A 72,089-nucleotide genomic window follows, 5' to 3' on the forward strand; every position below is an offset into this window, starting at 1 on the left:
TAAACCAATATTGAAATTTGTTTGGTAATCATTTGGTTTTTAAAAATTAAAACTATAATCACACCTTTCCAGCACATATTTTTTGCTTTTTGTTATCTACTTTTTACCAATATTTTCAAACATTAAACCAAGTTTTAGAAAATAATATATATATAGTTTTTAAAAACTTGTTTTTGTTTTTGAAATTTTGCTAAGAATTCAACACCCTTACTTAATAAAGATTCTTAGTTTTGGGTTTAATTTCCATTTGGTCACTAGATTTCAAAATGGTACACATTTAGTCCTTAAGTTTTGAATTTGTTTTCAATTTAGTCTCTAAATTTCAGAATGTTATAAGTTTACCTATGAAATTTGAGTTTTGCTTCAAATTAGATTCTTAGATTTCAAGATTTATATTTTATTGAAGAAATTGAGAAGAAATATACTTAATTTTCAAAAACAAAAAATAAAAAACTAAATGGTCACAAAATGGGGCATGGAATATTAAAGACTAGAACTTATCTTGTTGATCTAATGATATGATAAATTAGTGATCAACCTCATGACACTAACAATAATTGATTGAAAATCATTTGAAGTGTCATAAATATATCATTTTTAATTTGATTGAGATAGACCTAATAATAAATGAATATGGAAATGATCACAAATAGAAAACAAAAATTAAATGCCACTAATGTAATATTTCTATTTTAATGATAATGTAGATTAATAATTAAATTTGAAAGATAATGAAAATGCAAAAAATTACTAATAAGTAATAGTATATGAAGTCAAATATCCATGATAAACTCTTTTATATTTTATTAATATAGTATATAAGGACTAAACATAATAGCAAATGAGTCCCTAACCAATTATTTATAAATAGAAATCACAAATATATCTCCATTAGTGATATGTTCATCTTTAATAGACTTAATAAATTGATATGTTGATAACCAATACTTTCTTTTTCACATGATAATCATGTTAGGCTTAAAATTATGGTATATTTGCAAATATTTTTACTTTATTCTAAATTTGATATAATTTTTTGTTAGATTGTCGTATATGCAACTATTGTTGTAATTTTATGTTTTATTTAAGTATAGTAAATCATTTCGTTTTTTGTTTTTAGTTTTTAAAAATTAAGTATATTTTTTTCTATTCTCCTACAATGGTTTGCATTTTTCTCAAGTGCAGGAGTAGAATTCTTAGCTAAATTCTAAAAAAAAAAAAAAAAAGTTTTCAAAAGTTACTTTTTTTTAGTTTTCAAATTTTGACGTGATTTTAAAAAACACTGGTATAAAGTAGATAACAAAACAAGAAATCTAGAGGTGTAAGAGGTGTTTGTAGGTTTAGATTTTAAAAACTAAATACAAAAAACCAAATGACTGCCAAATGGGACCTTAATGTTTTATTGTTTAATAGAAGTTATTTTAATTTTTGGTTTGCAATTAAATTAGAAGTTAAATGCATTTTTTCTTGGTACTTTGAGATTTATTCTTTTTTTTTTTTTTTTTTAATTGTTCAATTTAGCCTTTATAATTTCAATGCCTTAAATTTAGTTCTTGTAGGTAGCTTATTGTTGATTATGTTTTAGTCTCCATGAATATCCTTTAATAAATTATGAAAATATATATACATAGTATCTTTTCTTGCATGAAAATTATTTTTATTGTTTAACTGGTTTCAATAATTTATTTGAATTATATGAATTAAAACTAGGTAACTAAAAGTATATTGACCAAAATGAAACAATAGTTAAATATAAACACCAAAATAGTATTTTAACCTTATTTTATAAATAAATTTAGAGGAAAAATCTTTTTGGTCCCTTGGTTTTGGGTCTAATTTGTATTTTTCACTAGATTTCAAAATGTTACTTATTTAGTCTTTAAGTTTTGAGTTTGGTTATAATTTAGTCTCTAGGTTTCAAATTGTTACGATTTAACTTATGAAATTTGAGTTTTGCTTCAATTTGATCTTTAGATTTCAAGATTTATATTTTTAATCTTGATTTTTTCACTATACTCATTTTTCATCTTCAATGTTAATGTATATTAATAAATTTAAAATAATTATTAATGTATATTAATAAATCTAAAATAATTAAACGAATTATAATTAATTAAGTTTTACTATTTTCATCACTTTTTAAATTAAAGTTAAAATTTCAATTCATAATTATTTTACATTAATTAATAGACATTGACGTTAATGATTGAAAGTGAGTATTTAATAAAAACTAAGGCTAGAATTGTAAAATCTTGAAATCTAGAAACCAACTTGAAACAAAACTTAAATCTCAAAGATGAATTTGTAACATTTTGAAATTTAAGGACTAAATTGAAACTAAAACCAAAACCAAAATTTGACTAAATATATAACTTTTTGAAACTTAAAGACCAAATAAAAACTAGACAAAAAATTGAGGAACCAAAATGTATTTTTCTATAAATTTATTAAACAAGCTAATGTCACATCACCTTATAATTAATATACAATACCATGTCAACTAAAAAAAATTGATCAAATCAACAAAATTTAGTAATAATGGGCACCGTTGAGCTTGATAGGTATCTTCGAAAAGTGATGACAAAGACTTAAAAATATTATTTATTTGGATAAAATATGGAATTTAAGACATATTTGGATTGATTAGAGAAAAAATATTTTTCAATGAGGTCACTTTTATTTTTAAAAAAATTAATAAAAGAGGCTTAAAATACCCTTTGACAGCATTTCAAAATTTTTTTGATTGGTTGTCAAACATTTCAATTTTTTCCCAAATGACTTATTTTCTAAATTAAACAATTGAAAAGCCAAACTAAACATACTTTAAATTGCAAAGACCAACCAAATGTAACTTAAATCAAATTTTATGTACTACAGCCACATTTACATGGGGAATAAAAAATGGTATTGTTTAGGTTGATTTCAATTGGACCATCAATCGAAATGGGCCTCAATTATAAACCAGCGTGATTGTGATTGTTGGTATTTACTCATCTAATTTTAAGCAATATGATTGTGATGAGGCTGTTTATTTCAAATTATTAATTCAAAGGTGGAACAAAAATGACAAAACAACCCTCATCGCGTCATTTCTGATTGATAACATCGAACACCATCATTCATCCTCATTTCAAACAATCTGTCAATCGTTTTAACTCACGCTTCTTTACTTCCTCACTATTTCACTTTCGATTTTCATTTTTCAATGTTCATCGATCATTTGTTCGCTCGTCCTCTTATAAGTGTAACATATTCTGCCTTTTACTTTGATTTTTTACTTCATTTTAACTGGAAATTGTCTTCGATTAACGGTTTATAACACATACAATTAGGGCTTCGAGGAATGTATACATTCTAATGTTGTTGGGAACTAGAACTTGCATGTTTGTTGTCATTATTTTTCAAATAATACAAAGTCATCATTAATCTTGTCACACTAGTTTATTTAGTATTCCAATCATTCATTAGTACTCGTATTGACTCTGTTTGATTTTTTATATGTTCTATTTAAACTTATCGATGTAGAAATCGATTTCCTTATCATCTATCGGTATAATTGTGTGTTTTGCTGACGGCCATGTTGATTAGGTCATATAATAGTAAGTCGGTAGGAAGAAGGATATATCGATAAATCGATATCGATTGATGATAACGGTAGAACTGTAATATAGTTGGTATCGATAAATGCAGTAAAGTTTCTAAAATGTGTTACTTGCTAACTGAATTTCCATGGAAATCAAAATTTCAGATAAGAAATGACACAACCTCGTTATAAGATTCCCTGGGAAGAATGGTTTTCAACGCAGTATACGAGCCTATTCCATATCAAGAATGCAAATGTTATTATTAAGTGGAAGCTGACTCACGCGCAGCTTGAAGCTTTCGGGAAAATAATATCCAGTCCATACATTGACTTGAACATCATTTTTAGTAGTGGTGTAGTTCATATGGGGTTAGAAAATTGTTAAAGCAACTAAAATTGCTACAGATATTTCAAATAACCGGTAGATCGGTAAGACCAAGAAAAGCGAGTTATAAAAATTTTAAAGCGACGAAAATCACTATCGATACTTCCATCTGTAAAGCGGTATCGCCTCATTTCAAAGGAAAAATGACGAAAATTGACACAAAAATATTCTTACCAAATATGTGGATTGCACTGTATAATCAAATGTAATTGGATTGAAGACCTTTCCAAGCTTAATCAGATTACAAAATTCATTACGGATGGTATGGTGGACTCCATTTTTAATTACTATACATGAACATGTCAACAAAATTTAAAGCAATCCGATGGGGCCCATAAAACGAATTGTGATTGATGTATACACATTCCCCTTACAAAAGTGGCCTAAAAATATATTTTTTTAGCTTTTGATTTGTATGTAATAAGTTGCTGCTAGACTCGATCATTTTAAAAATTAAGTAATCTATTTAATATGAGACTATTTTTTTTTCTTTTTTTTTTTTTTTTGTCTAATAAGAACTAAAACTTTCAATTATTTATCTAACAAGTCAAAATAAATTTTAAAATTAAAAGATCTAGAGGATAAAAAACAAAAGTGTAATAATTCATTAGATAGGCTTAAAATTTTAGAGATGTATTGAACAAAGAAAAAATTAGATTCTTAGTTCCTAAAATTGGGGTGTTCAAAGAACTCGACAACCAAATAACTCATACTATCCAATCCAAATTATAAGGGTTTGGTTCGGTTAGTTTTGTTCCTGGATTGAATTAAGTTAAACTTTTTCATTTTTTTGTTGGATTGGGCTGGGTCTCTGGTTGGCTAAATAAAAATTTGAGTTAACATAACCCAACCCGAATTATATATATATTAATGAAACAAAAATATAATATTTCTCTTTGTTTAAAGTTTGGCTACTTAGAGTTAATGAATTTATGAATTTTTTAATATTTTTGTTTTAAAAGTGTTGGTGATATTTGTATTTGTTTAAAGTGTAATAAATATCATAGATATTTGGTTTTTAACATTTGAATTTTATGATATTTTAGTTATTAGTCATGTGTTGTAGATAAACTTACGTATTTAAAATTAATAAGAAAAATAAGTTATAACCCGACAACCTCACCCAACTTAAATTTTAAGGTTGGGTTGAAGACTTTATTTGGGTCATTTGGGTTGCCAATTCAACCAACCCGAATTTTTGGGTTGATCTAAAATAACACCATTAATCCAATCCAACTCATCCATATACACTCATACCTAAAACTTTTGAATCGCGGTTAAATTTAGGATAAACATATTGTAGGATTGGCAACCCTAGAGGGGTAAATAGGGTTTAATCAAACTAATTAAAACTTTTTTCTAATGTTGGTCCAATTAAACAAATTAACAAACTTTTTACTAATAAATCATTTAAACAATAAATTCATGCAAATAAATTCAATTCAAAATAGTCAAGTAATTAAAACTAATACTTTTATGTACCCAATTTGATTTTAATAAAAAAATTGGTATGAGATATAAAGATTAATTCAATCAACCTAAAAAAGTGGTAAGCAATTAATTTAAGGAACAAATATTGCAATTAATTTTATGCAATAAAATAAAACAACAAATTAATTGCAAAATTAAAGTAGGAGAGTGTGAAACCCACATCTCAATTTCCCTACTTAAGCAGGTAATTAAGGCAATTAACTAAGTATCAATATTTCCTATGTTGAAGAGAAGAAACTTTCTAAGTATTGAATAGATTTTCTTTGAGCCTTAACTAGTGAAAATTTGGCTAGTGTGAAGTCAAAAAGAAACCATGCGTTGGGTATTAGAAAACATTAACGCATAAGATGAGGCTAAGTCAGTATAAAAGAGTTTAAGTCAAAGGAAACCATGCGTTTGTAAGGTTGGATGCATGATTGGCCGAGGCATTGGCAAGAGGCACTGACCAAGTTGCTCATGCATTGAGCAAGAGTGGAGAGAGCGAGATAAGCTTGAGCATAAGGCGTTGGATAGACGATCGGGGCGACACTGAGTGATGTGTTGGACGACCGTGTAGCTGTGTGCAGTGCTAAATAATGTGAAGCGATGCGCTACACGATAGAAATATACGATAGACAAAGACACTACATGATCAATGTAAGTGCTAGACAATAAGTGTGGAAGCTGGGTGATAGCGCTAAACGATAGCACTATACGATAGCGTTAAGCGTTGAGTGGGAGCTAGAAGATGAGTTTAAACGCTAGACAATGCGTGGGCGCTAAGCGATAGACTACACGATAGGCATTACGCAATAGACGCAGGTGTTGGGCAATGACACTATGCGATGAGCGGATGCGTTAGACGATAAGGCGTCAACGTTACACGATGGAGCTAAATGATGGGCGCAGCAACTATGCGATGGGCTATGTGCGAGATCGTTGAGAGCAAGATGTTTACTAAACGATTGAGCTACACGATCGGGCGTTGGTACTATGCGATGGACGCAGACACTAAACAATTACAGAGAGAGATTCATTAAACGATTGAGCTAAGCAATGATGTGTGAAAGCTGCACGATGGACTAAACGATAGAGTGGTGCTGAGGCTTGCGTTACGCAAGGTTGATGAGCTCATCCGGACAAATGTCTATACCGAGAGGTGGTTAGACTTGAGTTAGTAGAAGCTGAGTGAATTAAGTTTCATGCAAGGGAAGTCTTATGCATGAGGAAGACAACACAAGTAGGTGTGTGGTATGAGAGTAGGTGAATAGCATGGAAGTAGGTGGTGGCAAAACATGGTGCAAACACTTCAAGAGGAGAAGGTGTCATGCATTGGAAGACTTAAAAGATGAGAATGATCCTATAAATACCACCACAAGAGGTCTCTTTAGTACACAACTCGAAATCCTCTTGAATTATAATAAAAATAGTGTTTAAGAGCAGTCTCGGAGATAACCATGTGTTGATCATGAAGTTCCAAGAGAAGGAGATGTTGTCGAACAGTGAAGTCTGGAAGTAGCATCAACTTGGGCGAGGATTTCTCCCTTAATACTCGTGTGTTTGGAGTGATTCCAAAAACAACTGAAAGCTTTAAGAGTCTAGTTTTCAGGGTAGGACTTCTGAAGAAAAAGCTCCAAGGAATCGGGCTGGAGAGTGAAGAAAAAATAGAAGGGTCAAATTGTCGGGTAAGCTTGGGCCAGTTTTGATTTTTTGAGGATTCCGACCAAATCATGAGGCGTTTTGAGCTAGGATTTTAAGGTAAGATTCTTAAGATATTTAGAACATTTTTGTAGAAGAAAGTATCCCGAAATAAGGCCTAGAACTATAAGTAATCTAAGCTTTAAGTTGAATCTAGATCTTAGGGTTCAAAAGGGAGCCCAAGGTGATCAAGGAACTTCTAGAAAGAAAGGTTCCTACCTTACCAAGGTGAGTGGTATTTCATTTAAGTCTTAAAGCATATCTTTTAGAGTAAATTGTATATGGTTATGTTATGAATGAGTAAATAGCATGAAAATGAGAATATGTGATCGAGATGGTCAGGGGTCAATAGACCTAGTTCCTGAGCCCAAATGGAACCTCACGAGATGGTTAGAGGACCGAGAGGTCTAGTTTCTGAGCCTATGGGAGGAACCTCGTATGGGATGGTCAGAGGGCCGACGAATCTAGCTTCTGAGCCCATGAGCAGGGAGCTATGTTCACATAGGGAACAAAGAGAAACGCAAGAGAATAAGCATTTATAATTAATAACAGTTAACTATCTACCGTGCGTGTAGATAGGAGTTAAGACCAGACTCATTCAAAAGCGAAGGTTTGAGTATTAACCTCGTATTTATGATATGCTTATTAATTATGAGTTGAAATAGACTCTAGAAGTTGCTTACTACTCACTGAGCTTTGTGAAGCTTATTCTTTTCTTTTATGTTTTCTCCCCAGGTAGCAAAAGGTGAGGAGTTCCAAGGTACTGCTAAGGTCAAGGTCTGCCACAACCACAATCACACTTCCGAGGTTTTAGAGTTGTTGTTGTAAACTTTGTAGCTAAGTCTTGGAGTTGTATAAACATTACATTGTTGTAATAAAGTGGACCTAATCAATCAATTATTGTTATCTCATTGACTTAAAGTTTACTGAGAATAAAGAGGTTCAGATAGGCAGTAGGTATCACAAAAGGGTGGTATCTCCGGTCCCTCACGCCTCTCCTTGGGCTTAGGAGATGGGCTCGGGGTGGGATATGACAGAAAGGGATAGAGAAATGAATACTAAAACTTTTATAGTGGTTCGGCACAACCGGCCTACTCCACTTTCTAAGCTCCTCTTGGGTACTTCACTAGAAGTTTTTGACTCTTTCCACGACTTAGAGTTGAACCGCTACAACGTTTTTTTTCCAAGCGTAAAAATAAACCCGATCCTTTCCATAGTTGAAGATCCAACCATTATGACAACTTTTTTCGGTATTAAGAGCAACATTTACAAAATGTTTGTAAAAAAAAAAAGAGCACACTCGACAAACTCTCTACATGAGTGAATTTACACATTTTAGCTCGAACACATGTTAATCCTCAAAATACATAAAATGTCTCTTTCAAGAATTAGATGAAAAGAAGAAAATTGAACCTTAGAGAGAGAAGAACAATTATGGCTTTGAGTTATGGAGGAAGTGTAAAATTGTTGTTGTGATTTGGATAAGAAGATGAGTTTAAATAAAGAGGAAAAATTATTGAAAACCACATTTAATTTGACCACTGGATCTTGGAAAAGAAAAATTAATGGTGGGGATTTAAACTAAACTAGTCGTTAGACACAAACAAAATATAATATTAAATTCTTTTTCTTTTTAAATACATTTTCTTTTTTTAAAAACTCAACAAAAAGCAAAAACTCGTCGTGTGTCCATGTAACATCCTGATTTTTTAAGGAAAAATTAAGTTAATTATCTTAAATTGCTGAGTTTTAGTTTCCTAATCTTTTGAATTTGGAAACAAATTGTTACATTTGAAGAAGTTTTATTGGTTAATGTGGATTCTTTGAGTATGAGTTTTAAACTAATTGGAAGGGATAATTGAATTATTTGTATAAGAGATTTTGAGTTTTTGTGAAATTTGAAAGGGAAAGGAGGAAATTGTGGTTTTAAGATTTTACTCTCTTTAATTTTGGAACTTGGATCCAAAATTTAAGTAAAGAATTAGGAAAAGATAATTGGTTTACTTGGAAGTAATTAAATCAAGTACTTAAAAAGATTTGTAAATTTAGATTCAAGCTAATTTAGAAAGTTAGAATTTAATTTTGGGATTTAGAATTTTTGGAAAGAAGTGATTTAAAGTTGGTTAATTTATTTTTAGGTTTATTTAATTAATTGGAGAAGAGGTGAAATATTTGAGTTTGATATGACATATTTATTAAGGAAAGGAAATATACATATATATATATATAAGGGTTTTGGAATTTAAGAAAAGAAAAGCAAAGAATATATATGGGTTTTGGAATTTAAGAAAAAGAAAGGAAATATAAATATATATATATATATATATATTAATTATGTATTTGTGTGGTGGAGAATTAAAAAGAAAAGAAATATGGAATTTTCAAATCCCCACTTTCTCACTTTCTCTCTGGTTTAGACGAACTTCAGCTGTCGCACCGCCGACGTCCACATCCTTTCCTCCGTCAAGTTGCAACCGTGCCGCTCTGACCTTCATGTCGCTAGATCTGCTCGCCGTTGGTCCTCCTCTCTTCCAGTCGTTGTCCTCTATCGAACGCCGTCGTGAGGTTCGTATTTTTGGGATAAGATCTAAATGATTTTCATGGTTTTGTTGAGGATCTTGAATACCCAATAAATAACGTGTTTAATTATTATTTCAATCGTGATTTTGGAGGTTGAATTTGAAAGTTTGAAGGAGTTTAAAAGGTCGTTAGCATGTTGTCAAGCAGAATTAAGGTGATTTTGGCAAAAATTTTGGTAAGATTTTGGGCTTTGTGACTTGTTCAGTTCAAATGTGTATTTATACGAATTAAGTTATTAAGTTTTGTTGTTGATTTTGGCGTGATTAAATACTTAGGTGTGAACCTAAAGGTTAAATTTTATTTTGATTTATGTATTAGGATTTAATTCAAAGATTGTAGAGATTAGAAGGGGTTAGTTGCTCAAATATTTGGCTCGATTAAGGATTCAAGAATTTCACAAAGATTCAATTGCTTTTTGGTTCACCTAATATCAAAGTAAGTAATCTTACTACTGGAACTGCCCACGGGCTAGACACTAGATATATGCCAGCATGATAGATGAATACTATGACAGAATGATAATATGATAGATGGATAGTATAGTATGACCGATATATGTTCTTGTATGAGAACCTGAAAGATTTATTTGTGCACGTAGAGACTTGTATGCTAGTAAGAAGTGATACTTGATTCACTGAGGGTGTATTTGATATGAGGATATAAAGGCATATATGCATGTTGTATAGCCATGATGTTGAGGTGTATATGTATGTTCTAAAACCATATTGTAATAATTGTGATGTTGAGACTGTGATAATGTCTTTACTAATTAGTTAGATGTCCATTAGGTATTGTGTTTCCTTCAGGATTCACTAGATTGTGTTTCCTTCGGGATTCGCCAGATATTGTGTTTCCTTCAGGATTCACCAAAGGTAGTGGACATACTTAACTACAGTAGGATAGAAATCAGTTTTGCATGTATATATGTGTCCCATGAGGATTAGAGCAATTTTTACGTTCCACCAGAAGTAGACATCTAGAGGACATAGATGCCTAGCCCGACCCCAGTAGTGGGGTTACTTACTGAGTATTTTATACTCACCCTTTCTCATGTTTATGTTTCAGGTAAGGGCAAGGACGCACTGGCGAATGACAAGAGGAATCCTTGAACGAGCCACTAGGGACTAGATTTATGCTTCCGCTCATGATATTTAGATTTCTTTTCATGTTTTTCAACTTTTAATTTGATGTTTGAAACTTACTACTAAGATTTGTTTTCAGACCTATTTATTATCATTTATGATTTATGGGTACCCTATCGTCTGTTTTTAATATTTAAATTTAATGAAGGTCTTTTGAGTTCAACTTATTTATTTAACATTTATTTCAAAAAGATGTCGTTTTAAGTTCCATGCATGCATGTATTTAGTACTCGTTTAACTTGAGTCCTAGGGGGTCGGGTCGTTACAGTCTTAAACTAGCCATTAGACACAAACATAAAATAGTATTAAATTCATTTTCTTTTTAAAAACAATCCAAAAATCAAAAGCCCACCATGTGTCACTTCTCCGTTGCTCTAAGTGGCATTTTTCAATTGGTCCACTTTGATGAGAAGACACATGCCATCATTGTTCGGGATTTTTTTTGTTAAGCTTGTTTCGGTCATATCTTTTTCGTTTGAACTCCGATTTAAGTTATTCAAATTGTGTTGAAATCGTTGTTCCAAACTCTATACAATGGACACTTCAAAGCACTAAAATTATTAATAAATAAAAGCATGTTTGTTATCATCAAAACATTAATTAATTACTTAGTTAAAATTAATTAATTTGAGATTAAGGGCCAAGAAGTCAACTCATATTTTTCATCTTTAATACTAACACTTTTGACAATCATATTAACTTTTTATTATATAGGATTGATTGTATATTTTTTCCTTTGGTTACTTTTATTTTTAAGTTGACATGACTAAAATATAATAATTTTGTATTTGCAAATGGCTGAATATGGCAAAAAAACATATTTATTATTTTTTAAAAATAAAAAAGAAATAAAAAATCATGTTTTGTTTTTCTCGCGTATCATTCTCTTTCATCTCTTTTTAACCCGTTTGATTCATGGGAATAAGAGATGAGAATGAGAAATGATATTCTATCACCATATTTGATAAAGTTTGTAACGTTGGGAATGAGAATATGTTATTCCAGGACATTTCATATTTTCATCCATGGAGGTTTTTCATAACCACCTAAATAAATAGGTTTTCTCTATTTTCAATGGTTTTCTCTCTCTCTTTTACTTTTTATTTTTTTCATTTTATTTGTTTTTCTTTTTTATTGATATTGGTTAATTTATTTAATTTTTATAAATATGTTCAAATTAAATTTATAATTGATATATATAATTAATTTTATTAATAATAATACTAATATAATATTTTATTATATTATTATTCATTAATATGAAAAACCAAAATCATTTTAAAAAAAAATATGAATAACCATAATTATATCCGTTTAAATTCCTTTTTATTGGTAATATATATTAACATCCTAAATTAACTATTAAAATTATTAGTTAGTCTTTAAAAAATATTAATTAATTAATTAATAATAAATTAAGTTTATTTTTTTCAATTAAGCAATCTTGTACACTTGTATCTATATGAAGAAGAAATCATGTAACGAAGGGGTTCTTATTTGTACAAATGGTACTTCGAATTTGGAACAAGCATGAAGATTTCTAGTTTTAATTTATAATCATAGTTAATTTTTAAAAATTAATTTTTTTATTATTTAAAATCAATTAGTTTCTATCAACTTCTTTTGTATATATATAAGGTTTATAATTGGTGTTAAACAATTAGTTAATTAACTCTTCAATTAACAAAACTATAGAAAAAAAGAAAATAGATATTTAAATTATTTACCAATATTTTTTTAATAAAAATTGATAATATAAATGTTCAATACAAAAATTTAATTGATAATAAATATATTAAACTGGAGGGTGAGTGGATAAATTTATTTAAATTTTTAATCTAAATTGATTTAATAACTTAATGTAATAAAAATAAATTAAAAATGAAAATTAATTATTGAAATTAATTGTTATTAATTTTATACTTTATAATTGCATAAAAAAGTATAACACATTCTCAAACATCCTATTCTCATTCCCATACATAATCAAACACAGTCATCTTTCATTCCCAAACATCTTTTATTGTCAAGCATCTACAAAATCTTAATCGAAACGGCTCCGAACATGGCTAATGCTAATATTTTTTTTTTCTTCTTCTTTTCCTTATCTTCCTTTTCCTCTTCTTTTTACACCGTTTATCCAATTCTTATACCAATTTTTTAACAACCAAAATAAAATAAAGATTTTAAGTTAAAAAAATAAAATCTCACAAATTTTCGAAATCAAAATCTCTCCTTAAAACATACCAAAACGATAAATAACCAAATAAAAAAAAGTCATATTTAACTATGAACACACACTTAACTACTTGCTTATAACCTTGTTAAAGCATTAAAGTCCTAAGCTTGAACACATACTTAACTATTAGTTTATAACCTTGTTAAAGCATTTAAGTCCTAAGCTCCCATGATGCTTCTATTATTCATTTTTCTTTTGTTACAGTCTATATATCTTAATTGAAAGTGTGTAATTTTATTATTATTGTTTTTTAGATAAAAAAAATGTTAAACATTTAACAAAAAAAGAGTAAGTATTGAATAAAAGAGAACAAAAAAGAGGGAAAATAGAGAAATAAAAATGAAAGGATTGAAATTCTCCACAACAAAAGCAATTGGAAGTCGTTGTCTCTAAATTTTGTTTTATAGAACATGCAGGGTAATTTAGAGCGATGAAAATACAAGGTTAAACATAATTAATCTAAGCATACTTGTACTGTGATAAAAATAGAAAATAGGGATAGGATAACATACTCTTGAAGTCACCATCTTCTCGTTTCCTTTCCACAACATGAACACAGACTACTTCTCTCGATCTCCCGAACTTGGCACCACAAATACAGTGAAACAACAAGAAAGAAGACACCATCACGAGATTTTCCTTGTTATTCTTAAGGTGAGAATCACAGTGGAGTTTCATAGGCTCGCTTGAAATAGTTTCGGCGAAGGGAGATGAATGAGAGCAAGAGAGATTTTTTCTTGGAGAACCATGAGAGTAGAGTGAAAAGGGAGAGAATGAATGGAGGAAGAAGATCAACCTTCTATGAATAAGGTTTTACCTAAAAGGCCATCATCCCATGATTAACTCCCTACCATTCATCTTTAATCAATTTTGAGAGAGTAGCTCCCCAAGAGAGTTGTTATATTAAATTCAAATTCAAAATTTGAATTTAATATATATTAACCATTTTAATATATATATAAACTATATTTTATATCACATATAACATATAACCTATATTTATATTATATCACATATAATATAACTTATAGTTTGTTATTCTCTCAAATAACATATGGTATTAATATGAATCATATTCACATTAATTTTAACCTATAGTATTTATATGAATCACATTCATATAAATAATATTTGAATCATATTCAAATATTCATCTCTCATAAAACTATATATAAATTTAATATAAATCATATTCACATTAATTTTAACCTATAGTTTCTATATGAATCATATTCAAACATTTATTTCTCTCATAAAACTAATATAATGTATTACACTTTATAATGCAACATACATTATAATGTATCAACACACATTATTTAATTGTATCTATAATTAATTTGAACAATTCAAATTAAACCAAAATTAATTTGATTCTCATTAGTCCTTATTGAGCTAACAAAGGGACCTTATGGATCTATATATTGAAGCTCCACTGACACTTTATTAATTAATTAGAGTCTACAATTAAATTAATCAACTTTCATTAATTGCTGGTCACTCCATTAAAGACCGTCAGCTGCACTCTTTGCACTATAGATATATTTTCTGTGTCCATTGGATATAACTAATCAACAGTGCGTTGATCCTTCATAAGTTGCTTGTAAGTACAACTAGGTCAAATTACCGTTTTACCCCTATAGTTACATCTAACTCCTTAAGTATAATTGATCCCTCTAATGAACAATTAGTCATAGTCCAACTATAACTGAACCCCTCTTGGGCCAAGAGAGGGGTAAAGCGCTTTATTGGTTAAGCCCTATAATCAACCTTATCTATTTACCCTAACAATAGATACGTGAATTCCTTCCTGTGTAGTTGTGTTCCTAGCTCCCCAATCAGACGAATCCCTAAAATGGTAGACTTATTGAGTCGACGAATCTGGCCACTCTCACCCATACAAATTAAAGGACCGTCTTTATAGGCAGGAGTTCACAACTCACTCAGGATTTAGGTCAAGTCACCTATGATCATCTTGGTGAAATGTAAGTCTTTACTAACAACGTTGTTATAAGGAGAGACAATGCATTTCATGGTCCGGTCTTATACAAACTCTTTGTATAGGATACCCTCGCTCACATGTTTTTACATGAATGATCATGGTTAGATCATTTGTAGAACTTTACAACAATTGTAACAATTACAAAGCGAGTCGTATCAATAGTATTACCAGGATAAGACATCCAACCTTATCCATATATCAAAAACCATTTAGATTATCACTTAAACATGATCCTCCTGTATGTTTTCACATACATGTTTAAAGTCACATAAGATAATCTTGGATCTTTATATAATGGATTATTGCATATTAAACTAATCAACCATTGATTTAAATAACATATAGTTATAAGGCTTTAGGACATCTATCCCAACAAAAAAAAAAGTATTAAAGATTTCTATTCATTTAGTATTATTGAACTTTTTATTTAAAAGTATTTTTGAAACTTTTGAAAGTTCAGAAATATTTTTGACACAAAATACTAATGGTTTCTATCCAAAACTTATGATAAGAGTATTTTTGAACTCTATATAGAAGTTTAAGGGTATTTTTAAACTTTTGAAAGTTCAAGGATATTTTTGACAAAAAATACAAAAGTATAAGGGTATTTTGTATAATTTAGTCTAAATAATAATAATAATTTTCATACAAGAAAATACATTTTCTTTGTGCATACGTTTTCAAATTTTGTTGTAAAAATGCTATTAAATCACAATTTATATGAGAAATCCATAATAAACTAAAATTTGATACTAAGTTTAAGATTAAATGAAAATATAAAGACTAAAATTAAACAAATTAAAAATACATGAACCAAAATTAAACCACTTTGAAGTATATAAAGATTTAAATAATATTTTAACATTAAAAAAAGCAGAAAATTTCAGGGCTAAGTTTGTAATTTAGCCGATAATGACATGAGGCGGTTTGTTCTGGAAGATACGGCGAGCGGTGGCGGTTGATATCACCGGCGGTCCCCGACGGACACGTATTTATACCAAACCCACAGTTTCCGCCATTACTGCAAGTCTGCAACGCACCCCAAAGCTCTTCGTCTTGTCCAAGCTTCTCAACTTCTCTTTACAGACAGAGGAATAAACCTTCAGCTTCTGCACTAGGCAAAGGCTCAAAGCCTTTCTTTCGCTCCAAGTAAACCTTCTGCTCTTAATTTCATCTTTCGTCTAACTTCTCCCCAGTGATTCCCCATCTACACCTCAAATTTCCAGCTCTGTTTTGGTTCTCTCTCTAATTTCGACATGAGTAGAGACGACTGTTTCAGGACGCAGCTGATTGATAAAAATGGCGAGTTCAACGCTACTGGCCTTGAAGATTTCGTCCGGAAGATTAAGTTGGCTGAATGTGGCCTTTCCTATGCGGTGGTCTCTATCATGGGACCGCAGAGTAGTGGTATGTTTATGGAGGTTACACTTGTTCGAATCATTTTGTTTTTTTGTTTCTGCTGGTTAGCCTGCAATTGCATATAAGAAACCTAGTCCGTCGTTGCATTTTGATCCTTTTATATCTATCTCAATGCATTTTGTTGTTAGAACAAAGGTTGTAATTTATCATTCTCATTTCCTCTACATTGCTTTGCTAGCTAGCTTGCTTGCAAAACTTCCGTCCTAAAATTGCAATTTGGTGTGGTGTTGGTCTTTGTCGGAATGTAGAAATGGAAATGAAAATGTTTAATGAATGGGGATAACGTTGCATCAGATTTCATATTGACGGTCCTCAGTTAAATGCTGAAGGCGAAAATCTTTTGGTCCAATGGGATCTTCGCCCTCCTTTAGAGGCTGTGGTTCGAAAGAAACTCTAGCATCTTTCGTGATAAAAAAACTCATAGCTACTTTTTTTGGAGTTTGGTTACTCTTTTGGTTATGCTAAATACTAGAGCATGGAAAAGGCGGGGAAAAGATTGTCACTAATGTACCTTCAGATGAAGATGGCTTAATGTCATAATGTTGTGCTTACGACCTTACTTGTGCAGGATCTGTTTCATTACTTTTGTATAACTGTGTTCTCAAGTTCTAAAAATCATAATGTCGTGCTTGTGCATGGTATTACATCATTCGTCCCTTTTGTCTTTTGTCCTGGGAGAAAGTCAGTGTTGTTGTCTAGTCAATTGGGAATGCCTAAGAGCTCTATACCCCATTGTCTTTTTGTGGGAGTAATGATCCATAGATCGCATATTCTGTAACCTGAGATTCTCTCCTCATTTTATGGATCTGATGTGTCTAATATATTGTGCTAATACTTTTTTCTCCTCCTTCCTTCTGTATGGTCAGGGAAGAGCACATTACTGAATCATCTTTTCCACACAAATTTCAGGGAGATGGATGCGTACAAGGGAAGGTTCTTTCCTCTACCCTGTGTTTTCTCTTGACACACGCCCGCTGAAACCATATAGTTGGGGTTATGAAGGCGTATAAAATTTATACTGGTTTCTAATTCTTAATTTATAACTATACTCCTTCGTGTATATTACCATGTGAGACTAAGCTAATAAAATATAACTTAGGGTTCAAACTACCAAGGGCATTTGGGTGGCGAAGTGTGTTGGCATTGAGCCCTGCACAATTGCCATGGACTTGGAGGGCACTGATGGAAGAGAAAGAGGAGAGGTAAAAGTGTGGTTTTGGGATTATTATTATTATTATTATTCTTTTATACCTGTTTCTAACTTATGAATTCCTGCCATGGGTTTGTGCATGCATTGTTGTGAATAGGTCAATATGAAATAAAAGAACCAATGGACGTTTGTACAAGTGTTATTATTGTTAACATTTTGTCCAATCATGTTAAAAACTTTTTGTCTACTCTAAATTTTTTCTACTTTCAGGATGATACTACTTTTGAGAAACAGAGTGCACTTTTTGCTTTGGCAATCTCTGATGTCATCTTGATAAATATGTAAGATTTGGCGTTAAGAACTGTTTGCTTCCTTTGAATTTTTATTAATACTGTTATAACAATCGTGGCTATTATTACTATTTTTCTAAAAAATAAATTTTATTTATAAAGAAGAGAATGGGACAGAAAGGAGAAACAACTTCAAGAATGAAACCTTTACTTCATGAAAAGTAACAAGTAAAAAGTGTATACCTTTTCAATCGGACGAGTCATAAGACTCATAACTACCAAGTAGAGCTTGAGGGATGAAAAATTAGCTCCATATTAGAAGATTCTAGTTAGAAGCACAACATGGACACAAACACGGTGACACATCAATTTCTTAAACGTGGGGACATGTTTTTTTAACATAAAATATACGTGTCTATATTAATATATTAATTATTCTTTATTACATAAAACATGTAAATTTAACATAAAAACAAAATATGCTTCACTAAAAAACATACAAAGTTAAGTCGATTAATGGCATTTGAGATCTTAAAAGATATAAAAAGATTTAGTTGACTATGACTAGAGGATGAAGATGTCATCCTAATACTTTAGGATTGATCAATATATAAAGATCAAATTTATATGAGAATCTCAACTTTAATCCCTCATCTTTTAGGTTAGATATTTTTCAGTCGTATCCAAGCTGTCAAGCCGTGTCTGAAATTAACATACACATGTTTTAGCATTTTGGGCACGTGTCCAAAGCGTGTCTGAACATATTCATGTCCGACACAGACACTTTGCCAAAATCAAAGTGTATGTTAATGGTTTGATGAACCTTTGTAGGAGAAAGATAGGATTCTAACATTTTTTTTTTAACAATAGAAAATTACAGGGCTTCCTCAATAGGTGCTTGTGAGTTGTAAGCAGGTTATCATGTTATTGCATATATGCTAACCGTGTATTATTGCAAATATCAAGGTTATGTTTAGGTATCCACTAGTGGTGTCTTTTATATAATTTTACTCTTTATTACAATAGTCTGCCCAGATTTATGAGTCTTAGTGAATGTAAGACATAAAGTTTTTGCATATTTAAAGAGGCTCTTAACCTGCAAGTTTCTGATGAGTAAGACTTGTATTTGAAAAGTTTTACTTGGTAGCTTACTCTTTTCAATTGACCATAAGTTAGCTGGATGATGGACAAGAGTCATTACCATTAGGCTACCCTGTTTTGTGGCAGAGATTACAAACAAACATACCTCAGATATCTTTCTGTTATTTGGTTTGATGTATGAGTACGCAGATTATCCCAGCTACAAAATTTTCTTTTGAGTTCTATTTCCTGATTACATGGAGTACAAATGATTTTGACGCTTGAAGTGGTGATCATATTTCTTGTAAACCATGTACAGATGGTGCCATGATATTGGTCGAGAGCATGCTGCAAACAGGCCTCTACTGAAGACAGTCTTTGAGGTAATATCGCTACGGGTTTATTTTCTGTTTGACGTAAGGCTTCAGTAAATGACATTTTGTTGCATTTACTGCTAATTGTAGGTCATGATACGGTTGTTCAGCCCTCGTAAAACAACTCTACTATTTGTTATACGTGACAAAACTAAGGTTGGTTGTTGACTTAACAAGTCAACTATTATGTGTTCCTTACAAACAGCTCACATTTCAGTCTTGTTAAATGTTTTTCCCGATATTCTTGTACTTGGATAACCATGCAGACCCCATTTCGGCATTTGGAATCAATTCTGAAGGAAGATATTCAGAAGGTACTCATTTCTTTGGTGCTCTACTGTACTGCAAAGACTTTAACCATTCTTTCTGGGTAATTAAAATAAACATGTTTTGGAGATTAGTCCTTACTGTCTGTCTCCACTCTTTCAAAATGTTGGTGGAGAATTCTATGATGCTGAAGAAAGATGAAAATTGTTTAGTAACTGGAAGTTGTTTTGCCGGAAATGTTCTGTAGATGTCTCATAATACAGAATTGTCAAGTCTGTTCATTGGTTGTGTACACCAGCTAGAGCAAGAAAATTGATTTGCTTAGATTCGATATGTCAACCAAATAGTCCTGTTCAGAAAATTAAATATTTCAACTTTTGAGGCTGAGCATCGTGAACTTATTTGAAATATCTATTCTGAAGAGGTGGAGGTGGTTCTACTTGTATCATGGTGTCCCCTTCTAGTAAAGCTATTTAAGGGCCTGCAGTTCAAGTGTCCTCTACTGAGATTTTCTTTCCCCTTCTTGGTGCAGATATGGAAATCTGTTCAGAAACCAGATTCCCTTAAGGATACTCCCCTCAGTGAATTTTTTAATGTAAGTTTGTTCTTATGATTGCCATTGTATATCTTTATTTCAACGTCTATTTGTAGGAATTTTCATTATCATGTATGCCTAATTGAAATATTTTGGCTTAAAGGTGGAAATCTTTGCTTTGTCAAGCTATGAAGAGAAAGAAAGGAAGTTTAAAGAAGAGGTAGCATTTTTACAAGTTACCATGGCTGGCTGCACACTAATTTAATGATTTTTCCAGCATTTAGTATATATTTTTTAATTAGGGATAACAAGTGCGTATTTTGCATTGCGTTGCAGCGATCATTGATTCAAATCTATTCTACTGATATTTGCCTCCAGAGTTTTTCTTCCTTCCGCTGATACCTACTGTTACTGTTAAATTCAATTGCTATGTTTTATGATCTGTCTTATGTAGGTTGCTCAACTGAGGCAACGGTTTTTTCATTCTATTTCTCCTGGAGGAATAGCAGGTGATCGACGAGGTGTTATCCCTGCTTCAGGACTTTCTTTCAGTCTGCAGCAAATATGGAAAGTCATAAAGGAAAATAAGGACCTAAACCTCCCTGCCCACAAGGTTCTATTTTTACTCTCTTCCTCAAGATGAGATAAATTTCATTTGTAGGGTACATGATTGATATATAAACCAAGGGAAGACGGAAAGGATTTGAAGATGTTATAAATTTCATTAAAAAGATATATAACCTTTGTAATCAATATCCCGTAAAGTATCTATGAAGTACAAAGTATCCTACTCCAAGTACAGTCCAAATAGAAATATTCGCGGTAGGGACTCTTTGTACTTCTCTCTTTTTGTCTTTCCCATTGTGTTTGCCATGAGTCCATGGTTGAGTTGATGTCAATACTCAACACTGTGCTGAAGATAGTTCCTCTTAAAAATTTAGACCAAAATGAGAAAAAATATGCAAGTTAAAGTAAGGTGCTGGTGCTTCAAAACATATCCACCCAAGTCAATGAAGATAGGGAACAGCGTATCAAAGATGATGAATATCTTCCGTCATGTATTAAGTTTGTATATGAATGATGTATTTTGATGGGTGGCAACCAAGTGAACATGATTTAACCTTTGTTTAATCATATTATTGTGTGAAGGGGATGGTTCAAGCTTCCCGCTGATAAAAAAATTAGGACTTATAGATCAAGCTCTAGCATCTTTAAGATGATGAGGAAAGATATTCTAACAGTAAAAGGAAATGAAGAAAGTCGATGGGTTTCCATCATGTTAATTTCTTTGATATTATCATCACTCCGTATTGCATTTTATTTTTCCAGGACAATTGATTTCCAGTTTCTGATATGAGATTAATTAATATTATCAGGTAATGGTTGCCAGTGTGCGGTGTGAAGAGATCGCAAATGAGAAGTTTAGTCACTTGACCACCGATGAGGTTTGACATATTTGAATCCCCTTTCTGTGTCCTTTTACTTAAGAATTTTTCTAGATTGGCTTTGATAACTTGATTTGGCTTTTACTCAGAGGTGGTTGGCATTAGATGGAGCAGTGAAAAAGGGTCCTGTATTGGGCTTTGGGAAAAAGCTGAGCTCGATCTTAGAATCCTATTTCAAAGAGTATGTTTTCATCTGATTTAGGATCATTTATCACTTAAATTAAAGCACTTTCATGGAACTTGTTTTAACCTATTCTACTACTCAGGAGTGTAAGTTAATTTTAGATCTACCAACTCCAGAGTCTAATACTTCCTATCCATATACATGGCTGCTGAAAAATGCAGGGAAGAAACGATAGTAGTAATATAGTGTAGTGTTTTTCTTCACGATCGAACAGGCAGGGAAGAGGGAAGAAAAAATAGCCAGCGGCTAATACTTGCTAATGTTATTAATGTTCACTCATGGTCGTAGGAGGAGGATCGGTGTAGAGTTTCTTGAGTGGTGCAAGTTTGTTTGCTTCTTAAAATAATCTCTTGTTCAATAATTTAGCCAAATTATTGCATCATTCATTTGGACAAGGAAAACTGTTCCAAGTTTGATCTTTTGTGATTCTTGTGCAATTTCCTCATCTCGCTCATGGTTTATCACATCTACATTTTATGCATGAACATATGTGGGTTAGTTTCTTAATCTTCTATTACTTTTTACCCATAGATACGATTCAGAGGCAGCATTTTTTGATGAAGAAGTGAAAAATGCTAAACGAAAACAACTGGTGTTAAGGGTATTGGAGGTTAGTCTGGAGCATTTTATTCTATTGCAAAGCTGCCACCCCACCCTCCTTTTCCTGCTGTGGAATGAGAAAGGTTTTATAGCTGATTGCATGTTGGTTGTTCATTGTGTACATATTATTTTTGCTATACTTCAAGAATGATCTAGTAATTCCTTTTAGTTCCATTTGTGAAGTTTTGACTAATGGATTGCATAAACAGTATTACTTGTGTTGGCAGACACACAGCAAAATTTGAAGCATAATCTGTTTCAACCTTTTGAATTTGATTTGTGATGCTAGAGACATTAATTTTACTCTTTAACATCTTCTCAGTCATTGTCTACTTAAAGAGCACAATGCTGATATAATAAGAATAACGTCCTTACATCAAAAGCTTCATTACATTTTGTGGATGCTTTAAATCCAAAAGGGTAGCACTCAGATTGACGTTTGCTCAATAAGTAATCGATTCTAACCACTGGGGATTGACCTAGTGATATGTGCCTTGCAGTTTATGTATCCTTAATTAGTGATTAGTTGAGGTTTGAATGTATTACCTTGAACGTTGTTTGGAACCACGACCACAATAATTTTCTTCGCATAGAAAGGCTCTCTTTTTGACTTTGCTTTCAGTTTGTAGGATTATTATCTGATTCCTGCTGATATGCACTTTGCAGTTTGTGTATCCTTCTTATGTTGTCATGTTGGGACATCTGCGGTCTAAAGCCTTTGAGGATTTTAAAAAAAGACTTGAACAGTCTATGAAAGATGGAGAAGGATTTGCATCAACTGTTCGCAAATGCACTGAAACTTGCATGCTTGAGATTGACCAAGGGTTTGCAGGTGAAATAGCATATTATAGTTTATTCTCTTATTAATTGCCATAAATTTTAAAAGTATATGATGGTTGGTTTGCTCGAGCATTTTCTGAGATTGAAGTCTTCTATTTTACATTCAGAAGCAATTGTATAAAACGAGTAGAAATTATAATCTCGTGTGCTTGCTTCCATTAATTAACCAATCTTTCGCTCTTAGATGCTGCTGTGCAACAAGCAAATTGGGACCCATCAAAATTCCGGGAAAAACTACGCCATGATATAGAGAGGCATGTATTATCTGTTCAAAATGAAAAGCTTTCAGGAATGATAGCCATCTACGAGGTAAGTTTCTGACTTAATGGAATTTGCATGCTCTCTTCCCCCTTCCACTTCCTGCAGATTGATGGATGCTATACTTTTTGTTATGTTATGTTAATAAACATATGCATTTTAATCTACAGAAACGGCTTACTGAAGCACTGAGTCAACCAGTAAGATCTCTACTTGAAGCTAGTGGGAAGGATACCTGGGCTTCAATAAGAAAGATTCTTCAACATGAGACTGAAATTACCATATCAAAGTTTTCAACTGATATTGCTGGTTTTGAGTTGGATCAAGAAAAAGTAGACAACATGGTTCTAAATCTAAGGAACCATGCTAGAAATGTGGTGGAAAACAGAGTAAGAGAAGAAGCAAACAAGGTTCTAATGCACATGAAGGATAGGTAGAAAGTGACATGTTTGATCTGATCCTTATCTCTCTCTTTGTATTAGTTATTCATTTCCCTGGTTTCTTTCCTTCAGGTTTTCAACCGTCTTTTATCATGACAATGATTCATTGCCTAGGACCTGGACTGGGGAGGAAGATATTAGAACTATTACTAAAGAAGCTCGTGCAGCAGTGAGTTTCTAGGATTTCAATGATTAATCTTAATTCCAATTTAGTCTGCATATTAAAGCTTAGAAGACGAACTATTACTTTCTTGTAGTCCTTGAAGATTTTATCCATTTTGGTTGCTATACGTTTAGACGAGAAGCCAGATACTATTGAAAATATTCTCACATCATCTTTGATGAACGAAGCTGTTGCAAGTTCTGGACCTTCCTCTGATCCTCTTGCCTCAAGTACATGGGAGAAGGTAATGGAGGAAGGATCGTTGTTGTCTTGCTTTAGACCTCTAGCGAGGCTTTGAACTCTTTTACCTTCGATTTCAATGCATTAATAGCATTATGAAACAATCTACTCATGAGAAAAAAACAATGCTCATGAATTAGGTGTCGGAAAAGGATACTTTGATTACACCAGTGCAGTGCAAGTCCTTGTGGAGGCAGTTCAAATCAGAGACCGAATATATGGTTACTCAAGCTATAACAGCACAGGTCCAGTTTTTCATGCACATTTTTGGGCTTGCTATACCATATATCTTACTCTTCATTTACCTACAAGTTGATTTTGAAGTTCTATTTTTTCTCCCATGAGTTGGTGTGGGTTTCATACATATCAAATAGCTTATACCTTCTCACTGGTCCAAGTCCTCGATTTTTATGGAAAACATCTCGAAGGCAAGGTCTAAATCTTAACGATTTGGAAAAGTCTGATGATGAATACTTGTGTAAAAGATCTTGTTGCAATAGAGAATTTCATTTTGAAGTTTCATTACGAGAAGTTTGTTAGGATACCTCTAACTAGATTAAGATTGAAATATATTGAAATATTAGGATGAAGAATTACAAGGATAAACTGGGGCTTGAAACCTCCCTTTTGAATAGAATATGCTAACCCAAACCGTAAGTCACTCAACTATTGCCTACCTTCACTCACTCACCCTCCTCCTAGTTATAACAAGATTCACCAACTTCCGATCTAAATACCCTTGTACCACTGACTAATACCATACGAATATATTCTTAAGATTCACCAACTTCCTATCTAATTGCCCTTATACTGCTTACTAATATCATACTAAAATATTCTTATCTAGGTGCCTTGTAAAGTTGTGGCTTAACGATTTCCTATTCATCGATTATCCTTTTTCTTTTTTGTTTTCATGTAGAAACATGGAAAGGTTACGTAGTTTTGATTTAATTCCTTTCTTCTTTGTTTTGTCGTATCCACAAGCTTGAATTAGAGACTGTTTTTGCTTGTTATTAACATTACACGCCTGCTATTTTCAGGAGGCTTATAAGAGGAGAAACAACTGGGTGCCTCCTCCATGGGCAATTCTGGCAATGTTTATCCTCGGCTTCAATGAAATTATGCTTCTATTAAGGTATGAGCAGGATTCTATTATCATCATGCTTAGTAATTGATGTTAATTTAATTTCTCATTTCCCAGTCCATAAACCGTGCTTATTTTTCCTTTTTTTTTTTTTTTTAAAATAATATTAAATGCAATAGGAATCCACTCTATCTCATCGTTATATTTGTGGTATATCTACTCTCGAAGGCCCTATGGATTCAAATGGACATTGGGAGGGCGTTTCAAAGTGGGCCGGTAAGTTACAATCTTGCGATATAGGCACAAGCAAGGATTGAAATATTTGTCGATATGTCAATGGATCCATTAATAATATCTGTAAATTGGAGAGTTTAACATCACAAAACATTAAAAAAATATCATCAATTAATCTCAAAATGAAGACATACACTAATAACATCTATGGACCAAGTAAAAATGACTTAATTATTAATTTTGAATAATTGCGTTCCTCTTTTGCAGCTGATATTTGTTGTGAAATTCTAGTCTAACATTTTACAATAATAAATATATGGTTTTCATTAGTAATAATACATCATCCCTCAGAGCCCGAACATGTTTTCGCACTCGGTAGTGCTTTTATGGGTTCTTGGTAATGATTTTGCTGATTTTGGCTTCTGCTCGTATTTTTTATCAGTTGGTCGGACTACTTTCCATTTCATCCCAGTTACTTCCATCTGTTATGAACCTACTTAAAACACTTGCTGAAGAAGCTCATGTATATACAAATCCCCAACCAACAAGACCTTCAAACTCTCATAGTTTCAGAAGTCAGACAGTTCAATCAAATCCTGATACTAATACAATTCTGGAGCCATTAGCTGCAACCAATGTCGAGTCATCGGTATCATCCAATGTTGACTCATGCTCTGACAGCGAAACGGAATGCTCGAGCCCGAAGGTGGTGTACAGGCAGGTTAAAAGCTTCCGAGAAGCTGATGAGCTCTAATGAATGTTCGTGTTTCACAGTACAATCAACGTGGGTGGAATGTACATTGATGTATATGGGTGAGAATAATTTTGGAATGGAAGTCTTCTAAAGCTGGAATTGGTACACGTTATAAAACAATATGATCTATATCTTAAGATCACATGCAATATAATACGTGTAGTATGTCCGGTAATAGTGTAATGTGCAAATTATACATGTATATTTATATAAATGACTTCCTGTGTCAATGTAATACGTGTAATATGTCCTGTAATTGTATGTGCAAATTATACATGTGTGTATATATATATATATGACTAGTGTTTGGGGAATGGATTAAAACGAGCAAAGTTTATATATCAATGTGATAAAGAAATCTGTGGTTTGAGTATTTGTTGCTGTTATCAACTTTGCATGGTTCATTCATAGCAGGGCAGTGATAGTTTTATATCATACATTTGTGAAAATATCAATTTATAACCAAGTGAATTAACTTGGATTCTGAATTAAAATTTTGATTTAAAATCGTTAATGTATAATCTTTTCACACATCTATTGAAACTCGAGTTTTTAGATAAAATATTTTTCTCATTTTATTAAAGTATATCAGAAGTAATATATACATTAGATACAGTGAATTATAAACTAACTCTAGTTAAAATATAAAATGTAAACTAATTCTAATACTCTCCCTCAAGATGGAGTGAGGAAATTAACGACACCCATCTTGGACAGTAAATGAAGAAAAACAAAAGGAGAAAGTGACTTCAGTTAGCTGGGAAGAAGACCAAATAGGCATTAGCTTCACAGTCCCTTTGGTAACATGATCATGAACAAAATAACAATTTAGTTCAATGTGCTTTGTACGTTCATGGAACATTGGGTTAGTGGCAACGTGAATAGCAGCTTCATTATCAGAAAATATCAGAGTTGGCTGGGTTGAGGATATCTGTAAATCGGACAGCAGCTGATGTAACCAAAGCAACTCACTAGTAGTGGCAGCCAATGTACGATATTCTGCCTCAGCTGAAGATCAAGAGACAGTACTTTGCTTCTCAACTTTCCAAGAAGCAAGAGACTCTCCAAGACAAATGCAAAAACTTGTAGTAGATTTTCGTGAATCAAGACACGAGGCCCAATCAGCATCAGAAAAGGCTTTTAGTTGAAATGACGATGAAGCTTGTAAGAATTTACCTTGTCCAGGAGATGACTTGAGATATCTTAAAAGAGTGTGAATAGCATGTAAATGAGACTGTCTTAGTTTAGCAACGAACTGGCTAAGCTTATGGACAACAAACGTGATATCCAGACGAGAAATGGTCAAACATAGAAGCTTTCCAATCAAGTGATTACAAACTTGGATCTTTCAGCAATGTGCTTCCATTAGTACTCAATTTTGCATTAGGATTAATAGGAACAGAAGAAGGCTTAGTTGCTAGAAAGCCTGAATCTTCTAATAGATGTAGTGCATAGTTCATTTGGGATAAAAATATAACTTTTGCTGATCGAGCAATTTCTAATCCAAGGAAGTAGCGCAATGATCCCAAGTCTTTCAACTTAAACTTGGCATTCGATAGTTGTTTTAAACAAGTGATCTCATTAGTAGAAGAACCAGCAATGATAATATCATCTACATAGGCCAAAAGTGCAATGAAAAAAGTACCACTGCCACGAACAAATAGAGAATAAGTGATTGCTTGAAGCCAAGCTGTAAAATGGCATGAGAAAACTTATCAAACCATTGGCGAGAAGCTTGTTTCAACCCATAGATTGATTTGTGAAGCTTGCATACAAGTTTCTCCCCCTTAGATGTAACATGATCATGTTTATAACCTAAAGGAAGGTCCATATATACCTCTTCAAGAAGATCACCATGTAAGAATGCATTGTTCACGTCGAGTTGGACTAAGGACCAATTGAGTGAAGTTGTTATTGTTAGCAAGACTTTGACAGTCACAAGCTTTACTACTGGTAAAAAGGTTTCGATATAGTCAAGCCCCTCTTGCTGAGTATACCCTTTTGCAACCAAGTGAGCCTTGTACCTTTCGATATTTCCATCTGCTTTAAACTTAACTTTGTAAACCCATTTGCATCCAATTGAATGTTTGTCAGCAGGCAGAGAAACAACAGACCAGGTGTTGTTTGTTTCCATGGCTTGAGTTCTTCAGTCATTGCTTTGCGTCAATTTTATGGGGAACAACCTGAAATCAGGTTAAAAAATAGAGGAAATGAATAAGGCAAAGTGCTTGTAATAAGAGGAAAGCTTGTCATATACTAAGTATTTATGTATGGGAAACTTAGCTGTTGAAGAGGTAATTGGTGAAGGATCTCTTACTGAAGAGTTCCATGAGCACGTTCGGATCGCCCTGAACTCACAGTGACCGAAATACATATTATACATTCAGACGCACAGTTATGCAAACAAATCTTAATTAACAGCATGCTATGAACAATAAAATAACGAGGGAAAGAGTGTCATACCAGTTGAAGACAATCTTCAAACTTCGGAACTTAACACAGCGAAACCCTTCACCCGACAACCAATGCCCAACAGCAGCGTTGACACAACAGCACGAACAACCACACGAACACAAATGCCACGAGGACGACACCACCAGAAAAGAGCCCCGGGTATTCTCGGAGTGAGAACCCAAAGGTGGTCCTTAGTGAATTTGGTAGAGGAAGGAGGAAAACCAGATCGTGTAGGCGATAAGCAAGTGGAAGGGAAAAAGACGCTATCGCATAACAAAATGCTTATCGTTTAGGAGAAGCTACACGATCGTGTAGGTTTTACTGAATGATCGTTTAGCAAATGGTATACGATCGTTTAGCAAAATCAGCACACACTACGATTGTTTAGAGAAGCTATGCCATCATGTAGGAACTAGTGTGCGATCGTTTAGGTGCAAGGTGGACGATCGTTTAGGCATGAGGCGACTATCGTATAGGCTTTCGATTCTTTAAGCGATCGTTTACTTTTCACCAACGTGATCTTCTGATTTCTTTTGGACGACGATTGAACATTCCAAATTGAAACAATTTCATTTTTATTTCATCGGTTACAATAACCGACTCATTCCCACTAACCCACGTCCAAACGTGATTTTTGGATTAATTATCATATAATTAACCAACTAAAATATTAATAAATATAATCATATTATATTTTTAACCTATAGTTTGATATCACATATCTATTATAGTATTTTCTCCTCTACTTGATATAGATCATATTTATATCTAATTTCCTCCAAAATAATGTATCTCGTACATTTAGCCAATTATATCATATATAATTAACCAGTCAAATTATATCATATATAATCGAACTTCCTCTTATCAATTTGAACATTTCAAATTAACCTAAACATTGGTTCTCGACTTTATCCAAGCTACCCAGGGGACCTAATGGACCTATGGCTCGAAGCTCCAACGGTCTGTGAATAGCTGACTAAACTCTTTAGCCACGAGATTCACCATCCATTAACTGTCAGACATTTCACTAAAGACCAACAACTGCACTCTTCTTACCACAGATATATTTCTGTGTCCATCGGATATAACCAATCATGAGTACAATGACTCTTCACAGATGCTTGTAAGTACAGCTGGACCAAATTACCGTTTTTCCCCTGTAGTTACATCCACTTCTTAAGTACCACTGATTCCTCTAATGAACAATACAACATAGTCTAACTATGTGTGAACACCTCTCAGGCTAAGAGAAGGTGTGTGGCGCCACATCGTTCAAGCCTCGGAATCAGCCCTTAAGGGAGCTATCTATCTATTTACCCCTGCTTCGAGGAAGGAATGAATTCCATTTTGTGTAGCTAAGTTCCCAACTCTCAAATCAGACGAATCTCCAAAATGGTAGGTTTGAATCAGCGACCTGGCCACTCCCACCCATACAAATCAAAGAACCGCCCTCAATGGCAGGAGTTCCCAACTCACTCAAGATTGAGGTCATGTTACCTATGGTCATCCTAGTGAAGTGAAGTCTTTGTCATGAATGGTGTTATATAACGAGACATTAACACTTCGTGGTCAGGTCTTATACAAACTCTTTGTATAGGATGCCCCCGCTCGCATGTCCTCAACGTGAATAATCAGAATCATATCATCTGTGACAAGTCACAACACGTGTGACCATTCCACAAAGCGGGCCATATCCGTAGCATTACCAGGATAAGGTTTCCCTCCTATATCCATATACTATAGACCATTTTGGTTATCACTTAAGACATGATCCACTTGTATGTCACTACATACATGCTTGAGTCACATACAGATAACCATGGATTTTATGTTTATTGTTTATGGTAAAGCAAATAAAACAAGTAATCGAGAAAAATACAAAATGTGAAGTAAATATCATATTTTGACAACAAAAGTGTTCGATATACTGTTTACAAACTACAGGACACGAGGCTTTAGGGCATCAACCCCAACAATTGGTTGAGATTGTAAAAGACTGTGGTGATAGTCTTTTAGGTATGAAGGAGAGTTGATAGTTCGAGTAGAACGTCTAAGGGCAGGTAATTGGTTGCTGATGACTTGTGAGGGCATATCTGGAGAGATGTGATTTTGGTCAGGACATGAGGATGGTGCTGAGGTAATAACAGGTTATGTAAGAGAATGATTGTGATTTGAAGGAGAAGTTGTTAGTAACTCAAAATTGCAAATTAGTTTTTGAGTTGGTCTAGTCAATTCCTAGTTTCTAGGAAATAGTTGAAGTTATTTTTAGTTGTAGTCAAGTCTAAGTTCCTATTCTTGTGGAGTTAGTGGGATTAGTTGCTAACATTGTGGAATCTATTTTTAGACTTAAGATATGTATTTATATGGAGTTTTCTAGAATGAAATTCACACATTTCCCATTTTTCTCATTTCCCTCTCATTAGTTAGAACAACAATGGTATTAGAGCCCTCAATTCTTAAAGGATCTGTGAGTGAGAATCAGTGAAATATCTCCGAGAGAAACTGAGTGATACATCTGTGATAGTTGTTAGAGATGGAATTAGGATCAAACGGTCTTTCTTCATTGGATCCACCTGTGTTTGATGGTGAAAACTACTAGGCATGGGCTATTAGAATACAAGCCTACATGGAGGGTTGTGATTTTTGGGAAGCTATTGAGCAAGACTATGAGATTGCTCCACTTCCTGATAACCCAACAATACATCAGATCAGGACTCACAAGAAGAGAGTCACCAGGAAGGCAAAAGCTTGAGCTTGCCTATATGCAGCTGAGTCTCCCGCCATATTCAACAGAATTATGGCTGTGAAGTCGGCAAAGGAGATTTGGGAGTTCCTCAAAAGTGAGTATGAAGGTGATGAAAGGATTAAAGGCATGCAAGTGTTGAACTTGGTGCAAGAATTCGAGAGAATGAAAATGAAGGATTCTGAGTCCATTAAAGAGTACTAAGATAAGTTGATTAGGATTGCTAACAAGGTAAGAGCATTAGAAACCAATTTATCTAACAATAAATTGGTTCAAAAGATTCTAGTTTCAACACCTGAGAGATATGAAACAACCATTGCTTCCTTAGAAAATACTAAAGACCTCTCAAAACTCAAGGTGATAGAAGTAGTTAGTGATTTGCAAGCATAAAAGCAGAGGAGGTTGATGAGACAAGAAGGAAGCATTGAAGAGGCATTGAAAGCTAGAGTGCAGTAGCTCAGAGCTGTAGAGAAGAAGGGGAAAGGGAAGAAGGAAAGTGGCAGCAGTAGCTCAGAGCTGTCTCTTATACACATCTAGATGTGTATAAGAGACAGCACTGTGGGAAGCAGAATCATCCACATTTCAGATGCTAGAGAAGGCCAGATGTGAAGTGTATATGATGTCATTTATTGGGGCACATTGAACGATTCTGTAAGGAAGCAAAAACTCAACAGCAAGGAGGAGCACATGTTGTAGTACATCAAGAAGAAGATCAACTCTTTGTGGCTACTTGTTTTTCATCAGTCACTCAATGTGATGGTTGGTTGTTTGATAGTGGGTGTACCAATCACATGACAAGTGACAAAGAGTTGTTCAAGAACCTAGACAAGTCATTCAAGTCAAGGGTGAAAATAAGAAATAGTGAGTATCTAGAAGTAAAGGGGAAAGGCACAGTGTCAATAGAGAGCTATGCTGGAACCAAGTTGATTACTGAAGTGTTGTTTATCTCTGAAATTGATCAAAACTTGTTAAGCATTGGTCAATTAGTAGAAAAGGGATTCAAAGTGTTGTTTGAAGAAGGAAAGTGCCTCATTTCTGATTCCAATGGGAATGAGTTGTTCAAAATAAAGATGCAGCACAAGAGCTTCTCATTGGATCCACTCAAGAAGGAGTAGATAGCTTTCAAATGTCAAGTGAATGACACTGAGTTATGGCACAAGAGGTTGGGGCATTTTCATCAGAAAGGGTTGTAGTATCTGCAGAAGAATGAGATGGCAGTAGGAGTACCAGACTGAAGGAGCTGAAAACAAACTACAGAGCTTGTTTAACAGGGAAGCAAACAAGGCTGCCTTTCAAGAAGTCACAATGGAAAGTAACTAAGAAGTTGCAGCTTATCCACATTGACTTGGGTGGACCTCAACCAACTCTCTCACTAAATTGTAACAGGTATTTCATTATCTTTATTGATGATTATACCAGAATGTGTTAGATATATTTCATGAAGCATAAGTCTGAAGTAGCTGAAATGTTTCTGAAGTTTAAGAAATGGGTTAAGAATCAAAGTGACTATTAGATTCAGGTGGTGAGAACTGATAATGAGACTGAATATACATCGCAAAGTTTCAATTCCTTCTGTGAATAAGCTAAGATAAAGAATTAGCTCACTGCTTCATATTCTCCACAGCAAAATGGAGTCAGTGAGAGGAAGAATAGGAGAATTATGGAAATGACAAGATGCTTATTGCATGAGAAAAACTTGCCAAAGGAATTTTGAGCTGAAGCAGCAAACATAGCAGTCTTTCTATTGAATAGACTACCTACGAGGGTATTAGAGAAGAAGACACCTTATGAAGCTTGGTTTGATACTAAACCAAAACTGACAAATTTGAAGTGTTTGGCTGCTTGTGTTTTTTTATGTTCCACAGGTAAAGAGAGACAAATTGAGTGAGAAGGTCGAACCAGGAATCTTTGTAGGCTATAGCATGGTGTCCAAAGCCTACAAGATCTATCAACCTCACATAGAGAAGATGATGATTAGCAGAGATGTTCAGTTTTTGGAGGATGAGGAGTGAGACTAGACAAAAGAAGCATAGGTGAAATAATAAGAAGTCTCTTTAGATTCTAATGAATTAGTTGTTGATGCACCAGTTAGAGGGACTAGACTATTGAGGGAGGTGTATGAAAGAAGTAGTGCAACTGCATTAGAGCCTGCAGGATATGGAGAAGCTAAAAGAGATACGAAGTGGATGGAGGCAATAAAGGAAGAGTTGAGTATGATAGAGAAAAACAATACATGGGAGCTGGTGGAGAAGCCTGCAGACAGGAAAGTGATTGGAATCAAATGGGTTTTCAAAACCAAATTGAACCCAGATGGCTCTATGAACAAGCTCAAGGCCAGGTTAGTGGTAAAAGGGTATACACATGTCTGGGGAATTGATTTTTCTGAGACTTCTGCACCAGTTGCAAGAATGGACACAATCAGGTTGCTACTGGCTGTGTCAGCCCGGCATGGATGGAAGGTGTATCAGCTAGATATGAAGTCAACATTCCTAAATGGAGTGTTAGAAGAAGAGATCTATATTGAGCAACCAGACAGATTCATCATACCAGGACAAGAGCAGAAGGTTTATTTGTTGAAGAAGGCTCTTCTATGGGTTGAAGCAAGCTTCTAAAGCATGGTATAACAAGATGGATGATCACTTGCTGAACCTGGATTTTGTGAAGAGTCTAAGTGAATCCACACTTTATGTGAAGAAATAAAGTATTGCTATTGTGATTGTATCTCTCTATGTAGATGACTTGCTAGTGATAGGAAGTGATGATGTTCAAATAGAGATATTCAAGCAAGAAATGATGAAGGTATGATGACTAATCTAGGTCCAATACATTACTTCCTAGGTATGGAGATTCAGCAAAGGCAGAATGAAATGCTCCTCTGTCAAAAGAAGTATGTAAGAGAGATATTGAAGAGGTTCAATATAGAGGAGTGTAAGAGTGTAAACACTCCAATGATTCAGAAGGAGAAGTTGCAAAAGGATGATGGAGAGGAACCTCCAATGTGAATGTGTACAGAAGTCTAGTTAGATGCCTCATGTATCTCACATCCACTAGGCCTGACATTATATATACTGTAAGTGTCTTATCCAGATTTCTTCACTATCCAAGCAAGAATCATATGGTTTCTGGAAAAAGGGTTATGAGATATCTAAAAGGCACACTGTCTTTTGGGATCAAATTTAGTAAAGTTGAAAATTTTGAGTTGCAAGACTACTCAAGTAGTGTTTGGGCTAGGTCATTAGATGATATGAAGAGCATCTCTAGCTATTGTTTCAATTTTGGCTCAGTGTGTTTCTCATGGTGTTCAAAAAAAGCAAGATATAGTGGCTCAGTCAACTGCAGAAACTAAGTTCATTATAGTGACAGCAGCAGTCAACCAAGCTGTTTGGTTGAAAAAATTGATGCATGACTTGCATTTGAAGCCGGAAAAGTGTGTGAAGGTATTTGTGGATAATCAAGCACTCTAGCCATTTCATTGAATCTAGTCTTTCATAGAAGGACCAAACATTTTAAGATCAAGTATTATGTTCTGAGAGAGATGCAGAAAGAAGGAGAAGTGCAGCTGGTACATTACAGCTCAGAAGAGAAAATAGCTAATATCTTCACAAATCTTTTTGTTTGAGTCATTTTCAAGCTCTTAGGAGCAAGTTAGGTGTTTGCAGTATTTGAGTTAGGAGGAGAATGTTAGTAACTCAAAACTACAAATTAGTTTTTGAGTTGATTTAGTCAATCCCTAGTTCCTGGGAAATAGTTGAAGTTATTTTTAGTTGTAGTCAAGTATAAGTTCCTATTCTTGTGGAGTTAGTGGGATTAGTTGCTAACATTGTGGAATCTATTTTTAGACTTAAGATATATATTTATATGGAGTTTTCTAGAATGAAAGTCACACATTTCCCATTTTTCTCATTTCCCTCTCATTAGTTAGAACAACAAAAGTATTATTTTAGACAGGAGATGGATGAGGTTCATCCACATTGGAATCAAAAGGATGACTGGGACATGTTTCAATTGGGTGATCATATTTATTAACTGTTGGTTGTTGGACTAAGGACTGTAGAAGTACTAGAAAAATCAAAAGAGTTAGGTAGAACAAGATCTGGAAACAAGTCAATGACATGGTCTTGATGTGTGATCTTATGAAAGGGATATATAGTTTCATGGAATACAACATCTCTTGAGACAAAAAATTTCTGGTTTTCAATATCATAAAGCTTGTATCTCTTCATGCCAAGAGGATGTCCCATAAAAACCGATGGGATAGCTCGTGGATGAAATTTAGAATTTGAGAAGGCAGAGATGCAGCAAAACAGAGACAATCAAACACTTGAAGCATGGAATAATCAACATGTGACTGATTGAGACGAAAATAAGGAGTATGTCAATACAATACAGGGGAAGGGGTTCTGTTAATCAAGAAAGCAGCTGTCAACAAACATTCTCCCCAAAACTAGATGGGAACACGAGATTGAAACATTAAAGCCCTTGCCACATTTAATGAATGTTGATGTTTCTTTTCAACCACTGAATTCTGTTCAGGACACTCTACACATGAAAACTGGTGAACAACTCCTTTGGATGAAATGAAATCTTGAAAAATTCAGAAGCATTATCTAATTGAATACAATTGATCTTGGTTTCATATTGAGTTTCAACCAAAGCAAAGGATTGTGAAATAATTTTCAAGACATCATATTTGTTCTTCATTAAGAAAACCCACATATACCTTGAAAAAACATCAATAATGGTTAAAAAGTAACGACAACCAACATGTGTGGGAGAAGGATACGTACCCCAAGTGTCATAGTGAATCAATTCAAACATTTTATTTGCTAGATGTTGATTACAATGGAAACTCAAAAAAGAATGGAAGAGGAGTAGAGCGCGGGAAGAATGAACTCAAGAAAGAAGCGCGAAATTTTCATCTGATACCATATTGAAACTTGAGTTTTTAGATAAAATATTTTTCTCATTTTATTAAAGTGTACAGGAGGCAATATATACACTTAGATACAGTGAATTAGAAACTAATTCTAGTTAAAATAACTAACTCTAATAGCATCTTTAAATTAAATGATCGTAAATGGGAGAGAAATGAGAGATTTAAGTAGACAATAACAACCTTTTTAATAAATTTGAGCAGTTTATTATGTCTGTCTTTCTCTATCTTTTTTCTATTTATTTCTAGTACTAGATTGTTGGAGAATAATAATTTTATTTTGGTATTTTAAGTTGATTTTAAATGAAATTAAGTGAGAATAACTACAAGTTATTAATAAATGGTTTAAATTGATTCACTTATTTTTAGAAAGTTAAAATCGATATAATTATTAGTTTATAGTTTTAACTTAATCAAACTTTAGCTTTTACTGTTGTCATATATTTTTCTTTTCCTTTTCACCTCTTATTGCGGCACTTACAAATTTAACAAAATATAAGTAGATATTGCAAATCTAGCAACCACTTTTATCATTTGTTACATTTGCAAAACTAAAAAATTGTTGTTGGATTTGCTATACTAAGTATTTTTGTTACCAATAAATTCCTCTTTTATTTTATTTTATTTGGTAACTACATTAGTCGAGTGTAATAGTGAGTGAAACATACTTTAGCAACATCTGAGATTTTAACCAAACCTTTAAACCAAATTGAAACTTTTTAAATTATAAAGATCAAACTCGACTTAAGCCCAAAAACCATCCAACAAAATTAAACCTTTCAAAGTCATAGAATCCAAATTGAAATTATGCCTAAACCACAAACAATTTTATAATTAATCAATTTAGTACAAGCAGCAATCAATTTAACATGTAAATGTTTGCAATTAAATAACCAATGAAACATCAGAACTCATCAACAACGCTATAACAAGATGACACCGAATAATAATAAACTCGTACATCACCATGACATAACATCTCAATGATATGTTTAGATATATATATATTTGTATACGAGTTTCTTAAAAATATTACACTATAAATAGGGAAGAAAATTCAACCCTAACTTAAAAAAGGGAGACATTACCTGACTACTTGAGCTCCGCTCAGGTCGGCATAAATGAAAAGTAAGTAAATAACTATATAGTAAAGATCAGGATAGCAAATGGCCAACAACCAAATGAAAGCCAAATTGACAAAATAGGGTAGGAAAAAAAAAGAAGCAAAACTAACTAAATCTCCATGGAAATGGGATTTTGGGCAAATAATAATAATAGTATGATATATTACCACATTGAGTCCCCTATGGCTTGGTCCACAGCCATATCCATCTCAAACATGGGCCTGGATTGTGAGCCCATGAGCCTGGATGAGGGCGATCCACTATTACTTGGGCTTGTTGGGCTTAGCCCATAGTTTGAAAACGATGCTGTCTGACGCACCCTTAGGTGCACCACCTCGGCTTGAGCCAAAGCCAGCTGAGTTTGGAGGGTGTCTATCTGCTGCTGCAAAGACGATATTGCTCCGACGCACCCGTACACCGGGTCGCGCACTCGAGCATTTGCTTCGTACACTAAACTGCTCACTGCATCTCCTCGTTGGTGAATTGGCAACTCCTGCAATGTTCAAGATAAAGTCAACCTTTTTTTTTCCTCATACAAAATGTGAGAATAAGAAGATTCGAACTTTGTTTACTCCTCGGATTTAATCTATAAATTTTATTATTATTTTATTTATTTTAGAAACTTCTTATGATAAAAAAATAGATAATAGAACATCATGGTGAGCTTTTACTCTATGAACTTTCTAACTTATTTTGTTTAGATCTTTAAATTTTTAAACACTATAATTTAACTCTTTGACTTTCAAATATTTTTTAGGCAACTTTCAAATATTTTTTTAAGGCTTAAAAGGGTGCAACGAAAAAAGAAAAAAGAAAAAAAGGTTTCTCTATTATAACATAGACCACTAGTAATTAGAGGGTGTAAATTAAATACATGTTATGTATGATATTTTTGTTAAACACTTTAACAAAAAGAAAGGGAAGTTTTCAAAAAAAAAAAAAAAAAAAAAAATTAGTTACACAAAATAGCAAAATTTAATTATTTTAGACTTCTATCAGTTTGTATTACTAATAAACATTGATAGACTTCTATCAATTTTTATCACTGATAGAAGTTAATAGAAGTCCATAAATATTTTTTTTGTTATTTTTATAAATAGTTTGACATTTTTTCTATCGATTAGAAATTTTTCATAATGTATGTGGCAAAATGTAAGTTATTTGTTTATTTTATAAAATAAACAAATATTGGAATATAAACAACCAAACTAAAATTTAGACCATAATCTAGTGGTCAATATTATAATATATTCTAAACTCAATTGGATTCTAAAAAAGTTTGAAAATTTAGTGCAATATTCTTGTTATTTACTTAATAAAGGATTGTATGATAGTTTCTAATTTGGTTTCTATTTTACCTTTCAAATAATAATAATAATAATAATAATTTGGTTTCTATTTGTTGGCTGTCCCTCCCCAAACAAGCAAAAGGGGCGGGTGGTTCCCCACAATTAACCCAAAAAGTCCACATAAAACATTTTTTTCCATTCTTTTTTAGCTTAATTAAGTATATGTTTTTTTTTTAAATTTAAAAATAATTAAATATAAGTTTTTTTCTTTGTCTCAACAAGTCATTTATTAATTAAAATAAATAAAACTAAAAAATAACTTCACGTGATATACAAAGGCAAATTGAGAGAAAAAGGTTAAAAGCTAAAATCCAAAAGACATGTGATTTGAGATAATGTAATTAAAATTTTACATTTGAAAATTATTTAAGTAATCAATTTTAGTCTCCTTTAGTGACCTAAGTTGACCTTAAATTTATTAATTAACTATATCTTCTTCTTAATACCTTTCATGCAACAATTGATTCATTTTATATTTTTTAAAGGTAATTATTTTAAATAAAAAAATTATTGAAAATATTTATAAATATAACAAAATATCATTGTCTATTAGTGATAAATACTCATAGACATCTATTAGTGTCTCAGTGTCAATCAGTATCTATTAAAAATATATAGTGACATTTTGCTATATTTATAAATAAGTTGACTCATTTTTCTATATTAGAAAATAGATTTTTTAAATAATAAACTAAAACTTTTTCTAAAAAAATTAATAATTTTTTTTTCATTTCTTATAAATTGAAATTATACGATATTATAATTGTAGTTTTTTAGGATTATTTTCAAATAAACGAAAATGAACCAAAATATTTACAAATGATAACAAAATACTCGATAGACTATTATTTGTGTCTATCATGATAGAGATAGACGCAGATAATAATCTATCGCTGTCTATCACGATCTATCACATATAGATTGTGATATTTTGCAATTATATGTAAATGTTTATAATAGTTTTGTCATTTAAATGATTTTTTTTTTAAAAAAAAATTAATTAGGTATAAGTACATATAATATCCACGTGATTTGCATATGTTGCCAACCATGTTTCTAGAGTTAACTTGAATATTAATTTTTTAAACTAATTGAAGGGTACGTTTATAAATTTTAGATTAAATAGGTCTTTAAAGTAATATTTAAAGTTATAGGGTATGATTTGTAATTACCCTGTAGATAAGGTTGCTTTTGTAATTTCATTAATTAGTTTGGTGTACAATCATGAATTTGACTTGAAATTATAACTCTCTTTTTTCAAAGAGTTGTTTGAATTCTTTTTTTTCCTTTCAAAAAAAAAAAAAAAAAAGAAAGAAAGAAAAAGAAAATTTGATGCTTTTCTTCAATGAAAAGACACACCTTTTTGTTATTTTCCACAACAATATTTTATTAATTATTAACGGTCGCAATGAAAGGTTAAACCGTTAAAGTTGATAACAATAGCCCCCATTTTCTTTCCTTTAAAATTGGTTAATTAAAAAGAAAAAAAAAATCTTATTTAAATAAATTGGTTATTCAGATACTAAAAGATGTCTATCAATATCTATTATGATTTTTTATTGATTAACAATAATATTTTATTATATTTAAAAATATTTTAAATAATTTTTCATTTAAAACAACTATTCTAAATAAATAAATTATAGATTTATTTATTATATATTGAACACGTTTGATTCTTTTTATTCCTTTGAAACTATCAAAGATTCCAATTACATCTTTTGACATATTATTAGTTTTATTTGTTTTGGTGATAGATTCAATTTGTCTACATATATAAAGTTCTTTAGAGTTTAATATAAGGAGTTAAAATCTCTATTTTCCAGACAATAAATAAAAATCAATTTAAAAAAACATAATTCTTTTTTTTTTTTTTTTGAATGGACAGTAAAAAATTTAGTTCAACATATATATATACTTTTGATAATTAAGCTTTTGACATACTGTCTAAAAACTGGAGCCGAACAGTGATGAAAATTGAAAAATGGAATAGTTTTGGTCAAAGATTGTTGCAAAATCCCTAACCCACTTTCATACACTGCCCAAGGAAAACCCAAAAAGAGAAAATTTTAAAAAAAAAAAAAACCTATTTAACCAAACTTCTTTTCATTTATTTATTTTTATTTCAACAAAATATCAGCATAGCTCAACAATAATTAATTTTTTCTCTTTCCTATAAGATCAAATATTCAAATTTCATATTCCTCACTTATTATACCTAAAAAAAGTCAATGAAAAGATAGTTAAATCATACCCATTAATAAACTAAAAAACAAACACGTGAAGTCTAATTTCATGGTAGTAAGTTTAAGTGGTTCATTTTATACATTAAAACAAACAAACGTCGTAAATTTATTATTCTTACTTGATAATTCGCAGTTATTTTATTTAAAAAAGAAGAAGAAGAGAGACCTGAAGCATTTTGTTGACATTGCTAGCGCCAAAGACCTTATGAACATTGGCAAACTTATGGGGTTGGTCTGCTGGAAAGTATGGAGCAAATACACATTCCTCTCCACATCTTCTTCTTAGAAGCTTGCATGCTGCGCATGGGGCTGCTCCTCCCCCTTGTTTCCTCCCGTTCTCCGTCTTCATCGTCCTCTTGTCTCCCGACACGTGGCCCGTCCCTAATTCTCTAGGGTACCTCTAATTCCCTCCTCTCCCTCTCTCTCTCTGCCCCTTTATAAACAATAGGAATTTGGCTGCACAATTTGGATACACTCCTCCCTCTCTCTTCTTATGATCTCTCACACCACACACTCTCTCTCTCTATATAAACTAACCACCCCAAAGACCTAGACCAGAAAAGAAAGAGAACAACATGATCTTTTGGTGGGACCCACCTCTTTTTTTTTTCAATGTATATATGAAAAACATTTAGGATCATCTCCAATTATATCTATTTGCGATGTCTTTTCCGATAGTTTAATCATAATTTATCATGTGACAAACCTTTTTTTTCTTTTATTTTAAAATGTTTTTGATTTATTTTCTAGGTTTAAAAATTATTTTGATTCTTATACTATCAAATTTAGTTTATTTTGGTCTTCATACTTTCGAAATATTCATATTAATTCATTTTGGTTCTTGTACTTTCAAAAAATGGTCATTTTGCATTATTTTTATTTTTATTTCACTTTTAAAAGATTAAAATAGTCACTTTTTGAAAGTTTAAGAATCAGAATGAACAAAAGTTGAAAGTATATATAGAGATTAAAATGAACATTTTAAAAGTTCAAGAACCAGACCAAAATAAATCAATGTTAAAAGTATAGGAACCAAATGAACATTTTAAAAGTATAAGGACCAAGATGAACAAAAGATAAAAGTAGAATGACCAAAATAGTATTTAAACCTATTTTCTATATGATATATTTTAGTTTATGCTCTTGTTTAATTTCATCTTTGTACTCTTAAAACGCAACCATTTAACTTGGTCATTTCATTATCATTTTTGTATATAAAATTTGTAAATAGGAATAAATAGTTACTCTTTTAAAAGAATATAGAAATTAAAATAATATTTTCTTAGCAATAATTAAATTCAACCTAATCTCATACTCACATTTCTTCAACATACAAAATATAATAATATCTTAATAAAAAATTGTCACGTGACAATTATTAATTGAGTGTAATAGAGGCTGTACAGTAGATGAGTGCAACCAAATTTTGTTCTTTTCTTCGAGTTAATTTGTGCATCCATGTGAAAAAAAAGAGAAAAGAAAAAAAGAAAAGGAACCTGGCGTGAGGGATCTATCTGATTATAGATTAGATTAGATTAGATTACTTTAGCCACCCACATTGATTTTGTTTTTCTTTGTTTTTTTCTTCTTTACTCTTTTTTTTTTATTTTTATTATTATTTTTCTTTTGGGAAGAGGGGGGTTTGGGGCTTCATTTTCTTTTTCTTTCTACATTAACATTATGATGTATTTGCATGCGGTGGATTACCTTTTATTTTTTTTATTTTAGTTCCTTAGGGTTACACTTTATTGTAAATACTCTTTTTCTTTTTCTTTTTTTCCTCACACATTATATTATATATAATTATACCAAATAATAATGAAACGCGTCGTTTTGAGTCTTGTGCTATGGAAAGACAATAAAGTTTGATAAACAGATAAGCCATCCAATGAGTGTGAGTGACATGACAACAAACCAAAATTTTCTTTTTTACTTCAATGGACATTTTGCCAATAATTTAGATTTTTATTTTATGCTAATTGAGTTATACTATACTAACGTTGATAACAAGATAAAAATCTCTGTAAATAGTCTCTACGTCGTCTTAGGGACTATTTAAGAAATTTTATCAAACCACATAGACTAAATTCTAACTATAAACCGTAGTGACTAATAAGTTTTTTATCCAAACCATATGGACCAAAATTTCACTTTAACCAATGTAAATTTGAATATTGTGTCTAATGAAAACCTTAAACTTTTATTTTCGTGTCGATAAATTTTTTAATTTTAAAAAATTAAAAAATTTTGGGACTAAATTTTGACCAAATTAACACAATCCTCCTAATTTGGGAACTACATTTACGATTTGGAATAAGTAATAGAAATTAAAATAGCCTAATAATTTTGTACTTTATTTTAAAAATATCCTTAAATGTTCAAAATTTCAATTAAGATCAATAAACATTCATAAAAATGTTAAAAATACCATCGTTAATATGTGGATAAAAACGGTTAGTACTTCATTTCAAAATTACTTCTAAACTTTCAAAAGTTGTATACATACCCTTATCTTTTTTTAAAAATGGCTCTATCATTGGTATGATAGAAACCATTTATCTACACACTCCTATGACCTCCTTATTTTTTTCTCTCTCATCTACTTCAATCTATCATCTAACATTTTCTTAGTTTTTTTTCCTCCTCTTGCTCCCATTCTTCAATTCTTTAATCTCTAATCTGTAAAATTGCTCCCATTCAGTTAAGTTTATAGGTTAGGAAAACAAAAGAGAAAAGAGACATCGGTTGAAAATTTAGGTCATAATTTTGAGGACAACTCAAGATAACTTCAAAGGAAATAACTATATTAATAATAAAAACATCTTAAAAACCTTTATTATTATTATTTTTTTTTTGGAAAAGTTAAGGGTATACGTGCAACTTTTGAAAATTTAATAGTATTTGTGATACGAGGCACTAACGATTTACATCCATATACAAAGAGCAAAGATACTTTTAATTTGTTTTGAAAATTTATTATTTAAACTTTTGAAAATTTAGTGGAAATTCCAATGATTTTCATCAAGTTTTTTTTTAATATTTAAAGATATTATTGAAATTTTTAGAACCTGATAAATATGCTTAAAACAAAGTAATAAGTTTAAGATTATTTTCCATAATTTAGTCTATAATTTAACAAAAATTTATATACTTACAAGGGCAACTTTGTTTAATTTGTTAGTAGAGAGCCAGATTAAGCATGTAAATGTAAATTAGGAATAAATAATATGACCAAAGCATATTTTTCAAAGGAAGTCTTAGATCATCTAAAGGCAATCTCATGTATCATATTTCATAATAAGAAGTTGAAAATAAGCATCACTATAGAATATATTGCATGTTTTACTTGCCTTAAGCTGAAAATAAGCATCACTATAGAATATATTGCATGTTTTACTTGCCTTTAAACTATATATATACACACATGAGAATTTTAATGGCTTTTTCTTCCTTTCTTTTTTTGTTTTTTCTTTTTTTTTTTTTTCTTTTTCAGTTCACCAATCAGGTAGACAGGAAGCTTCAAAAATATGATTTAAGCCTAAATTAGATACAATAGGTAGACTAAGAGTGTAAAAGCAATACAAATGTAAAGTAAAATATTTGATTCTAAGCCCAAACATGTGATAAATTAGTGTATAAATTTGATCACCTTGCATTTTTTGATTCATCAAATTGGATTTTAAACTTAAATAATTAACGTAATTTCCATATTCATTTGAGATTTTTTTTTTTGAAAAATCATTTAAAAATATCTGTCTAGGGTATTATATTAATTATAAAATGTATACCATGTATGAAATCGATAGAACTTCATATATAAGGATGCAAGAGTAACTAACATGAGTATAGCTCAACAATTAAGACATCTATTCCTTCGCTTGAAGTTGGAGATTCAAACTCGTAGCCTCATATTTTTTTTTACTAAAAAAATGCACCTTGTATTTTTGTTAAATTCTTTGGAATTTTAAAAATTAATTCAATAGTTGATTCGATGCATTGATCCAATTTAATTTTGTGCTCGATTTTCATTGACATTAGTGAGTTTAGGGGGATTTTTACTATGCGTTTAATTTTTGGTTTAAAATTAGTGAGAGAATTTAATGTAAAATTGAATGGATGATAAAAATTGTTGTTTTAACTCTAGAGTTCATTTCGAGAAAATTGAAAGTCACTAGGGTGAAGGATTGACATATCTTGTTAGGTTTTATATTAATATTTGACTTTTCTTAAATATAAAATAGAAAATATAGCTGATCAAAATGTAACACTTTGAGTTTATGATGGATACATGAATGAACCAAGAACACATTCGAATAAGAAGGTCCTAAAGATATGAAAGTATGATTAAGAAAAATTTAAAAGAATGGAAAGTTTCTACCTATACCAATAAGGTGCATCTTCCTTTCTGGTGGCTTAATCATAGGAACTTCAAGGTTAAGCAATGCTTAGCTTGAAGCAATTCTATGTTAGGTGACCTTTTGGAAAATTTCCTAGGAAACATGCGAGTAAGAAGAAAACATGTTGAAGTGACCTGTGTTGGTTTCTGGGGATACTCTTCACTATATTTTTCACCCCATCGCCAGCCACTCGTTTGCTGTTGCTTCACCGCTTTAACTGTTGTCGCTCACGTTAGAGTTGTTGGGAATAAAATATATGATCCTTATCCTGGTGACACTAGAGCGGGGATATTCTATACAAAGGAGTTTGTATAAGACCAGACCATGAAATTTTTAGTCTCATTATATAAAGCCGTTTATAATAGAGACGTATATTTCACCAGGATGACCATAGGTAACATGACCTAAATCCTGAGTGAGTTGTGAACTCCTGCCTATGGCGGTCCTTGATTTGTATAGGTAAAAGTGGCCAGATCGCCGACTCAATAAGCCTGCCATTTTGGGGAGCTGGGAACATAGCTATGCAAGGAGGAATTCACTTCTTCCCTGAGATCGGGGCAAGTAGATAAATTGCTCTCTTAAGGGCTGATTCCAGGGCTTGAACAATGTGGCGCCACACTCTCTCCTGGCCTGAAAGGGGTTTAGTCATTGTTGGACTATGATTATTGTTCATTAGAGGGACCAATGGTACTTAAGAAGTTAGATGTAATTACAGGGACAAAACGGTAATTTTGGTCCAGCTGTACATACGAGCAATTTGTGAAGGGTTATCGTACTGTTGATTAGTTATATCCAATGGACACAGAAATATATCCGTAGTGCAAAGGTTGCAGCTGTCGGTCTTTAGTGGAGTGCCAGACAATTAACGGATGGTGAATAATTTAATTAAAGAGTTTAATTAAATATTCACGTACCATTGGAGTTTCAAGCTGCAGGTCCATGAGGTCCTCTCGGTAGCTCAACGAGATTTAATAAGGATCGATTTTTAGATTAATTAGAACTGTTTAAATTAATTGAGGGAATTAATTATATGTGATATAATTGAGTTTATTTAATTATATATGATATAATTACAATAATGTATTTGATACATTATACAGTATATTTAAGAGGAATTAAATATTTGAATATGATTCAAATATTAATTATGTGAATTAGATTCATATAATTGAAATTCAATATAAATATGATTTATATTAAATGCCATAAGTGAGAGAAAATAAACTATAGGTTATATTGCAAGTTTTCGCCCAAAATATGTAAATAGTGTATGAGCGACGACATACAATTGGAGTTCGATATTGACCCTAAAATCGAGTGAACTTTCTAACAGAGAGTTAGAGCTAATCGGCGCAGGAGACAAATCAATAGGAGCATGGCTGACCAACAAAATAACCCTGAAGCACCAAACCTAGTTAACAATGTTGAGGCACAGGCTAACGCACAAGCTAATCCCATATTACTAGCACATGACTGCTATAGACTGATAAGAAATTATGCGTCATTGAACTTATATGACTTCTCACCAGGAATTATGCGTCTAGAGTTCGATGGCACTAGGTTTGAAATGAAGCAAGTGATGCTTCAGATGGTCCAAATTGTTTGTCAGTTTGGTGGCGTAATAGACAAATATCCACACGCGCACTTGAAAAGTTTCATTAAGATTTGTAACATCTTTGTGATTCCTAAAATCATGGCTGAAGGGATTAGGTTGTCACTTTTTCCATTTTCTCTTAGAGACAAGGTGACATAGTGAACCTATTCCCTTGAACTAGGAGTGGTTTCAACATGGGATTGCATGGTAGAAAAGTTTATGCAAAAGTATTTTTCGCCGATCGTGAATGCTAAATGTAGACGTGATATAGCCAGCTTTGAATAGAAGGATATCGAGATGTTAAGTGACACATGGGTTAGATTCAAGAGGCTTGTTAAGAATTGTCTACATAATGGCTTACCAAATTGTGGTCCAATGGAAATCTTTTACGTAGGACAAAACAAGCTGTTGCAATCCGCAGTTGATTCTGCAGCCGAAGGATGTTTGTTGGAAAAAACTTATACAAGTGCTAAAACCATTTTAGATTGAATATCGAGAAACAACGATGAATGGGTAGACGATGGATATGAGACAAGAGTTGTGGAGAAATGAACAACGAATGCTGGAACAATAGAAACTAGTGATGTTACTGCCCTATCAGCGTAGATGGTTACTTTAACCAGTCTACTAAAAACCATGGCATTAAACCAAGTAAATTCCAGCACCATCAATCAAGTCAATGCATTGAATCAAGTTGCGGTGGTTGGATGTATAGGATGTGGTGAGCCACATACCAATGATCTTTGCCACAAAACTCTCAGTCTATCTTCTTTGTTCATAATAACCCCTTTAATAACACTTATAATCCAAGATGGAAAAATCATCCAAACTTTTAGTGGGGAAAATCAGCATACAAACCCAACAGGAGAACAACAACAAGCAAATAAGGGCACTTTAACATGTTTTCATCAAGTACATCAAGGAAACCAACAAACACAAAATTGATCTTAGCAAGCGTTCAGTTCATCATCTCCATTGGAGTTTCTACTAAAAAAATGACGCATTGCTTCAAAGTCCAACATCATCAATTTGAAATTTAGAACTCTAAATAGGCCAAATTGTGGAAAATTGAAAAACAAAGCCTACGGTACAGTACCAAGTAACACTGAGGTCTCTCGACACTCTGGAAACAGTGGCAAGGAGCAATGCCATACAATAATATTGTGGAGTGGGAAAACGGTGTCCACTGACATATCAAAATCTAGGAACAAAAAAATAAGTCAACATGACCTTAACCTGACTTACTTCAATAATCATGCAACCGATCATCCAAAATGACACAGATACATCGCCAAAGAAAAGCGAATCATCAACGCACAGGAAAAAAGAATGCTCAACGAAAAATGATGATGCGACATAAGCTCATGCATCTAAGGATGAAGGTAAACAACCTTCACAGGAAGTTGAGCCAATTATGTGTCAATCACCACCTTTCCTCAGGGGTTGAAAAAGAAAAATGATGAAGAGCAGTTCAAAAACTTCTTAAATGTTTTAAAATAATTGCACATTAATATTTCTTTTGTAGAAATGATAGAACACATGTCAAGCTATGAGAAATTTTTTACGGATATAATTTCAAAGAAGATGTGACTAGGACAACTTGATACAATTGCCATAATGTAGGACTGTAGTGTGTTCTTCCAGAAAATCCTCCCTACTAAGATGAAAGATCCAGGAAGCTTCACATTGCCATGCTCAATAAGGGGAATGGATGTGGGTCAAGCATTATGCAACTTGAGGATGAACATCAATTTAATGTCCATTCCAGTCTTCAAAAGTTGGGAATTTGGGAAGCTAGGCCCACCATAGTCACCTTGCAACTTGTCGATCGATCCATAACACATCTAGAAGGAAAAATAGAGGATATGTTGGTTCAGGTTGATAAATTCATATGTCCAACCAACTTTATCATTTTGAACTATGAAGCTGGCCAAGAAATACCAATTGTTTTGGTTCGACCTTTCTTATCCATTGGATGTACCTTGATTGATGTGCATGAAGGTGAACTAACTACCCGTGTGGATGACCAACAGGTTAAACTCAATGTGCTCAACCCATTGAAGTATCTAGACTAATTAGACTCCTACTAGATGATTGAGGAAATTACATTCAACTGCAATTCTGATGAGGATGACATAGAAAGCCTGGAAATCGAGGAAATAAAGAATTGCATGCAGTTAGGAATGCGCGTACGGTGAATGAGTAGGCAGTAAAGTTCGAGCCACTCGACTTGAGTAATCGAGATGTTGCAAAAATAAAACCTTCTGTTGAGGAATCTCCGTCTCTAGAACTGAAGGCCTTACTTGCATAACTAAAATATGCTAACTTAGGATATAAGAATACTTTACCTATTATTATATCTTCTGCTTTAAGCTTTGCTGATGAACAACTCCTTTTGCAGGTACTGAAAAATTACATTAAGGCTATTGGTTGGACACTCGTGGACATACGAAGGATTAATCCTAAATATTGCATGGACAAAATTCGTTTGGAAGAAGACAAACAAGATTCTATTGAAGCTAGCGCAGACTCAACCCGATTATGAAAGAAGTTTTACGAAAGAAAATTATTAAATGGTTCAATGTAGGAGTCATTTACCAAATCTTCGACAATAGTTGGGTGAGCACTAGAGATATCCAAACGCAGGGTGGGGATGGGGAAGCCTTTCCTGTCCCCATCCCCACCCCTTATTTTAGTCTCCATTCTCACGAAATTACTTGAAGGGATCGAGACAGGGTTTTCCCGTAGAAATTGGTGGGATCGGGTTCCCAGGGAGAAAAATTTTTCTACTTATTTTTTATGTAATTTATTTATTATTAAATTTTTAAAAATCTGTTCTTAACCAAATAAAATATTATATCAATACATTTTTATTCAAAGAAAATACTATAGCATTTTATTATAAAATTAAGAATATTTTATATAAAAAATAATTATTCCCACAATTTGTCAAAGTTAAAATTTAAATGTTACAATATTATAGTTTACCTTCAATTTATATATTACAAGTTTAAATATGACAACATTCTTGATCTTAAAAATAACAAAGTCTTAAATATTAAAACATTCTAGAAATGTATCAAACGATGAAAAAGTTATGAAAAATTAGAAAATAATTATACTGTTCTACTATTATTTTTGTAAAGTAAATAATAAATAAATAATGAAATATATTATTATTATTATTGTGTGTGTGTATGTATATATGTATTTATATGTGTGTTATACTCATCAGGGCTTTCTCCCTACTCCCCCCTTCCCCCTCCAATTTTTCGTCCAATCGGGGATTCCCCACCTCATTTGGGATGGGACCCCATGGGGATAATAGACATCTCTAATGAGCACTGTTTAATGTGTGCCTGAAAAGAGGGGGACGACAATGGTCGCAAACAGCAAGAATGAATTGATCTGAACTAGAACTGTGATAAGATGGTGCATATGCATGGACTATCGAAAATTGAACCTTGCCACAAAGAAGGATAATTTCCCTTTACTTTTCATTGATCAAATGCTTTATAGATTGGCTGAAAATGAACTCTTTTGTTTTCTAGATGGATATTCAGGATACAATCAAATCAGTATTGTGCTAGAAGATTAAGAGAAAACGACTTTCACCTGTCCCTATGGTACGTTTGCCTTTCGATGCATGCTTTGGTCTTTCCAATGTGCCAGGGGGGGCATTTCAGAAATGTATGACGACTATATTTTTCAGAATTTTTAGAACAGTCAATGGATGTCTCCATGGACGACTTTTCAGTTTTTGTTAAGTCATACAACACATGCCTAGCTAATTTGGAAGCAGTACTGAGACGATGTGAAGAAATCAACCTAGTCCTCAATTGGGAAAAATGAAACTTTATCGTCACTGAGAGAATAATGTTGGGACACAAAATCTCCAAAGCAGGTTTGGAAGTTGATCATGTCAAAATTGATGTCATCGCAATGCTGTTTGCCCTTGCTAATGTTAAAGGACTAAGAAGTTTCCTCAGCCATGCTAATTTTTATAGACGCTCTGTCAAAAGGTTCTCCCAAAGCTAGAAGTAAACAAACTATATGAATTTGATGAATATTGTCAGCAAGCTTTTGAGACATTGAGGCACGCGCTAAACTACTGCATTGATATTAGTTGCTCCTAACTGGACACATCCTTTTGAACTGATGTACAACACAAGTGACTATGTTGTAGGCATAATGCTAGGGTAGAGGAAAGACAAGATCATGCATCCAATCTTCTACGCCAGTAAGACACTTAATGATTTCCACGAAAACAACTCTAACACTAAGAAAGAAATGTTGGTAGTAGTTTTTACTGTTGACAAGTTTTGCACATACCTAATGGGATCAACGGTGATAGTTTATACTGATCACTCTACGATCAAGTATTTAATGGTGAAGAAAGATGCTAAGCCAATTTTAATGCTGCAAGAATTTGACCTGGAGATAAAAGATAGGAAAAGTATGGAAAATCAGGTTGCTAACCACCTATCACGTTAGGTGAACATGAAGTTTTAAAAGGAAATTAAGGAGCACTTTCCAGGCAAGCAACTATTGAAAGTGGAAAACAAGGAGCCATGGTATGCAGATATCGAAAACTATTTAACTGCAAGAGAACGGTGTAAATATTTCACGATGCAATAGAAGAAGTTATTTCATGATTGCAATTTCTACTACTGGGATGAGCCTTATTTGTACAAACATGAACTTGATCATATCCTACGTCAATGCATGCCAGAAGTTGAGGTGCAACGCATTCTCTTGTAGTGTCATGACTCCCCCTATAGAGGACACTTTGACGAAGAGAGGAATACTACAAAAGTACTTCAAAGTAGTTATTTTTGGCCCACTCCGTTTAAAGATGCTTGAGAGTTTTTGATCAACTACGATAGATGCCAGCACAATGGTAACATATCCTTGCAGAATGAGATACCTCTCACAAGTGTACTAGAAATTGAACTCTTCGACGTATGGGGTATCGACTTTATGGGACCCTTCCCTCCATCTTACGGGCACACATATATATTGGTGCAATTAATTACGTCTCCAAATGGGTGGATGCCATCTGCTGTACTAAAAATGATGCGCTGACGATATCAAAGTTTTGAACCAAGCATATCTTCTCGCGCTTTGCACTTCACATGCTCTAAGTAGTGATGGAGGTGGCATTTCATTAATAGTATCATTTCTAAACTACTGATCATGTTTAATGTCAAGTATAGTGTGGTAATTGCTTATCACCCGCAAACCAATGGACAAGTTTAAGTCTTCAATAGAGAAATCAAGTCAATATAGAAAACAATTGTCAACGCATCAAGGAAAGACTAGGCACAAAAGTTGGATGAAGCACTCTGGGCACACCACATAGCATATAAAACCCCAATCGGGATGTCTCCTTATGTGTTTGTGTTTGGAAAATACTATCACCTGTCATTTGAGCTTGAGTACAAAGCACATTGGGTGATCAAAAAGCTTAACTTGAACCTAGAATTGGATGGATATGTAACACCTGAACCTTTATAAGATTCTCTAGGCCGAGAAAGGAACTCAAAATTCAAGTCTTGGAAGGAGAAGTTATATAAATATCTAAAACTATGTCTTGAAAGACGTAAAAGTACTCAAGGAAATTTTTAAGTATTGGAGGCACGGTAGTTGGAAATAGGATTTTGGCTAAGTATATAAACTATACTATGAACTTATAGCATAGTAGGAAATTTAGCTAAGTGCTCAAATTATGCTATGAACGTGGTTGTGTTGTGAACTTGGAGGAACTCCAAGTTGGTCTAGGGAAGTGAAAAATTAACTAAGTACCAAGGATATGAGGAGTAGGGGCTTAACCTTGGATAACATATTTCAAGTGGAACATATTTTGGGAGAAGAAGGAATAGTATGGTAGGATTAGACATGATGGACACATACCAGGGAGCTTTGGGTGTATGGGAATTGTTATTGGAGATATTTAGGATTAAGTGGAAACGAGAAGAAAGAAGTGGTTGTGTTGGAAGACCATACGTTGAACTATACATCACTAAGGGAGGAAGTTAGGGTCAAATACATAAGGGAAGATTGGTGGCCACGTAAAGAATTCAAGGGTGAGAAGTTGGCTAAGTGTGGGACAACATAGGACACTTCAAGAGGAGGAAACCCTAAATGATGTAGTGTTGGATGCATAGATATAGTGTTAAATGCATTGAAGGCCATGTGGGCGCATAGATGGGTGCATGCTTGGAGGAAAGTAAGGCAAAGAGGATACATGGCCATGCCTTTGAGTGTGAAAGGAAGCTATGCTTTGAGAAGAAGATAGAAACTAAGGAAGAAGGAAAAAAAACAAAAGTTGGACACATGGGGTTAAGGTTGGTGCCTAGGGGGCCTTGAGAGTTCCATTTTCTAGTCTATAAAGAGTAATATGGAAGCAAAATATAAACCCTTGGGAGGAAGTTACACTAAGAAAGCCCAAGATCCTTAGTGAACGCATACCTAGGAGGGAAAATGTAAGGTGGACGCATGCCCTTGCCTTAAGCCAAAGAGGGAACAATGTGGTGAGTAGGAATCAAGTTGGTGACATAGTTAAGAAACCATATGCCCAAAACTAGAGGACCATGTGTTGGAAACACTATATGGGTGCATAATAGGAGCTTGTTAAATGCATGTAGAGTTGTTGGTGAAGCAATCATGCCCCCAACATAGCTAGCAACATTGATTTGAGTAAACTTAGGGAGCAAAGTTGTTTTGACAGTAAAGTTGGGTACATGACTCAACCAAGTGAAGTCTTAGCCGAGCCAAAGATGAGGTGGACGCATAGTAGGACATTTAAAAGGTTCGAATGACACCTCTGAGGTAGCTATGCATGATAAAGAAGCTCTGCATGCAAGGAGGGGGTGTCAAAGGGGATGTGTTGGACCTTGCATGATGTTGACACATAAGACTTACCAAGCAATTGAGGTGTCTTGCGTTGGGAGCATAGGAAGGATGACAAGGATCCCTTTTGGATGCCTAAAAATACCCGAGGAGACTTCATTTCTTTTCTCAACTTAAAATTTTATCAAGAAGACTTAAAAAGAGAGAAAGTTGGAGAGAATTGAGGAGCTCAGCGAAGGTTCTATGCTTGATGAAGGACTACCATACATTGATCAGGCTTACCTTGCATTGAAGAGGAGTTCCATGCACCAATCAGTCTGCAGAAAAGTGACCCCTTGTGCCCACAACTGTCTTGGTTTGTTCTAAGGTGAAGATTAACATCTGTTGGAGTTGGTAAGATATGGCTAAGGCCAAAGAGGTATTCTAAAGTTATTTTAGCCCTAAAATATGGGATTCTAATATGATTAAGATTAACATATGTTTAGAATCATGGAGGAACTAGGGAAGCGAGAAAAGCTCAGGAAAGAGAAATTCTTGCAAGTGAACTATGAGTAGTTTTATTTTAAAATGTTTTGGTTGTACCTATATACATATATGTTATGATATATATATATGTAAGGTTTGTTAAGATTTGCATGATCAGAAAATGTGTCTTTTTAGATTAAAGTTACTGATTTTACGTTGTTTTATATGAATGATTGTGTAACTTTGCTTTTGCTTGATAACATGCTTATATGGATTGGTCTGGAAACTGGAATTGTACCTTGGGTAAATGTTAGCGTGTCTCAAACATGTCTAATGGGATTTTGTCAACATGTGCACATTTGACGACTATATTGGGTACTAGGATTGTTTCCTCGCACTTGTGTCTTGGATTGGACTGGATTACCAGGAAAACATATGATCATGCCAGTATTATCTCAGCTATCAGGTTGGGTGGTTATGCTTATTTCTTGACATTGTTTATGATTGTTGCTTGTGAAATTATCTCAAAACGAATTACTAGAAGGAAAACTTAGTTTCTTTAAAGTCTTACCACTCATTGAGCTTCTAGCTCACATTTTCCAACGTTTTATTTCCCCCCTAGGTAGTAGAGGAGGATGTTCTGGAAGTGTCACTCAAGGTTAGGATCTGACACTCTAGCGTAGTGAAACCTTGGATCGTACTACAATAGGAAGTTATTAGGCTTCAGAAATCTCATAAACATGTTTTTAGACTTACTTAGTATAAATAGTTGTAATTAATCAAATTAACTTTGAATCTTAAAAAATATGTGTTATAAGAATTATCTAGTATACAGGGGTGAGGGACAGAAGATATCACAAAAGGGAGGTGTTTGCCATCTTCACGCCTCATTTCAGGCTTAAAGAGTAAGAACAGGAGCGGGTGTGACAGGATAAGCATGAAAGCTGCAGTTGCATGAGCTAGAAGATTGGAGATTCCTAGCCTATGAGAATGCAAAAATATACAAAGAAAAGATCAAACGTTGATACGACCAAAGTCTCAATAAGAAAAATCTATTTATTGAGGAAAAGATTTTACTATTTAACTCCTGTTTTAATTTGTTTCCATGAAAATTGAAGTCTAGATGGTTTGGTCCATTCATCATCAAAGAAGTGTTCCACATGGAGAAGTTGAGCTAGTAAGCAAGGATGAGTGGAGTGTATTCAAGGTGAACGAACAGAGGGTCAAGCCTTACTATGCAGGAGCAATAGAGCGAAAGAAAACCTCCATCGACTTGAGTGAGCAACTGTGAGGAGCTAAAGTTAAAAGGTCCTTGTGGTGAGCAAGCTTATCCAACCAGGGACGCTTTCTTTTATCTTGCTTTCTTTTAATTCTACTCTAAGAGTATTGGAGTTAGTCTTGATGAATGGTTATAAGAATGAAGTTTCCTACATTGATTGAAATCCTTGTTCAACTAAATCATTATCTGTTGTCCTTGTGTGAATTGAATCTTTGTGTTTGAAACTAGGGTTGCATTTGGGTGTTGAGGGCACACTTAAACTTTGTTGCTTACCTGGCTGTGCAGTCGAGTGCTTATTTGCACTCAAGTAGTGAATTCTAGGTTTTTTTAAGAATATCTCTTAAGGGAAGAGTGCCATTAAATGCTAGACAGCTAACCATTCTCTCAATACTCAATGTGCAGTTTCGAAGTAATTGCACTCAAATGCAACACTTCGAAACCCTAACCATACTGCATACCTATTTAAGCTCCTTCTTCGCGACGTTCTCTGATAAGACCCTAAAGCGAATTGAATCCGCAGAAACGTGTGACCGCATTCTTTGATTCTTAAATGAATTAAAAATACAAATAATCAAGAAAAGGTTAAGCAATATACATTTGTCAATCCACAATTGTAGCAAAATCTTCTCCTCGGGCTAGTTGTTTTCTCCTTAAAGTCTTCCTTTTCTACGAGATCTTCCTTGCTATTACTCTCGCAAGGATCCAGTTTGTGGGAACTGCTATTGAAAGATTAGAGGAAATAGGGAGAAAAAGATTTTTAAAGAACACTTCTCTAAAAATTAGAAGAATTTTCTTGGGAGAGAGTTTTCCTTAGAATGAATATAGAGATTATGTTGTCGAGAGTAAAACTGTAGAAGCGAGTTCTATGAGGACTTCTTAGGGTCTTATTTATAGATCTCTATAGAGTCACTCCTAATACTATTAGGAGAATCCCTCTATAGATATTTTCAATTAAATATTCAATAATATCCCATCAAAATTATCTTTCCATTTAATATCTCATATTAAAAGGTTAAAAATATTTAAGTCATATTTAAATATTTATCTTATGTAGATTCTCTTTAATTTGAATCTCATTCAAATTAAATAATTAATTATTTGAATCATATTTAGATAAATTAATTCTCTCTATATCTATTTAATTTGAACCTTATTCAAATTAAATAATTTATTTATTATATGGATCTCATCAATTCTCCATAGTATAAAGTTATAATTTAAATTTCATTCAAGTAAACTTTATAATAAATCGTGTTTTAATTGCATCCAATACAATTAATATTTTGCCTCATAAATTTAAAAATTTCAAATTGTTTTCAATATATTTTATCCTCGTTGATCCATGGTAAGCTAGGAAGGGGACCTTATGGACTTACAAATTATAAGCTCCAATGATCCAAAATTAATTAATTAAAATCTTTAATTAAATTAACCTTCATTTATTAACTACAGAGAAAACCACAGACCCATAGTTGAACTCTTATGCACTGTAGGATAAGTTGTGTCTATTGATATAATCAATATAAGCAAGTCGATCCTTTACAAGTTGTGCATAATTACAACTTGGTCAAATGTTTGTTTTACCCCTACAATTGTTTTTCCTTAAGTACTACTAATTCCTCTAATGAACAATTTGTTTATGGTCTAACCATAAATGAAGTCTCTCCCGGGCAAATGAGAAGGTAGGGTCCCTTGTTCAAGACCTAAAATCAGCACTTAAGGGAAGTACTCATCTACTTACTCTATATTGGAAGGAGTAAACTCCATCGTGTGAAGTAATGTTCCCAACTTCCCATTTTGTCAAGTCCTCAAAATGATTGGCTTATTGAATCGACAACTCAGATGACTCTCAACCATGCAAATCAAAGGACTAACCTCACAGACAAGGTTTTATAATTTACTCAGGATTAAGATTGAGGCGCATATGATCATCCTATGAAATATTAATCTCATCAATTAACAAATTTATAAAGAGATTAAATATTTCAGACGGTCTTATACAAATTCTTTGTATAGAATAACTCCACTCACATGTCTCCACATGAATGGTCTAGATCAAATCATTTGTAACTATACAAAGTGGGTCGTATCTATAATGTCACTAGGATAAGACACCTAACCTTATCCATACACTATAGACCTTTAAGTTATTTCTTGAATATGACCCACCCGTATGTCAACTACATATATGTTAAAGACTTCATGTAATAACCTTGGATTTTTCCAGTTAATGGATAAATCAATATTGCATAATTAATAATTAAATTAGTCAACTAATGAATAACAAGTCTTTATGGCACAAATCCTAACAGACCCTTCATTCTATCTGCCACTTTTTCCCATCTTCATTCCCAACACACTTCCTTCTCCCATCCTTCCCAGTCTTATGACAGAGAGCCTCTGTGCCATCACCTCATTGCTGTCCATTCCCTACTGCCTCGTCGAGCTCCATTCAGCAGCAAGCCTTCCCCTTTCTTTCATTTCTAGCCTAGTTGGCATCCTCGTGTCTTCCAATCATTGAGATTAGATCCAACTCTGATTTGGATGACTATTGTGAGCCCCTAAACCCAACCTTCTTGCCACTATTGTCCCTCCTCCATTTGTGCCTGAGCTAGCTCCCGTTGAATCATCTTATAGTACTTCAGAAAGTAGCGTGTTAGACTTGCCCTCAACGTCATTGTGCTCCACCATGTTACAAATCATGCGTAAGAAGACCAAAAATAAGACAAGAAAATGAAGTAATGGCAAGAGAGTCTAATGCTTAGAAAGAAAATACAAGGCTCAATAGTCCTGCATTGAGTGAGAAAATCGTGCAGTCGATGCACACAGATGGTAATGATGCGGGGGTGCAAATGAAATCGCCAAGAGAGAACAACAAGATATCTTTGGAGATATCTTAATAACCATCTTGCTATGTAATTTCAATAGATGAAAGTGAGAAAGCTGGCATGAGTGAAGCTGGTGAGATGAACCATCCATCTAAAGACCAGGCTAACAGCAAGGAGGAGACAATTGTTGAGGAAAAAAAAAAAGAAAAAGAAAATGAGAGAAAACAAATCTGTCGCATGGGTCTATCATTGCGGCACATGACCATGAAGAGTAGGAAATTCACAGTCCATTTTTAAACTCTAATAATGGGTTTATTTGGCAACTAGTGGAGGAGGTAGAGAAGAAGAGTTAGGAAAGAGAAGAAGAACAACCTTGCGGTCTAAGGTCTATAAAAAAGAGTGTTGGGTTTTATGTCCTAAAAACTTGCAGTTTTTAATAAGATAATATATTCTATGTCAATAAACTTGTTATTGATTTTATAAATTGCATACATAAAAGTCTAAATCCAATAAATTAAGATCCATGCTATTATATGAATACTTGAACTTTATGTAGAGATATAAAGATGGATCAAGTTCGAGTAAATAGCAAAAACGATCTGTATTACATGACTAAGGTTGGATACCTTATTCTAGTAACACTATTGGATGCGGCTTACTCTATAGTTGTTACAAAGAGTTGTAAAGTACTACATAAAAAGTGATCATAATTCGTACATGTTATGACATGAGGAGTGGGGGCGTCCTATGCAAATGGGTTTGTACAAGATTGGACCACGAAAACAGTCACTCTTACTTTATAACGCTGTTTACTATTTAAGACTGACTATTTTAAAGCGATGACCTAGGTAATTCGATCTTAATCCTGAGCTAACTATGAACTCCTGTTTATTCGAGACTATCCTTAGATTTTTGCATAGGTGAGGGTTGGCTCAACAGCGCCGGCTCAATAAACCTCCCATTTCAGGGGTAAGACCGAATAGATAGCTGAGGACATAGGGTGCAAGACGAAATTTACGCCTACCCGATTTAAGGATATGAGAAAAGTTTTTATCTCAAGTATTGAATCCAGGTCTTGAATAAGGGGCCCCACCCTCTCACTGGGTTGAGAGAGTTTTGGTTTAGTGACTAGATCACAAACTAGTTGTTCATTAGATGATCAGTATGAACTTAAGGAACAAGACGTAATCTCGGGGGTAAGACAGACATTTGATCCAGCCATTATTACGAACAACATGTGAAGAGTCAACTTACTAATTATGGGTAAATCATGTGGACATAATATATCTACAGTGAGGGGAGTGCAACTATGGGTCTTAGTGAAGTGACTCATTAGTTAACGAATGAGGGTTAATTCGGTGTAATGAGTTTAGCCAATTAATCTCGGATTGTTGGAGTCCATGATCTATAGGTCTGCGAGATCCCTACTAACTTGTAAATAGATTAGCTTTAGAGTAGCGTGATAAGTTAATTTGAAACGTTCAAATTAGAATTAAGAAAATTAGTAATTATATGAGATATAATTACATGTTTAATTCTAGAATTAAATAGAATTGGAGAATTAATATTTAAATATGATTTAAATATTTAAATATATAAAGGTAGATTTGTGTAAAATTAATTTAATATTTGATATTAAATTAATTAAAATTATTTAAATTGTTTAAATAATTATTTATTAATTTTATTAAGGAAATTAATTTTATAAAATTAATAATATTTTCAATTTTAGAAATAAAATTTATTTTTGAAATTAATTGGAAAATTTGAAAAAGTTAGAAAAACACAAAAATGGAATTTTGGTTTTTTCCATTACACCTTCAAAGTAGCACACAAAACCCACTTCATCTTGGCTTCAATAACTCCAATCATGAGCTGTATCTCATGCAACCATCTTCTTTGTATGATAGCCTACAATATCTTGAGAAGATTGGAATGGAATTGAGGCATGCGATCTATAGAATTTTTGCTGAAAATTTCATGTTAAAGAAGTGGTTCTTCAAGTGGGTTGCTGCTGTGAGTTCTTCTCCAAGTTCCCTTCATTCAAGGTTATTTTGAGTCCCACAACTCAATCTAAAGCTCCAAGAGAATAGTGGGGAAGATCTTGAGGTGGTCTACAACAAGATTTGGAGTAGTTTGCAGCTGAAAATCGAGATTTGAAGAAGTTCTACAAAGATATGGCTTGAAACCCTCTTGTTTTAGTATGAGCATGCTTTAGTTACTACCAAAATTAATGAATTAAAGTGCTTATTGATCCTTGATGCTTCCGCTGCTTGCTGATATACTCTAACAAAGAGATGGTTATTTAAGCCAGAAATAGTTATGGAGCCTGATGCGTCTGGATCTAATGAACGCACTCAGCCGATGGATGCAAAATAAGTAGATGTGAAACCAACCGGTCCTGTGGCTGAGAAGTCGATAGAAAACTAAGTAGAGAGTAATTTGTCTACTAGCAAAGATTTCAAAGGCACAAGTGGTCAAGCATCTGATGAATGCAAAAAGAAAGGTGTTGATCAAGGTGGGGCAGCCAGTCCTGAGCCTACAGTAGAGGAAGAGGTGCCCAAGATCTTTATGATCTGATGGATGCCAAGTGGGCTAGAACTAAAGCTCGATTAAAGAAAGAGCTGAGTCGCTTGCCCAGGAAGCTCGCACTTCTGTTGCCATAACGTCACTTGAGAAAGAACTACGTGAAGAAGAAGCTGTGAAAATAGTTGCAACCATATTAGACAAGGAAATAGAAGAAGAATAAGCTATAGAAAATGCAACAACTACATTTGAGAAGGAATTTCGATGAAGAGAAGGTTGTAAAAAAGGTTATGGCAGAGTTAGAGAAGGAGCTGCTAGGCCTGAGATTTCTGGTAACACTTCACTGTGGCCACAAGTCCACATTTCACTAGAAAAAGAAAGATCCATCTTCTCCTGAATTGCAACTTTAACCCCAAGCTGAAAACTAAACCACCTCTTCCAATTACTAAACTCTCTAAAATGACCATCCTCTTTCCACTATTGATTTAAACCTTTCCATCTAATGAACTGAATGTTGGGTTTTATGTCCTAAAACTCGTGGTTTGTAAACAATAAACTTATTATGTTAATCAATATAGATGTTATTGAAATTTGATTCAATAAAATTGTTATTGAATGCATGAATTTCTCGTTTCATTTTAGAAATAACCTAAATCCAATAAACTAAGATCCATGAATATTACATGAGTACTTGAACTTTATGTGGAGACATAAGAGTGGATCAAGTTCGAGTAGATAGCCAAAATGGTCTATAATATATGGATAAGGCTTGATACCTTATTCTGGGGACACTATCAGATACGACCTACTTTGTGGATGTTACAATTGTTGTAAAGTGCTACAAACAAAGTGATCTTAATCCGTTCATGTAGAGACATGCGAGTGGAGACGTCCTATGCAAAGAGTTTGTAAAAGATCGGACCAAGAAATAAAGTCACTCTTACTTTATAACGTTGTTTTCTATTTAATACTGATTGTTTCAAAGAAATGCCCTAGGTAACTTCACCTTAATCCTGAGCTAACTATGCACTCCTGTATATTTGGTTTTATCCTTAGATTTTCATGGGTGAGGGTTGGCTCAACAGGGTCGGCTTAATAAGTCTGCTATTTCAAAAGTAAAACCGGGTAGATAGTTGGGGATATAGGGTGCAAGATGGAATTCAGTCCTACCCGCTTTTAGGATAGTAGAGAGGTTGTTCTTAAGTACTGAATCAGGTCTTGAACAATGAGCCCCACCCTCTCATTGGTTCAAGAAGGACTTAGTTTAGTGATTGGATCATAAACCAACTGTTCATTAGAGGATCAGTGAGACTTAAGAAACAAGATATAATCTTGGGGGTAAAATAACTTTTGGCCCAACCGTTTTTACAAACAATCTTTGAAGGGTTGACTTACTGATCATGGTTATATCGAGTGGACACAATATATCTATAGTGGGGGGAGTGCAACTACTGGGTTTTAATGGAGTGAACCGGTAGTTAATGAATGGTGATTAATTAGGTTAAAGAGTTTAGCCGGTTAATCTCGGATTATTGGAGGTCGTGATTTGTAGGTCCATTAGGTCCCCCTACTAGCTCACAAATAAATTAAACCTTGGAATAGCATGATGATTGAATTTGAAATGTTCAAATTCAAATCGTGGGAATCAATAATTATATATAATATAATTACATGTTTAATTATCGAATTAAAATTGGAGAATTAGATAATATTTAAATATGATTTAAATATTAAAATTACATGAATGGGAATTCATGTTTATGGAATTGGTGGTTAAATAATTTAATTTAAATTAAAGCTTTAAAATTGGTTTTAAATGGAAATTGAATTTTTTAAAATTAATTTTGAAAATGAGTTTCAAAATTAAAAGAAAAATTGATTTTCAAAATTGAAAATTCCATTAAGTGGAGTTATCCCACTTTTAAACACATTCCAAGTCACAAATCAATTTAAAAATTGAAGTAGGTGTTGTCATCTTCATGGCAACTAGGATTGCATGAAGAAGATGATTAAAATCAGCTTCAATTTCCTGAGAAAGGCCATGCAAAACTGAATTTTTAGAGTTGAAAGATTGAAGAAAGAGTTCTCTCTCTAGCAAAACCAGTCCTTCCTCTCCAAAAATTCCTCTAAATTCAGCTCATTTTGTATCCCACAATTCAATCTAAGGTCTTAGAGAATATTAGGAAAGATCAATTGGTGGTCCACACCTTGTTGCTGAGGTGATTGAAGCTGAATTTCGAATTTGAAGAAAGTCTTCAAAGGTAACTTCTCAAAACCCTATTTTCTATTATGAACATGCTTACTTAAATGCTAAAATTGATGAATTAAAGTGTTTAACGATTTTATTTGCTTCCGCTAATTGCATACAAACTCCAACACCAATTAACCAATACCCAATTTGTGCAACCACTTCCACGGCAAGCAGAGATCCACCACATCCCAATCCAACTTCCTAGAACACTTGAATGCCTTCGCGCCTTTCGGATGCAGATTACTTAGATGTAGAAATGGATTATATGGACCATTATCTCTAGACTTCCATTTTGCATCCAGTCATGCAATCCCTTGATGAATTGGCCACGAACCTTGATGAGCAATTCCATTTCACTATTTATTATATGCAAGAAATTCTATCTGCGAGGGCCATCATCCTGCTGTTTTTCATTCCTGAGCATCTTTGGAGGCTCATTTGAAGGGATTGAATCTGAAAGTGGAAGCATATGAATGAATGTGCTTTTAATTTACGTTTCAAACTTATAGAAAAAAACATGTAGAGAACTTTAAACAAATTCTAATTAAGCATGCTTCACAGAGAAGATTTTCAAGGAGAAGAGGTTACCTTTGAAGATTTTCTTCAATCTTGTCCAAATCATCGCTGTGATCACGATCTCTTGTCTCATGAATAGGACACCACCACCAAGATCTTCCCCATTATTCTCCAACAAGGAGAAGGCTTGTGAGACCCCTTTTTGGAAGATTAAGGGAATAATCAATTAAACTCTTTAATGGACCTACAGAATAGAAGCTCCAATAGTATGAGATTAATTAATTAAAATCTTTAATTAAATTAATCAAAATTCATTAACTATGAGTCACACCATTAAAGACCCACAACTGCACTCTTCATACTGTAGATATATTCTTGGATATAACCAATTATCGATAAGTCAATTCTTCACAAATTGCTCGTAACTACAACTAGGTCAAATTATTGTTTTACCCCTATAGTTACCTATTACTTCTTAAGTTCTACTGATCCTCTAATGAACAATCTGTTTATGGTCATATCATAAACAAAACCCTCTTGAGCCAATGAGAGGGAGGGCCCCCATCGTTCAAGACTTGGATTCAATATTTAAGGGAGCAATTGATCTACTTATCCTATAGACGGGAGGGAGGGGGTGTCATCTTGTGGAGCTATGTTTCTAGCTCCCTACTCTGATAAATCCCCAAAATGGTAGGCTTATTGAGTCGGCGAGTCGGGCCACTCTCACCCATATAAATCAAAAAATTGCCCTCTTAGACGGAAGTTCATCACTCACTTAGAATTGAGATCGAGTTACCTATGGTCATTCTATAAAATGTTAATCTCTTCATTCAACAGTGTTACAAAGAGAGATTAATCATTTCACACTCTAGTCGAATAAAAACTCTTTGTATAGGATTTGAATAAAATCATTTGTAACACATGAACTATTTGAATAAAATCATTACCTATGGCTCCACATGAACGATTTGAATAAAATCATTTGTAACACTTACAACTCTTGTAACATTTACAAAGTAGATCGTATCCTTAGTGTCATCAGGATAAGACACCCAATGTTGTCCATATACTATAGACCATTTAGGTTATTACTTAAACATGATCCACTTGTATGTCTACCACATATTGTTCAAGTTACATAAAATAACCCTAGATCTTTATTAATTGTATAACTTCATATATAAAATAATCAACCATTATTTCAAATAACTTATTAGCTACAAGGGTTTAGGGCATAGTGATACATTTTTAATATGTGATTAGATGAATGCCAAGTGATGTTTTATAACATACGGTGTTTTATCTAGTTAAACCCAAGTATAAGCTCAACTAGAGTCTTGTTGAGTCCAGGGTTGAACTCAGGGATTGCGTTGTATGTATGCATTGACAACTATTGTTTTGATCTTGACATGACTTGTTTACTAAGTAGGTGGTGAGTTTTAATGCTATTCTAATGCTAAAGGTGACTCTAATGATGAATGCAATAGAAATCACGACTTTAAGTAAAATAGTCTGTGCGATATGTATGAAATTCGAATGAACGAGAGTAAGGTTGAGAAGAATATTCCCTAACATTCCTAAGTAAATGCATAAATCATGCGTTCAAACAGACCAATCAAAATTATAACTTACACTTTTTAGCGTACAAAGCCACAATATCCTATCTATAGGATGCATGCGATGAGTGTTTATTGTAAAAAATATTTCTTTATTTTTAAAGAAGCTTTGTTCTTGTTCTATGAGATCTAAATCTTTAGTCCTTTCAAACCTAGATTTAATCCACTTAGAATAATCTTTCGATTTATTCAAGTAATTCAATAAGCATGCATAAAAAAGGTTGAACACATGGTTAAGCTTTACTTAGTTGATGTTAGCTGTAATGCTTCTCAACCCATAGAAAATTAGTTGGTCATGGTGAAAGTGGGAAGGATGAAAAAAAAAACTGAAGATGCATTCTTATTGGGAAAGGATGTCTTTCAACGTTTACACAATACAAATACAACTAAGAAAGATAAGAGATAGAGAATCAAGTTGTGCTGTGCAATTCCTTGCTCCCTCTGGTTTTGTCAACAATTCCTTCACAAAGAGTGTTGAAAATGAAGTCACGAGCTTTCACTTAAGGTTTCACAAGGGTTCGAAAGAGGAGTAAGGATTTGAGCAAAGTTTTCTTCCAATTTTGTTTTGCATGGTAATCTCGTGATGTATTTATAGGCATCCAGGGGCAGCTTGTCTTATCTCACTAATGATTATGCTGATAAAGTGCATTAAAATCCATACCCTAATGTGCCGCCCGCTTCACGTCAGAAGTTCATTGGCTCTGTCGTGAAGCTTTCTTATCAACTACCAATTGGTCTTTGATTTGACTTCCACTACCTACACGTGATGTCATTTCCCATCGCATGAACCCACCAACTTGTTCAACTATGCGATCCCCCTATTGGCATTAAGAGCTCCTCGCAATCGTATAAGTAGACTTTCTACACCAAAATAAATATGATTTTTATAACCTTTTTCTTAAACAAATAAGCTTTATGTGTGTCTAATCGCATGACATAATTATTTTTATGAATTCCTTATGAAGCTGATGCATTTTCAGAGTTTTTTCTAATTTTTTTTATATAAAAGAGGCAAAATAACTTGTATTATTACAAGTTATCACACCCCCAAATTTAAAACAATGCTTGTCTTTAAGCATATGTTTAGAGTCTTAATATATCTCGATCATTTTAACGCATCGCCTAGGCCTCTCAAAATGTTTTCCACTCAAAATTTGCTGAACCGGAGCTTCTTTAGTTTTATTCTTCAACCTATGGAAATAATTCTAGTCTTTATATGCGGTAAGCTTATTCTTCAAAAATCCTATACTCATTTTCTAATTATCTTATATTTCGTTTTCAGGAATGGGCTTCTGGTTTAAGATTTTTTTTGTAAAAAAAAAAAAAAAAAAAATTCTTCTTGGTGTACTAATTGGGTTTGATCAAGTGTAGATCTGAGCATCTCACCTTCATTTTGGCTTGCCCCCACGGGTGTCATGCGGATATCCAACTATGAGAAGGGTGCTCTCTTCAAACTTAACTCATGCCTTGAAATTTTAATCATGCTAGCGAAGTTGTAATCAATTATTTCTTGTGTTGATCACGACTCCCACCTTCGTTTCGGTTTGCCCCCACAGATGTCAGGCGGACATCCAACTACGAACAGGGCACTCTTTTGAGATTTAACTCATGCCTTGAAATTTTGATCATGGTAGCAGAGTTGCAGTTAATTATTTCTTGCATTGATCACGATTCCCACCTTCCTTTTAGCTTGTCCCCACAGGTGTCATGCAAACATCCAACTAAGAGCAAGTTCCGATCTCAATGCTCTCTTTTTTTTAAAAAAAATATATATATAACAAGGAGATTTTAAGAGTTTTAGAGACTTGATGTGAACGCATTTAGCTCAAACTTTCCACTCCCAAATTTAGAGAGTAGCAAGGTCCCCATTGTTGAAAATTGAATTATGCGATGGCTTCAGAAAGATATCGCAAAAAAGGTTTAAGATAAAGCTTGCACGCATACTAAATTCAATAAATGTTTCCTAAGGCAAAATCCAAAAGCTTAATACTAATACTTGCCAAATTAATCATTGCATTGTCAACACAATATCATCATTGAGGTCTTTAATGGAACAAAAAAAAAAAAAAAAAAAAAAGCGATAACGAAATATATGCAAAAGACAAACTAAAAGAGAAGGAAAGGAAAAACTGACACTGGAAATGGAATTCATAGATTAATTTACAAATTTGTGCGATGACAAGTATAAATAATAATAAAAGGAAAATTGAAAAGCAAACACCCTCAAATTTAATTTCCTTTCGCATCATCATTGTTTTGCTCGTGTGGTGGTGCATTTTCTTCAGGGAATTTCAAAGGAGCTTGGAAATACGGAGGAATGGTCGGTCAAACCACTAAGCGAGCCGACATGTTTCTTTCGTAAATTTGACGTGCACTGGCCTCACCAATGCCTGATTTTCCATCTATTTCAAGTATAGGTGTTGGTAGACATGGGCCATGGTAGACATGGGCCATAAGTAGTGGGAAAGGTGGACTAGACGCATGGTGGCCTTTTTTTGGATTCGGAGGATGGTGGAAGTGTAAGCAATTTTATTTTGATGGGCGAGATGGGAAGAGGGATTCTTCAAGGAAGGGTGTCTTTTCAAGCGATGGCAGACACTTGTTGAGATGATGCAGAATCCCTATGTAGATCAATTTCGTCTGTGAGCGAGTGAAAGTCTATCCTAGGTTTAGGTGGTGCGGTTTGGCTTTGGCCGGGGGGGAAGAGACTTCTCAACTTGGGCTGATGCGATAACCCTTTCTTTAACTCTTGGTGAAATGACTACTTTTCGTTTTTTGGGTTGAAAAGGTTCTGGAGGCGTTTAGACTTGATGGGTTTGCTGCTTCGCTGGCTGTTTAGGTTGATTCTCGGCTTGTTGTGTTGGTAATCTCACGAGGTGGCAGATAGAGTGACTCAAGAGCATGATTTTTACTTCCACACCCTCTTCTTCCTCAAACCATCCTTGTACCACACATAGCCTTGTGATCATCGAAGGAAAGAACAGTTGCCCCCTCTGCTTTGAGAATGAAGACCATATTTGTCTTGCGGTAGACGACCAATGTTGATTGGAATCAACCGCATTATGCAGTATATCGCCATTACTCGATCTCTCAACCGAGTGGTCATGTGTTGTGGGGAACAACTTCTTGTAGAGCCATACATTTGCCTCAGAAATCAAGCTGTGGCAATAACGTTTTTACTCCCCTGGCAGATGTGGACCACTTTTTCCCTGGTAGCGCGACCACTTTCAATGCCTCATTCTATTCTTCTACGGTTGGCTTTTCATTGATCCTATTTCCTTTAGCATTATGGATTTCTTCCAAATTATAAATTTTGTTGGTTTTCTTGACGTCGCACCCAATTTTCGCCTCGATAACATCCACTCCATATCTTTTTGTATGTGGCATCCCCTTATAGAATGCATAATCTACTACTGGCTTAACCATTTTAGCTCCTTCACAAAATTCTCTCCACCCTATTGCATCTACAACATCTGTGATGAAAATGGGCAAAGGTACATTCTCAGGGAAAAATCCCAGCTCTATTAGAATTAGTGGCCTCTTCTTTGGCACTCTTTCTTCCTCCACCATGGGCGTTTTACCCTTTTCTTCACTCTTTGCCGCCGCCTTTCTCAACACCGCTTCTTTCTTCGAGGCATTGCTCCCTCAGGTTTTTTTTTCGCTTTTCTTCTCATTCTCCTCCCTTAAAAACCTATTTTCTTCATGTATTTTTTCTCAAATTGTGCTTTGATGCACTGAGCCTTCTCCCTTCAAGCTCTCTTCTCCTCATTGCTTTCCTCCGTCTATTCCTTTTCCAATTTGAGTGCAATAAGGTCTGCACTGTTTGTCCATTTGTCTGGCTTTGGTTGCAATGAGGCCCTAGATTTCTCAATATCTTCATTACGTACTTCATGATAATATTTTGTTGCCGCAATGAGGATTGTAGCTTCCTTTATCAGCTCATCAATGCTCTCCTTGACCTTCTTGGCATTGGTGGTGAATTTTTCTGCCAATCGCTTGCAGACTATGTGGGTTCTCTATTACTTCCTCACTCTTCTTTCTTCCTTCCTTTGCACTTTTTTGTTGAAGAGGCTCTTCTTCTTCATCTAGTAGGTCGACACATAGAGCCTCTACCTTCTTATCGCTTTCTTCGCATTCATCTGTTCAAACGCGGCATACATTTTTCCAAGAGCCCTTCCTTGACACTGAAAAGACTTGGCGTATTGAAAGCCAGTGCCTTAGGGCTATTTACCGCATGGCCAAAACCATGTAGTGAAACATCAGTTACAACCCCTACCTTGCTTGCTTGGTTGACTACTCCTTCATCATCAAAGGAATCGAGTGACTTTAAGTTCTTGAGGATATCTCTATACACCTCCTGCTCATCCCTTCGCCTCGCTTTATTGCTTTTGGATGTTCTTACTTGAATGCGTTTATGTCGGGATGATGAGCGTGACAATACTGGCTCAGGTCTGATTGAGGAGGATGTTCTGATAAGGCTAAGGTTGAAAGAGGGAAGAGCCACTGCAACAACCCAAGTTCAGAAGGGATTCATGAATGAACCGATATCACATCCGAATGAGAGGGATCCTGAGGACATGAAAGTATGGTTAAGAAAGGCTTAAAAGAATTGAAAGTTACTACATATACAAACAAGACGCATCTTCCTTTTCGGTGGCTCAATCATAAGAACTTCAAAGTTAAGTGTACTTAGCTTGGAGTAATCTTATGTTGGATGATCTCCTGGGAATTTTCCTAGGATGCATGTGAGTGAGGACAAAGCATGCTGAAAGGACCCATGTTGGTTTGTGGGGGCAACTTTCAATTCTAAAAAGTATTCAAGGCAAGAGAGGATGACGTAGCCAGGTCATAAGGGATGCAAGGGAATGTTGGGGCCTTCAGAGGCTGAATCCGAATTTTGAATCCTGGTCTGAATCCTGGGCCCAGGGTGTTATAGATGGTATAAAGGAGGAACCTCTCCCAGTAGGATGTGGTCCAGGGACAAACCAAGCGGAAGCTGGTGGGCATGTAACGACCCAAGTTTAGGAGGGGGTACATGAATGAACCGATATCACATCTAAATGAGAGGGATCCTAAGACATGAAAGTATGGTTAAGAAAAGCTTAAAAGAATTGAAAGTTACAACCTATACCAACAAGGTGCATCTTTCTTTTCAGTGGCTCAATCATAAGAACTCTAAAGTTAAACGTGCTTAGCTTGGAGTTATCCTATGTTGGGTAATCTCTTGGGAATTTTCCTAGGATATGAGGAAAAAGCATGCTGAAAGGACCCGTGTTGGTTTGTAGCGACAACTTTCACTACTAAAAAACATTCAAGGCAAGGGTGACGTAGGCAGGTCGTAAGGGAATGTCGGGGCCATCAGAGGCTGAATTCGGATTTTGAATCACGAGCGGAAGAGAAAAAAATCGAACCCTCATTAATCCAAGGACTTTCCATCTTCCTTACTCAGGAAAAATCACCTCTAAGATATGGTTTAATCCTTTGACCATTGACTTTGAATCATTGGACCCATCTTCATGCGTCAGTTATACCACTCCATGAGGGTAGATTTCTTTTATAATGAAGGGTCCCAACCATCGGATTTCAATTTACCTGGAAATAAATGAAGTCGTGAGTTGAATAACAAAAATTTTTGGCCAACATTAAAATTTTTCTTAATAATGTGTTGGTCATGCCATTGGTTCATGTGTTCTTTGTAGATTTTGGCGTTTTCGTATGCTTGTAATCTCTAGTCATCTAGCTCCAGTAACTGCAATTTTCTCACTTCACTCAAGGCTTCCATGTTGAAGTTGAGCTTCTTGGTTGCCCAAAATGCTTTATGTTCAAGCTCCAGAGGCAAATGCCATGCTTTTCCAAAGACAATCACATATGGGGACATTCCGATGGGCGTTTTATACGCTGTCTGATAGGCCCATAATGCCTTTTCCAACTTTTGCACCCAATCCCTTTACATTAAGTTGACAACCTTTTCAAGTATTGATTTGATTTCTCGGTTGGAAACCTCAGCTTGACCATTCACTTGAGGATGGTAAGCTATCGTGAATTTTTTATGAACTTTATATTTGACCAAAAGTTTACTAACGATGCGATTGATGAAATGAGTTCCTTCATCGTTTATGATAGTACTGGGGTGCCAAAGCAAGTAAAAATATTTGTCTGTAGGAATTTTGAGACTGTTGCTGCATCATTAAAAGCATTTGAGATTGCTTCGACCCATTTTGATACATAATCAACATCTATGAAAATGTAATTGTGGCCATTGGAGGGTGGGAATGGGCCCATGAATTCAAATCCCCATACATCAAATAATTCAACCTCTAGAATAATGTTCATGACATCTCATTTCTTCTAGAAATGTTTCTTGTGCGTTGGCAGCTGTCGCACTTCATAACGTAGTCTCTGGCATCCTTAAACAATGTGAGCCAATAGTACCCACTCTGAAGTACTTTTGCTACTG

The 72,089-nt window shown here is 33.8% G+C and overlaps 2 protein-coding genes across 4 annotated transcripts; one reads left to right on the forward strand and one right to left on the reverse strand.

Annotated features, from left to right (window-relative positions):
- Positions 1-15,984: 15,984 nt before the first annotated feature.
- Positions 15,985-26,801, forward strand: LOC120083833 (protein ROOT HAIR DEFECTIVE 3 homolog 2). 3 transcript variants are annotated; one of them, XM_039039721.1, is made up of 23 exons: positions 15,985-16,248; positions 16,326-16,506; positions 17,385-17,451; positions 17,618-17,720; positions 17,939-18,009; positions 19,358-19,421; positions 19,503-19,568; positions 19,679-19,726; positions 20,212-20,274; positions 20,378-20,434; positions 20,669-20,827; positions 21,591-21,659; positions 21,749-21,840; positions 22,375-22,453; positions 23,110-23,275; positions 23,468-23,592; positions 23,712-23,974; positions 24,054-24,150; positions 24,239-24,388; positions 24,525-24,629; positions 25,425-25,519; positions 25,648-25,744; positions 26,145-26,801. In XM_039039721.1, the coding sequence occupies exons 2-23, from the start codon at positions 16,356-16,358 to the stop codon at positions 26,454-26,456; spliced, it is 2,499 nt and encodes an 832-aa protein (XP_038895649.1). In that variant the 5' UTR covers positions 15,985-16,248; positions 16,326-16,355; the 3' UTR covers positions 26,457-26,801. The 3 variants fall into 3 exon arrangements, with proteins under 3 accessions (XP_038895649.1, XP_038895650.1, XP_038895651.1); XM_039039722.1 differs by having other exon boundaries at positions 15,986-16,248; positions 16,379-16,506; XM_039039723.1 differs by lacking the exons at positions 15,985-16,248; positions 17,939-18,009 and having other exon boundaries at positions 16,379-16,506.
- A 10,756-nt stretch (positions 26,802-37,557) lies between these two features.
- Positions 37,558-41,817, reverse strand: LOC120083483 (LOB domain-containing protein 4-like). The gene is made up of 2 exons (XM_039039255.1): positions 41,475-41,817; positions 37,558-38,206 (listed from the first exon to the last, which is right to left on the reverse strand). The coding sequence occupies exons 1-2, from the start codon at positions 41,655-41,657 to the stop codon at positions 37,877-37,879; spliced, it is 513 nt and encodes a 170-aa protein (XP_038895183.1). The 5' UTR covers positions 41,658-41,817; the 3' UTR covers positions 37,558-37,876.
- Between the last annotated feature and the right edge of the window lie 30,272 nt (positions 41,818-72,089).

This window comes from Benincasa hispida, chromosome 8, assembly GCF_009727055.1.
Source record: "Benincasa hispida cultivar B227 chromosome 8, ASM972705v1, whole genome shotgun sequence".
In the NCBI taxonomy this organism is placed as follows: domain Eukaryota; kingdom Viridiplantae; phylum Streptophyta; class Magnoliopsida; order Cucurbitales; family Cucurbitaceae; genus Benincasa; species Benincasa hispida.

Excerpts from the sequence above, each read along its gene's own strand:
- LOC120083833 (XM_039039721.1), top strand. The coding sequence starts at position 16,356 with ATGAGTAGAGACGACTGTTTCAGGACGCAGCTGATTGATAAAAATGGC. Across the intron at positions 20,828-21,590 it reads TAAACCTCCCTGCCCACAAG|GTAATGGTTGCCAGTGTGCG; the intron begins GTTCTATTTTTA and ends TAATATTATCAG. Across the intron at positions 23,593-23,711 it reads GAATGATAGCCATCTACGAG|AAACGGCTTACTGAAGCACT; the intron begins GTAAGTTTCTGA and ends TTTAATCTACAG.
- LOC120083483 (XM_039039255.1), bottom strand. The coding sequence starts at position 41,657 with ATGAAGACGGAGAACGGGAGGAAACAAGGGGGAGGAGCAGCCCCATGC. Across the intron at positions 38,207-41,474 it reads ATGTCAACAAAATGCTTCAG|GAGTTGCCAATTCACCAACG; the intron begins GTCTCTCTTCTT and ends TGAACATTGCAG.